Source organism: Quercus robur, chromosome 2, assembly GCF_932294415.1.
Source record: "Quercus robur chromosome 2, dhQueRobu3.1, whole genome shotgun sequence".
NCBI classification, from domain to species: domain Eukaryota; kingdom Viridiplantae; phylum Streptophyta; class Magnoliopsida; order Fagales; family Fagaceae; genus Quercus; species Quercus robur.
The window spans coordinates 66,126,209-66,191,283 of NC_065535.1; the positions used below are offsets into that span (position 1 = coordinate 66,126,209).

General features: G+C 35.6%; 4 protein-coding genes, 1 long non-coding RNA gene and 1 pseudogene across 5 annotated transcripts; 2 read left to right on the plus strand and 4 right to left on the minus strand.

Moving 5' to 3' along the window:
- Positions 1–5,543: 5,543 nt before the first annotated feature.
- Positions 5,544–6,788, minus strand: LOC126702088 (uncharacterized). Its single transcript, XM_050400708.1, has one exon. The coding sequence runs from the start codon at positions 6,786–6,788 to the stop codon at positions 5,544–5,546; it is 1,245 nt and encodes a 414-aa protein (XP_050256665.1).
- A 2,574-nt stretch (positions 6,789–9,362) lies between these two features.
- LOC126702095 (glutathione S-transferase T3-like) lies at positions 9,363–10,372 on the minus strand. Its single transcript, XM_050400721.1, has 2 exons — positions 9,947–10,372; positions 9,363–9,857 (listed from the first exon to the last, which is right to left on the minus strand). Exons 1-2 carry the CDS (start codon positions 10,370–10,372, stop codon positions 9,363–9,365), a joined length of 921 nt encoding a protein of 306 aa, XP_050256678.1.
- Positions 10,373–11,641: 1,269 nt separating this feature from the next.
- On the minus strand, positions 11,642–12,871 carry LOC126714560 (uncharacterized). Its single transcript, XR_007651627.1, has 3 exons — positions 12,723–12,871; positions 12,509–12,596; positions 11,642–11,705 (listed from the first exon to the last, which is right to left on the minus strand). It is a non-coding gene; the product is annotated as an uncharacterized LOC126714560 (long non-coding RNA).
- Positions 12,872–25,143: 12,272 nt separating this feature from the next.
- On the plus strand, positions 25,144–25,981 carry LOC126714561 (glutaredoxin-C1-like). Its single transcript, XM_050414757.1, has one exon. The coding sequence runs from the start codon at positions 25,287–25,289 to the stop codon at positions 25,659–25,661; it is 375 nt and encodes a 124-aa protein (XP_050270714.1). The 5' UTR covers positions 25,144–25,286; the 3' UTR covers positions 25,662–25,981.
- Positions 25,982–35,418: 9,437 nt separating this feature from the next.
- LOC126714562 (membrane-anchored ubiquitin-fold protein 4) lies at positions 35,419–43,393 on the plus strand. The gene is made up of 4 exons (XM_050414758.1): positions 35,419–35,690; positions 35,979–36,209; positions 41,576–41,746; positions 43,044–43,393. The coding sequence occupies exons 2-4, from the start codon at positions 36,080–36,082 to the stop codon at positions 43,097–43,099; spliced, it is 357 nt and encodes a 118-aa protein (XP_050270715.1). The 5' UTR covers positions 35,419–35,690; positions 35,979–36,079; the 3' UTR covers positions 43,100–43,393.
- A 1,040-nt stretch (positions 43,394–44,433) lies between these two features.
- LOC126702104 (GRAS family protein RAM1-like) lies at positions 44,434–50,459 on the minus strand (annotated as a pseudogene).
- Between the last annotated feature and the right edge of the window lie 14,616 nt (positions 50,460–65,075).

Sequence of the window (65,075 nt, forward strand, 5' to 3'; positions counted from 1 at the left end):
GTTCACCGCAGCTAAAGGGCTGTTTAAGAACCAAGTGGTGCACAGGGCATACTTCCTACAATACGCATAAACTAGCAAACAAGGATATTTGTATTGAGCAACAATCAAAACAGCAAAAGTAATGCAAAACAATCAGTAAATGTACAAAGTTATGGTTAGGGATCCTCAAATTAATAAGAAATACTTCATTAAATTTTTTTTATTATGATCACAGTGTGCTCACTAAGACGTGATACAAGGTTCAAGTAAGCTAAAAAATTATAGACTTAGATGGCTATTCAATCCTTTAAGACTTGCAAAGTTTGAATCTTTTTGAATCAGAGTATGTGCTATAGTGGCTGTTTCTGGGATACCAGGAGATGATTTATTAATTTCTCTGAGTTTTTCTCGACAGAGCTTTTCTCAATGATTCTCTTGTAATCTCTGTTGCCTTCTTCATGATCCTCCCCCCCCCCCCCCTTTTGTAGTGTTATTTTTAGGGTCCCGGGGAACTATTGATTCCCCTGTTTTGCCCCCAAGGTACCAGAGCCCGTTTTGTACTCATCGCCCAGAAGGTTGAGCTTTCCTTGTTTCTCATTTTTTTTCTTCCTTTTGGTGTTGTTTCCTCGAAAGCCCATGGCTGACTATCTATTTTGGAGTGCACTGGTTTCTGATGTCACGTTCCTCATGGTTCAACTTTTGGCCGTCCTTCCTCTTTATCTTTTTTCTCAAATAGGCGGAATCCCACTCTGTCGGTTCGAAAGTTCTTTGCTGCTACTCCCCTTTTTATAGCCCTTCATTCTAGTTCCCCGAGGTATCGTCCACTTGCGCTGTGAGAGGTCACTCTAGGCTTTCTTCTTTTTCTTGCTGGATCTCTGGTTCCTGAGAAGGTCGTATCTATCCTCTGTTTCTTGTGTTCTTTTGGCTTTTCCTTTGAACTGTCTTAATCCTCTCTTGGCTGTACTACACGTCTCGGGGATCCTGAGCCTTTGACAGCCTCTGGGGATCCCGACTTAGCTTTCTTTTTACGCTGGTTCTTCTCCAATCTTCTGATTTGGGCTTCTTTTCTTTTTCTTCCTTCTTTTCTCATAGGCTTTCAGGCTTGCCCCCCCTTTTTTATGGTTTTTTGGGCTTACCACCTCTTTTCATTTTCTATGGCCCCTTGTGTTTATTTCTTTGAACCTGGGTGCTGTGATTTTTGGACCTCAACATAAAGTAACTTTTGTTTTGTTTGGGTATTAAAAAGTGCATGATATTATTTTTTTTTAAGTACTTCATGTTTTCTAATCAAGCAAGCAATGTTTTTAATTTATCTCGGAATGCATATTCTACTAGCCATAAGGAGGTATGAATCTGTAACCTTTTTTAATCAAGCTTTCATGTTTTAAGTTTTTAGAGTTTTATTTTATTTTATTTTATTTTATATATTGTTACTTTCCAATACATAATCTACTAGCCATGTGAAGTTATGCATTTGGACTTGACAGGAAGAAATTGGAGTGTAGATAGGCACATATGCCAAATATATTGTTGAGATAAAAGAATCCATGTCCTTATCATATTGAAATTCTCTTGATTTAGTTGAGGAACTTAACTATTTTCATGCGTACTTGTACATTTAATAAAAAGGTTATGTTGTTTTCATTACATGTTGTCTTTAGATTTCTATTTAGTTCTCTAAAGAGAATTAAATACCAAGAACAGTGAATTATAGACCCTTTTTTTTTCTTCTAAACGTCCCAAATTCAACTTTAGTCTCCAAGTTCTTTTTAGCTTTAAAGCCCCCCTTAAAGCTCTTTAGCGAAATTGCCAAACTCTAGGCAATTTAAGCTAAAAGAGGTTATCCTCGATAAAGCGTTGTTCAACCCCCCTAAAGTAAAACCAGACACGCCCTTAGTCCCCACTTGGTTAAACACATAAAAACCTATAAATTGTGATAATTGTAAAAAATCTCTAATTCCTACTTTTGATAAAATATTGTCAAGTTTTGGCCTCAAATATCCATGTAAGATCCAAGACTGTACGTGTGTGATTCAATTTTTCTTACATGACAGGAAATTTTCACTGGAATGTTAAGGATGTTGCCGAATCAATTGTTTGCATGATGATGTCTAGTCCATTTCTCACTGGCTAATAGGTACACTTTATGGGAGATTTAAATAGGGCTCCACTTTGATTGAATAGGTGCTTCAAGCTCATCTAATGTAAACTTGTCTGCTTGTTACATTTTACAGACACTTAATGATTGGTATGACTGAGAAATTGATGCAATAAATGAACCTTATCGACCAATTCCTTTAGGGGCTATATCTGAGAATGAGGCATGTGATTCAACCTTTCTTTTTTTTAAAAGGATATAGGGACTTAACTGATTGTAATGTACATGTATAATTGCCACAAAGCTTATTTTCTTTTCTAGATGAGAACATTAACTAGTGCATTATCATATCTTGTCAATATTAGTGTGGATGATATTAGTATATATTGTTTGGTTAGTTTGAATGTATATAGCCACTTTCGTAATGTATAAACAGGTTGATTTACTCAGGAAAAAATTTGAAAAAAAAATAATAATAAAGCCTATAGCCGCGTTTATGAAATGCAGTTATAGCCAAACCAAAAAAAGAGAAGCAATCTTTAGTCACGTTTGTTAAGCGCAGCTAGAGCATGTCCTATAGCCATGTTTCTAAAAACGTGGCCATTGGTCTTTGCCTATAGTGGCATTTGTAAAACGCGGCTATAGACCCCTCAGCCTATAATTATGGGTTTTAGGCTACGGCTAAAAACGCGGCTAAAAAAAACATGGCTATGGGCCAAATTGTCCTATAACCATGTTTTTAGGAGCTATAGCTGCGTTTTAAAAACGCGGCTATAGGACTTTTTTTTGTAGTGAATGTACAAGGCAGTAGTTATTCTATCGCATTTGATTAAAATTTGGAATGGAACTAATAGGGGCTGGCCTGTCTTATTGGCCAATTTTAAGACTCATTGGGCTTGTTGGCAAGGGACAGCTTAGGACTCCAAAATGGGGCTCCAGTTTCTTCTTTTGGGTCAATATCCTTCATAGTTCTAATTTCTCAGGAAACAAAAAAAAGTATATAAAATCCTTCATACTAATGGGTAATGGCACATCAATTGTTGTTGAATAGGACAAGACCAGCATTTAGAATGAAGCATACATACTGGACTGAAAATCTTTGATGGGTGCTCAAATTTTGATTTTTTTGTTGTTGGGTTCTTTATTCAGGTAGATTTTGCACCCCAAATGAATGTGTTAGACATCCACAGATTCCATACAAACCAAGTTGCCAAGAAAATCAGTGAAGCTTCTTTGGTAATAGGTCATTATGAAATGGGTACTAGTACAAAGATATACAAAAGCTTTCATCTTAAAAAGCAACTTGTTGGGAATTATTCCTTTTTTGAATGGTGTTGAAGGGCATACACATTCCATTGCATGAAGATTGATCTTTCAGACAACCAAACTACATATTTAATCGTTTCACTTTATTCCAGCAAACTTTAAATGCAAAGCATATTGTTCATCAATCAACGTTTAGTACATCCTTCAGCATTTGCTGACAACAGAATGGCCAATTTAGAAAAGAAACTGGAAGCCATGTAACAACCCCTTATCTTCTTTTCCCCATCACAAGATAAAATAAAATCAATATATATATATAATTGACACTACTTCACAAATCACAATCATTTAGAACACTTTTATTTCTTCACTTGGTTATAGAAGAAGCACAACAACAAGAAGTAGAGAATATGAAAGTAACTCAACATTGTTCAGAGTATTGTAGCAGACAACAGTCTACATCCCACTATAGTTTTGAAAGAACGAAAATTAATTTCAAACTTCAAATGAGCACATAAATTTAATAAGCATGAACAAATTAGTCATCTTATAAGTTACAAGGATTTTTATTTTTATTTTTATTTTTTATTTTTTTATTTTACCCATGTTTAGCAAATTATAAGGGAAAAGGCTAACATACTGGTACAATCTCTAGAAGAAAAGTTGAACCTCAACACCATGCAACAAGATGATATTCAATGGTTTTGGGATTGCAACTAATTAGTCGTGGGATGGGTACTTTGAGACTAACCTAATTTTTGGAATGCAACCTAACCTTCTGAACAAAATTTAGGTTCTTAGAGCATCAGCATCAAAGAATGCTATGCTATCCTATTTTACCATCTCAAAAAGTTACTTTATCACTTATATCATACCATTTTACAATACACCCTACATCAAAAAACTCTATTATTTTACTTTTTCATTAAAATATTATTTTTTAATCTTTCTTTATTATTTCTTTCACATCATCACTTTTTTTTTAGCTAAGCATCTATTCCAACGGTAACATTTTCCTGGGCTTTCCAACTATAATTTTTTTTCCAGTTATGACTATTCCAACGGTAACATTAATATCTCAGCCACTAATTTCCTGCAAATACCACCATTCCATTTGACTAGAGAGTAGTGAGAGAAAAAGTGGCAATCAACTTTTAACGACTGAATTGTATCTACAAGCATCAAACCTACTTTTATCTTATATAATTATAACGTTAAACAATAACACTGCACCTAATCTTGCCTTTGATTTGCACTTTCAAGACTGAAATATATGTATCTAGTGACAAGGACCTCTGACTGGTAAAAATTCATTATTAGATAAAAGAATGAGAAGTGATCAATACAGGTTATAAAATATATCCTCAGTTCTTTCATCACCAATTCATACACAAAAACTCAGGAAATGCAGAGGCAATACAGGCGACAATACAACACCAAGATGCCATAGTTTATACAATACAATACAGCACCATAGTTTACCAAGATGCCAAATTTTATGACAGCCACAATCACTATACCAGAAAACAAGGAACAACCACCACTGTAACGTAACTTTATGACAGCCACAATCAAATGCATAAATTTGTTTTCGGTCCAAATTTATGACAACCACAATAAACTTTATGACAACCAAATTTTATGAGGACAGCCACAATCACTATACCAAGATGCCAAATTTGTTGTTGGTCCTTAATGGTAGGTGATACCAGAAAACAGGAACAACCACCACTGTAACTTTCAGGAGAGTATAATACACTTTGGAAAGATGGAAAATTACACTTCCATTAAACAATAAACTCTAATAAGATCTGGAAGCTGGCCAAGGGGCAAGACACAAAGAACCTGCCAAATATCAATGTATTCAACCTGTCAACTTTAATGATCCACACACACACACACACACACACACACATAGAACCTGCCACATTTTTTTTTTTTTTTGAGAGCAAACCTGCCAGATATCAACTTTAATGATCCACACATATATACGCAACTTGCCAAATATCAATGTACTCAACCTACGAACTTAAAAAATCCACATACATATATACATGCAACCTGCCAATTTTAAAAATCCACATACATATATATAAATGCAATCCACATACATAACTATATATTTTGTCTTTATAAGACTCGTATATATGTCAAATTACAATAAAACACCACAAGCATAACTCACACACTTACTAAGTTCCTACAACTCCCCTTGTAATTGCCATAAATGCTCAACGAGGTCTGTTTGAAGTTGAGAATGAATTTTACGGTCTCGAATACATTGATGGGTTTCAATGAACTCCGTAAATGTATTTGTGTTCTCCCGTGACATTTGTATGGTAGGATTGTCATCAATTTGCTCATAATCTAATTCCACCGCTTCGTTTACATCTCGCTCATCCTCAACGATCATGTTATGAAGAATTACACAAGCTTTCATGATGTCTTGGAGCGTTTCAGCATGGAAAAATCTTGCAGGTCCACGCACAATTGCGAATCTCGCTTGAAGAACTCCAAATGCACGCTCTACATCCTTCCTATTCGCCTCTTGGGCTTGTGCAAATAATTTTTTTTTTTGTTCTCGTGGATATGGAATTGTTTTAACAAATGTTGACCACTTCGGATAGATGCCATCGGCAAGATAGTATCCCATTTTATACTCATGACCATTTATTGAGTAATTAACCGCAGGAGCACGTCCTTGTTCGAGCTCAGAAAATATAGGAGACCGTTCTAATACATTAATGTCATTATTTGACCCAGGTAACCCAAAAAACGCATGCCATATCCAAAGATCATAAAATGCCACTGCTTCCAAAACAATGGTTGGCTCATGAATGTGACCAGAGTACTGACCTTTCCATGCAACTGGACAATTTTTCCATTTCCAATGCATGCAATCAATGCTCCCTAGCATCCCTGGAAATCCACGTTTTTCCCCATTGGCTAAAAGTCTAGCAATATCGTCGTTGTTTGGAGACCTCAAGTATTCCTTGGAGAAAATATCAACCACCGCTTTAACAAATTTTTTTAGACTTTTCATTGCAGTGGATTCTCCAATCCGCACATACTCATCCATAAAATCAGCTGTAACTCCATACGCAAGCATCCTAAGTGCAGCTGTTATCTTTTGAAGAGAAGATAAACCCCATTTTTGGGCACCATCTCTTTTTTGGATAAAATAAGATTCATAAGTTTCTACCCTAGATTGAATACGGAGAAAAAGGGATCGACTCATCCGAAATCTCCTCCTAAATAAATTAGGAGGATATACTGGTGTGTCAGCAAAGTAGTCGAGATAAAGTCTTTTATGGCCTGCCAAACGATCACGTTCGATATACCGACGACGTTTACGTTGTACTGTTGAACCTTTAAGAATTCGCCTCATTATTTCATCCTCGTCTGAGTCGTCAAAAAGCAACTTTTTAAAAAGAGAGCGACCCATAGAGACAACCTTGAAGACAACAGTGTTAGAGAACATAAAACTGAATGATATCTACTTTAGTCAGCCAAACAAAAAGAAAAAGAAAAAAAAAAAAAGATAAAACAGCCACATAAACAGCAGTAAACAGCTACCAAAAAAATTAAACACACTGAAATAGCTTAAAACAACATCAAAACAGCCCCATAACAAATTTTGACAAATTCTGCCACTGAAATAGACATAAAACAGCCACATAAACATCAATAAACAGCCACATAGACAGCTACCAAAAAAATTAAACACACTTGTTAAAGTGTATTATGTGACAACAACTAGGTGCAAGTTTATGCCTTCACACTTACTAACAGTGCAGTGAGGATATTATAAAAAGAGTGACTAATTTGTGGGAAAGTTGAATGTTTTGGAGGTGGAGAGGATATAATTGTTAGAAACTTAGATAATTAGCTAAGTTTTCTAACATACAAACATGAACATCAAAAAAAAGGAAACAGACTACATTACAGCTCCTACAGATTATGGTAATGCTGTTGTGGGGTTAGCCAATGGCATGCATTCTTGTGTAACTATAAATTGACAAGTTAGTGCATGTTGTAGTCAGTTTTGATTATCAAAAAGAAAGCATGAGAGGCATTTTCCAAGATTTTGTCTCTTGAAGAGTTGAAACACCCCTAGCTTACTCTAAGAAACTTAGCATTGCCCACCATTCCAAGTCTGAAACTCATTCTCTCTATTTGGTACTGCATGTTGGTGCTATCCTCTACTGAACATTATGGCTGAAGATTCTATGCACATGTGTTTTTATTAGTGATCTTTATAGTGAAGAAGTTAGAGCTTATGTCAAGGAGAAAAAAGAATGCTATTTCAGTGGTGAAAATTCAGAATCTGCAGCTGCAGGTACTTTTACACAACATAATTTTATATTTGTTATTTGGTCATTTGATCAAGGTTCTGCCTGGGCACAGGTATTATCCATTTTTAAAAAAATGGACGTGTCAAAAGTGGACACTCTCCAACAAACAAAAAGTACTTTAGAACTTTTAAATCAAATAGGAAAATGAATCTAAACATAAAATAAGACTCATGGGCCTTAACGAGGTGTGTGTGTTCAGAAAGACATAGGAATAAATAGTATATATTAGTAAAATATAAAGAGTATTATACAAATTTGGGCCAAATTCTCAATTTTTTTGGAAGTAATGTTTCATTCCGTGGCAGCCCATTATTTTCGGAGGAATCAAAGATTGAATTATTGATTCATTAAAAAAATAAATCATTTTAGAATTTTAATTTTACTGGAAAAAAGAAAAAGAGAGGATAATTTACAAAAATTTCCTTAGGTTTAGTGGAATGATATTGTATCCCAAAACTTAACAAAATAACACTCATCCGTTAACAGAACATTCCAAAATCTAAGAAAATTCTCTTCATCAAGTTCTAACCCATGGTTGAATGAATAATTTTTTTATTAATTAGTATTAAATATTACTATTCAACCAACTTAAACACCATAGGCACTTTCCAGCAACTTCTAGTTACTTGATTTCTTAACATTTTGAATGATCGAGTGGTTTCGTTTTGAGTTTATTTGCTCAATTTCTTTAAAGTTTTGAACAATAGATTTGGCTTCAAAGTTATTTTCGTTATTTGGGTTTAAACTTTAAATATTTGAACTTCTGATTTGAGTTTAAAAATTTGAACGTTTAAAGTTTAGGATTTGAACAATTTCTTTAAATTTCTTCTTTATTCTATTCTAATTTGGGTTTAAAGTTTAATTTCTTGGTTTGTGATGGTTGGTGTTTTCCAGTTATTCACAACGTCACATAATATATGGCGGTGACAACTCTATCTCCACAGAATTTACGCTTTTTCCATCCATGATTATCTTTTCTATGTGATATTCTAATTAACTAAAGGTTTCTCTTTGCCTTTTGCTTCACTTGGCTTTCCTACTTCAACTGTACAAATTCTTGAAAGTTTTCTCTCATTTCATTTTCATCACCTCCAAAAACAATTTTAGTAACTTCCATAATTTATTATCTCTCATTTCTTCCAAGCTTAAGTAAATCTTTCATTACCAAGGTTTGCACAGTTCCATCAAACATCTTAACTTTTACTGTACCTATTCTCAGAACCTTTATCTTTACTATTTGCTGCAGCAACTGCTGCATCCGCAGACTTTAACTTCTGACTACATGACTTTTCTTAGACTCCTCTAACTTTAGGGCAGCCCATTCCAGCAAGCAAATAACTATCAGAAAAAATTAAACAGAAGTATAAAACTGACAAAAAAAAAAAAAAAAAAAAACTGAAAGTTGGAACAACCAATTGGTAGAAGATATGATATCAAACATAGAAAATACATAAGTTTTTTATATACGCAAAAATGATGTGATTACATAAGTGGCACAACCTACTGCCAATTGATCAAGTTGGAACAATACATCATCTACATGTTCCAAACTTATGCTCAAAATAAGCCACTACCAAAATAAGCCACTACCAAAATGGCATCTACATATGCCAAACCCCAACCCTAAAATAATTTACTACCACAATAAGGTTACGACAAGACATCTACATGTTCCTTGGGTCAAACCCAACTTGTCTTGCAAGGATTTGATCCTTGAGATTTTCAAAATAAAGTTTTTCCTTGTCATTCATGCTACTTGTATCCATAGTCATTATTCTTCCCTCCTCCCTAATAGTTTCAAGACGAAGCCTTTCCGCTTTGATGCGAAGAGCCTCTTTGTCTTGTTCATGTGATGCTTCAATATAGCGCAATTTTTTTTCCAAATAATCATCAAAGCCCTTATCACCATCTATCCTCTTTCGCTTAGCCTTTTCGGCTTTTCGACCAATTGGTCTCTCTAGCACCACTGTATCATCATCATTGCTATCAACTTGATTGACTGAACTTTGAGTTTGAGGGAGCCCTTTTGATCTTTCCTTAAGCATACTCCACTTTGGTTGGTTCTTCAACACAACCCAACAATGTTCAAAAGCAAAAGCTACCTTTTTGCCGGTTTTTGAATTTGGTGTAGCTTGATATATATCCCTTGCTTCTTTCAACTAAATTTTTTAAAAATTAATAAAATAATTAGTGTCTTGAAACTATAAAGGAAATTAATATCTTGACACTATGGCAATATAATTGATACCTTGTCCTCATCAGTCGTACCGCTTCTATTTCGGGCTTCAACTTTCGCCATGAACCCAGCAAACCTACTTGTCTCCCTATTAATATTTCCCCATCGACTTGATAGGGAGGTACTAGTACGTGTGGTTCCATAAGTATTATTCTTGCAAAAAAACTCCCACACTTTCTCCCAAAATTTATCACCCTTTTGATCAGTACCATGCACAGCATCCATGCCAATGTTAAGCCATGCAGCGATGAGGAGGAGGTCCTCATCTACACTGAAGTTGCCACCACGTTTTGTTGGATTAGGGGTGACAATTTCAACTTCCGGTATAGGCTGGATGGGCATTGAAGGATTTTGAGACCCACTTAAAAATGGTTCCACAAAATCGGAATCCCCTTGTAAGTAATTACCATATTGTTCAATGTGTTCTTGTAAAACCATCCCTTTTAAACAGGGAACTTAAAACAGTTAGTATATGAAGTAAATTAGTGTATGAAGTCAATTCTTATTTGTATCTTTACAATCAATATAAGCTAATATTTACATATGTGAGCAGCAATGTGTAGTATTGTGAAAGTGAAAATAATGGACTAAATGCAAAATGGGGTTGTACTACTACTTATCCCGAAGGAGGAAAAAAAATAGATCCGTTTGCTTGTTTTTATTTTCGGGTAGCTGTGCATCTTAGAATCTACTTGTGTACTGTACTTCAGTTTTTTTTAAAAAAAAGCACTGTCAATCTGATTTCTAACAACACTGTCAATCTGAAGCTACCCATATATTGAAGCTACATTGTCAATCTAACGACACTGTCAATCTGATTACTCGTGCATACTGTACTTTAGTAGCTACCCATGTATTGAAGCTATATTTCTAACAACACTCTCAATCTGATTCTTCGTGCTAGTTCCCCCTCTCCAGTTCTTCTAACTCGACAATTATCTCAATAAACTACGGATACACAGCTCCTTATTCTTCTATGACCCAAAGGTGCAAAAAGTCTAAAAAAAAAAAAAAGATACAAGAATTGAACCTATGGCGTTTGTTTCATAATAATTGCTTTCTATCATTAGCCCAAGACAACAATGGATTCCTTTTTGGTTTAGGTGGGATTCAACCACAAGAGACTTTCCAAGGTAAGCTATTTCCAACCCACAATTGAAGTTAATACTCTACAAGGTGTACTCTATGGAGTAACCAATATCTGAAATTCTTGCACAATGCATCTATATTATAGCAAGATCATGCATCAATATTTTTATATTTAAAGCATCTTGTATACATCAAAAACCAATCCATGTCTTGGCACAATGGTAAAGAATATAGAGCAAACCCCATAAGTCCAAATCCTATCATACCAATCCAAAAAATAATAATCTCATTCTTTAAAAGTAAATTTTTTGAAATTGATTACTTGTTAAATGAGCAGTGAAGAAATCAATCCATGATCTCTTTATTAAAAAAAATTATTCTCAATCTGTTATTGAATATGAAACTATGTGTGATTGGGTATATGCCAATGTCTTTATAGAATAGTTATCCTTTATATTATACTCTCTCTATCTGTCTCACAGGTGCACCTAGTATCATCAACAATTAGAAACTACTCATATAATTAGTTGAACCTTGAAGAGAATGCTCAAGGCCTACCTCAGAAAGAAGCTAACTCATAGCATATAATCTATTAATGCTCTTTATACTGAATGAGCCTTATTATATCTCCTAAGTCCTGACCCTTTAGTCATTTTCTGCACAGCATACCATTCTACCATCCCTAGCAAATTCAGTTACTTTTATCAGAAAATTGTCAGAAATATTTTCATTTCGGAATCCAAATCTTAACAAAATCAGCCTAAACCATATCCAACCACTAATTTGCCACCCTTTCCCAATTCAACTACAAGCTTACTATATCCAAAATTCAGCTCAACAAAGAGCAAAGCTCTAAGCCTCCAACCCGTATTTCTGCTTATCAAAAAACTATAAATATAAAAATAAAAAGGCTCCAAAAGAAAGTGTGCCCTAACCCCTAAACAAGTTTAGTTACTTTTATCACAAAATTCCCGGAATTATTTCCATTTTAGCATCTAAAAATTTACAATGCTAGTCTGAACCATATCCAACCACTAATTTTTAATCCTTTCCCAATTCAATAGAAACTTACATATCCAAAATTAAGCTGAACACAGAGTTAAGCTCCAAAACAGAGCGTGCCCTAACATCTATTCAAAATTCAGTTACATCTTTTTTCTTCAGAATAAGTTACAAATATCAGTTATTTTTATCACAAACTTGTCAAAAAGTTCCCATTTTAGTATCTACAAATTAACAACAGTATCCTGAACCATACCCACGTACTAAATTTTCATTCTTTCCCAGTTAAACTAAAAACTTATATAAAAAATTCAGCTTAACGCATTGCTAAGATCCAATACAAAGCATGCCTTAACCTCTATACAAATTCAGTTACTTTAATCACAAAATTATCAGGAATATTCCCATTTCATCCATCCAAAGGGGAACAGAAACAAAGTGAAAAGAGAGAAGCGAGAGAAATAGATAGAGAGGGAAACTTACTGGTATGGAAGATGAACCTGAGCAAATTTTTTTATGATGCTAATCCCGTGCCAGAGAGCGAAAACCCGTCGTTGATGAAGTTGAATCTCTGCAAACATCAACAACAAATCTTTGATCAAAACCCAAACACAAACACAAGCTGAATCCCTCTTTTTCTTGCAGAGAGAGAAAAGAAATACAAACAAAAAAACTCTAATACATTATCAAAACCCACCTTACAGTTAGCACCAACACCGATGGAGCTGAATCCCCCACACCGACGGAGCTTAGTTGAACCTTGAGTGTCGGTTTGAAGAGAGAGTGATAGAGTGAAGAGTTAAATGGGTACTATCTAGAGTGTTGGGTTTATGAGATGAGTGAGGGTGAGGGTGAATCGGTAAAGGGATTTGGAGATGGGTCTGATTAAATCGGTTGAGGTTGAGGGTGAGGGTGAATCGGTAAAGGGATTCGGCTGAGGGTGAGGGTGAATCGGTAAAGGGATTTGGAGATGGGTCTGATTAAATCGGTTGAGGGTGAGGGTGAATCGGGATTTGGAGATGGGTCTGAGATGAGACGCCGTGTGAAGCGTCGGCAATGGAGATGGGTGAGGGTGAATTGGTTGAGCTTCAGCGAATCCACATGGTGTGTGATGTTGATGTTGATGTTGGGAGGAGTATGCTGTTTGGGTCTGAAGAGAGGAGAGAGCTGAAGAGAGGCGAGAGCAGATGGAGAAACAGAACAAAGAAGAGAGAGAAGAGCACTGAAGTACCGTGATAGTGGAGAGAGAAAGTTCAGCGGTTTGGATGGAATAAAATATATTTTTTTCTTTTACCATTGTGCTACAGTACAATTCTAAGTTTAGAATTGTACTGTAGCACTATTGCAAAAAATTTTGCAATAGTGTGGTTTAGCATTGTTTGATGCAAGTACTTTTATCCTCAAAAATGTTAAAAATGCCTTAAATATGACTTTAGCATTTTTCAATGCTAGTGCTCTTAAGTTGAGGGTGCAATTTACAAGTGGCTAGACGCAATGGTTAAGGCTAAACTTTTTATTACAATCAATCAACTTTTTGAATGCAATCAAATACATACATAGGTTGGTTAAAAAAGTATTTGTTTATGGGTTGTGTTACGGTGCGTTAACAACAATCTTTGACTTTTTTTTACTATTTTTTGTCTTTTTCTGCAGTTTTATGTCATTTTTTTCATTGTAGGGCCAACTTTGTATGGAGAAAAAAATATTAAAATAACCAAAAAGATTAGTTTTATGTCTTTTTATTTATTTATTAAATGGGGCCCACTTTAGTACATCCTTAACAAGCACCGCATTCCTTTGTTTATTTGATTTTGTTGCTTTCCAATGTAGTAACCCAATAAATTCCTCCTTAATAGAAGCATGATGACACCCATTAACATAAGCCTAAAATTAAATTTAAACAAAAGATAATCCTGATTAATGAATCTTATAAGTACTCTTTTATCTCACGTACTGTTCCAAGTACATACTCCTATTACTATATACCTAACAAGCAATTACTTGAAGAAAAATTGGGAAACAAGTAATGGTTAAAAAAAATTATTTATATTTTTGTTAGTATCAAATATATGCTTAATGAATATTTTTATCCAATATCTTTTGTTTCTAGGTCAAATTATTATTACCTCAAAACAAGGATAAGCAATTCTGGCATCCAAACAAGAAGAAGGAAAAAGCAGATAGACATTCTCTCTAATCTCTATACGACAGTATCAGAACACAATGTGAGACAAAAGCACCGTCAGATCCCAATACCGATACACAACCCACTATCAAACTTCCCAACTGCAAAAATTAAACTTCATAGTGTGTGTATATATATTTATATATATATATATATATATTTTTTTTTTTTTTTTTCTTTCACACACACACTCAGTTTCAAATTACAAAAAATAATTGGAACATTGGCCTAGGCATTGAAGCTCATGATAATCCAAACAAAGCTTATCACTCTAATGAAACCTTGCAAAATGAAAGCGACAAACACAGCCACAGAGGAGGCTTAGGTTAGAAATAAACAAAAGAAAGCAGAAAAAAGAAAAGCAGTCAACGTTAGGCTAACGTCAGCTAGGTTTAGCAAAGGCTGAGAAAAAGCCGTCTTGTTGTTTTACTACTTTAACGGTCCAACAAGGACGGATATATAAATAAGTGTATTGATGATGATAAAGGTGTATATTATATGGGTTTTGGTCTCACTTTCAAAAGTTGTGTTTGCGTCAGACTTTGTTGTAAAAATATCATCACCCATGAATGATCCATGAGAGAGAGAGAGAGAGAGAGAGAGAGAATGAAGCTTAAGTTAAGGGCATGCCCAACAGCAAAAAGGGTCAAAGTGGGAGACCAAAGGACAAACCCCACACCTACTCAGTACAGTTTGCTGACCTAATTTATATCAGAAAGTTTCGTAGGGCCCTTCGAAAGTTTTAGAAACCAAATCTATTAATGGTTTAATGCTGTCCTAATGCAGGCCTAGTAGGACTGTTGGAGTATTTAGGGGATAGTTTCATAGTTTATCTTCATTGGTCTATACAATTTTGAAATATTAAATAAACTGTACTCAAGTCAAGTCTTATAATATAATAATAGTAAAGAGAGTTTATATATAGTTTAAATTATACTTTTGATTCTTAAAATTTGAGATTGTATATATATAATATTGGTTCTTTTAAGTTTAAGATTTTTTTAGTCCATTAAGTTTGATTTCATTTCAAAGGGGGAAAATGAACTTTTGCTCTTATTTTTTTTAAAATCTAACACAATGTTCTTGTTTTGAAATTATTAAGCATCGTGTTCCTGTTTTTAAAACTCGATATCTTCAAAATCGAGTTCTGTATAAAACTCGATATTCTCAAAATCAAGTTATATGTAAATTTTTAATTGAAACTTGACTTTAGCAAAGTCGAGTCTTGCCTAAATTAAAAAAAAAAAAAAAAAGTCACAAAATATGTATAGAACTCGACATGTCGAGTTCCACTTGTAACTTTTTTTTTTTTTTTTTTTAAATCGATTTTCAAAACAGGAATACGGTACTTAATAGTTTCATGCAAAATGGAGACATTGTACTAGATTTTTTACAAAATAAGGGCAAAAAGCCATTTTCCCCCATTTCAAAGTGGTCCTTTCGTTTATGACTATAACAAATCTGGTCGTTACGAGGGAAAAATAAATAAATGAAATTGTTTTATTGGCACTTAACGGCTTGATCAAATGGGTTGGGACAAAAAAAAGAAAAGAAAAAAGCCTATATTATTTAGGCTCTCATCCTAGCACAATTTTAGGTTTTAATTCTCAAGTCTTCCTAGTGCAAGTAAAACCCTACAAATTGTAAAAGGAAAATTATAACTTTAGCATTTTTCCAATATTTTCATTCTAAAAATTATAGTTTGGCTTTTCTAAGTTTGAGCATGTTTTCATTTTAGACCCTATTTCTATTTTTGTTTCTTATGTTTGAGATCTTTTTTAAAATGGTTCCCCGTCCACCCCAATGAATGAATTGGCATTAAGTGCTAAATAAGAGTTGATCCATAGGTGTCTAAGATGAGAGCACGTGGCCCACTATGCCACGTGTTACATGCTGCCCCATCGATCGTGAAAAGTAAAGTAATTTTTTTTTTTTGTTATAAATTATTGTTTATGTATTTTCCTCTCCTTTTTCTCATCTTCTCTAATTGCATGGTGGTTCACTTCATCACCTCACATGTGCGTGTGGTTTCTTTGTTTGAGTTTGAGTTTGCAGGAAATTAGGGATTGAGGAACAAAGGGAGAAAAAAATAATAACAACAAGACCCTATTTTTTATGACATGGTAGCATCTCACTCATGAGCATCTTACAATATGTGTATCAGCTATTGATTTAGCATTTGATGGCTAGATTCTCGCAAAGACGAAAAATGGACGGAAGGAGTATTATTTTTAAAACACTCTCAATTTTTAAGATGAAAAATGACAATTTTCAAATAAAAGATACCAAAATAAAAATACTCTCTCAAACGTAAAAAGGTGCAAAAATGTATTTTGGGGTCTGTTTAGATACCGCTTATTTGCTGAAAATTGAAAACTTATTGCTGAAAATATTGTAATAAAATAATTTTTAAATGTATGAATAGTACTGTGAAACCCAAAAATACATGGGTATGCACATCTTGCTGAGTTTGGTGGTCCCACGAACAATGTTGTGGGACCCCAAAAAAATGCCAAACACAGCTGAAACGCTAGGCAAACACACACTTAGTGTAATTGAGTGTAAAAAATATTCAATTTATAGAAACAATGAGAGAGAGAGAGAGAGAGAGAGAGAGAGAGAGAGAGAGAGAGAGAGAGAGAGAGAGAGAGAGAGAGATTATGTGTGCCCTTGGATTCGATTTTTATTGAAAATTAATAAAAGTGCAATTGTAGCAAAAAAAAAATTATGAGGTTTTAAAGAGTTATAATTAACAAAATCAATTAAAAAGTTAAAAGAAAAAAATTAATCCAAAACAAATTATAGAAATATTGTATGAATATCGAGTCTAAAAAATGAGCAAAGTTTATAATGTACTTGAAAACAAAATTAATAATGAATAATGAAATTCTGTGTGATTTTCAACTTAATTATTGCTCCCTCCACCACTATACCTATGGCACCTATTCTTTTGTTTTGCAATATTGCATTCGTACTCTTCGCATGTTTGAGACTGGAATTTTTGTCTCTTTGAAATTACAAACTTTTAGAATGGCTCTTCATGGTTTACATGGGACAATGAGATTGGGGGATTCACGAGTACAATTTTAACATTGATAAGTGTGATTCTGATTTTGCTGCATTCACTAAATTTTGTGTCTAAGACAGTACGTACGACTCATGATTTTGCTTCTGTAGTACTGTAACTACATTTATCTTGAGATATTCATGAAAATTTTTCATTAATATTGAACACAAAAATTAATTATATTTCCTAGATGGTTTTAATAAGTCAGATTTGAGTTATTTTTTTTTTAATTTTTTTATTTTAAGTTGGCTCATTTCTCACCTCGTGGCTTCTTTCTTAATTTTCTGGTCTGTATTTTCCACTAATATCTTTTTTTGTTTTTTTATTTTTTATTTTTTTACACAAGATAAAAATCATACTTTAACTTAATTTAAATGTATCTAAATGTATGTGTGTGTAAAACTTTTTTGGAGACTTGAATCTAGACTTTTATTACCTTCTCACTATCATATTAAGAGTGTGCATGAATTTTTTTACTCATAGCTAAATCTTGATGTGTCGGATTCAAATTATATAAAAAATATATATACTAAATAACAAAAATGGAATTGGATATATACGGATTCAATTGCATTGATCCAATCCATTAATCCACACACATGAAAATGCAATTGACTATTTGAAACTCCTTCAATGACTTTATTGTAAATCATTAAAATGTTGGATGGGTTTATTTGTTATGTATGAGGGTACCACTTGCCAATTTATTTATTTTTTTAAAGAAAAATTATGATAACATTTCAAACTATATTTTGTTTCATTTATAATTTTTTATATATTAAATTAAGGTATCAATAATTTCTTATTTTCTTTTTAATAGGTGAGATTCGCTCACAAATTCTTTATTTGACAACCAAAAAACTTTATCAATTGAAATAATTGAAATGATCCACTGCTTTCCAAATTCAAACATGTAAATGACACTCATCCTCAAATCTTCATAGCAATTACTGACAAATTATAATGGTGGACATCCTTATAACAAACAATGAATATAATTAAGTATAACTTGGTCTCCAAAAGAAGCTATATATTGGTCTGTCTTTTTATGAACTATAGAATTAATGGCTGGTTGTAGTTTTTCTCTTAACATGTAAACTTTACATTAATCAAGTTAGAGAGCAAAAAAAAAGTAGTAAACAATAAATTCCCGACATGCAATGCATGGGCAAATCATTTTAATGGTTATCGTGAGCACACCCACTACAGTGTCACCGGCTTTTTGCTTCGACATGTTTTTATGTGCCTTTACCTTCCCCAACAGCATTATCACACTCTAAACACATCCTTATTTCTTAAACTTTTTACTTCACCTCTCAACTTAATACCTCACCACGTGCTTAAACTAGATGAGTTTTTCACTTTTTTGTTTAGCAACACTAATGTGAAAAGCTTTAAAATACTAAGAAAACATCTTTAGGGTTTGAAACCTGACTAGAGTCACATAGCTCGAGGTCTTGTTCTACCTAGATACATGAATAAAGCTTCGCTTACCATCATTTCAGGGCCAAGAAATCCAAGCCAATATGCCTTGATCCAATACTAAGAGTGATGATTCATGCTCATAATCTGTGATTATGTATGTATCAACAGGTGGATTGTATTAAGATCATTGCTTTGTGTTATTTAAGGGGACACACTCTGAAGTTTTTGAATCACAATATAAATTGTGTTCAAGAATTGGGTGACATTTGCCTAATTAAAGAACTGTCTTATTCTTTCTTTCAGCTTTGTTCTACTATTAATGGTGAAAGAATTTCAGAAAAACATAAAAGCTGAAGCCTTGATCACGTCATGAAAGCTAGGACCATATGCTGTTGATTGCCTCACTAAAAATACACAAGTGAAGAGGGTTTGAACTTTGAATATACTCTCTCTAGTCTCTAGTCTCTAGTCTCTAGTCTCTAGTCTCTAGTGAAAAGAATTAGATTCCCAATACTCAAGTCCACACCGTTGGATTACCTCAACATGTATATCTTCTTGCTTGAAAATTGAACACCATCCTTGGGAAGGCATAGGTCGTTTTCACCATTTGATTACTTTTGACCTCATGATCTGTGGAGTTCATTAAAGTGCCACAGCAACATTCCAATTTGGCAATTCAATCTTTTTAGGTTTTTTTGTCACAAAAATAGGGCTAGCTAGTAGCATAGTGTGGTAGTGTACCATTATCATAAGGGCATGTTTACAAGTTTGTGCAATAAAAATGAAAAATTACATAAAAGACCTAGAATTAAGATCATATATTTAGGTCCCAAAATTATAATTTTATCAATTAAAGTTTCATACTTATGAAACTGTTTCAATTTATGTTAATCTCTATTATTGTCAACTGTAACCGAATAAAGAAAAGTAACTAAATTATGCATGTCACGTATGGCTTATTTATAAATCAATTTAGTAGTCATTGAAGCTATTTATTTAGGTGAAACACAAGTTTTATCAACAGTTTACGTTCTCCATTTTCTCCTACTTCAAATGACCTAAAATAATGGAAATGAATGGCAAAAGTGGATAGAGGCTTAAATTTGAAAAGATTTCATAAGTATGAAAGTATTTTTACACAATTTAATTTTCAATAAAATAAAGAGACGGAAAATAAATTTATCCAAACATACACTAAATGCATATGTACAAAACTATAGAAGCACATAAGGGGGAAAACAATACATTGTTGGTCTATGAGCGATTTTGGTTTCTAAAGTTTGTAGTGATCACCTTTAGTCTATAGATGACATAACCAAACTAAACACTGACATACCATCACTTTGTTAAACATTAATAACTAAGATTGATCAATGTAATTAAGTTTATTGAGACTAAAAATAATTAATTTAAACTTCAAAAACTAAAATTGCTTATAAGCTAAAGATTACGATGTGGCCACATCATCCAATTAAGATTGTCCATACATCCCATCTTCCACAAAACGCCATCTTTATAAGTGATTACTTAAGCATAACGGTTGCTTTGATTAGCACCATACTGATATATATCAAATCCAAACTTTATAAGACTTCTTTTTGCAAGTCTTTTAGAACCCATACGAAGCATGTAACCACCGGCTTTTTTCTTCTTTTGTTTTGGTTTTTTTTTTTTTTTTAATTTTAATTTCTTTCTTTTATCTTCTTCTGATTATAAAAAATTTGGAACAAAAAATGCAATTAGTTTGCCAAGAACCAGGGACGGAACCACATTGAAACTTGGGACGCCATAGCACCCACAAACTTCTCAATTATTAGTTTTTTTTACCTCCAAATTCATTTAAAGTTTTCCAAAAAATGTATGATTGGCCCCTCAAACTTCCTAAATGGTAAATTTTTAACCCTAAATTTACTTTAAGTTTTCAAAAGATATAAAATTGCCCCCCTAAACTCTTCTTATTTCTTGTATAACACTTTTAAATTGATTAAATTCTTATATTCACTATTATTTTGGCCCCATTCTCAAAATTCTGGTTCCGTGATAATTCAGTACTGTATGTATATGTATAGTTATATACTTGTATACACTAGAGTGAAGAGGGTAAAAAAGAAACCCGACAAGCATAATCGAATAATATCCTTTTCTTTTTCTTTACCATCCATCTCTTCCAATATATAGCCTTGCTTATGTGTCTCCTTCTCTTTCATTTGCAAAAAGCTAGCAGGACCCCAAATACCAAAAGCAGCTCAACTTCTTTTTCTGCCTTAGGGGTTAGGGCACATCATGTACGGACCTTTCTTCATTTTTTTTAAGTTCCTATTTTTTCTGTCTCCCACTTTTTCTTTCTTTTTTACCACTATATTTAAATGGCTAAAAATCACATACTGTAAAATCTAAACTAATACAAAAAGTTCTCTGTTACACATTGGACATGCTGCATACATGTCTAAGACTACATGAGGCATGCGTACTGCATAAGGCCCAAGCATGCGCACCACTTAGTTGAAACACTTTCTCAGTGTCCAATTCAATCAACTAAAAACTATATATGCTTTTATATGAGATTTTATCTAACTTATCAATACCCAAGTTTTCTATTCGGAAATTCAAATTCGTGCCTAGCTTGATCTTATATAGACTCAAACTTTGCATTTTTACCTGCCATGAAATCCTAGATTCCTATCTGTTATATTCTCTCTTTCCTTTTAGCCAGAAATGATTCTGCACAATAACTTCACATCTTCAACCTCTCTCCCCCCATTTCTGATGTGATGGACTCAAATGAGTCAAATCTGCCACACACAAAAAGTGATGAATTTGTATGGATAAACATAAATTCTTCTAAATCAATTTCCTTGATGCTCCTTAAATAATATTATATATGAATTATCATGTATACCACATGTAATAATTATTTACATAAATATATTCTTTTTTATGCTTGGATAGATTTTTATCCTGTATAAAAGAAAATCAAACCGCCCAAACCCACAATATATGAGGCATCTATAATAAAATCAGGAACGTTCAGAATATTCATCAATCTTTTAATAATAGTTGCCCACATGCAAATTATAAGGCATGGAACCACTTCCTTAATTATTCGACTTAATCTTTCGCAGATTCCGCAAATTGAACATAGAAGTCAGACATTTAGTGCCCGTTTGGATTCAAAGTTTCTTGGCGTCTGCGTTTTTGTTCTGCGGTTTTCTCTTTTTTTTTTTTTTTTTTTTTTTTTGGTTCAGCCCGCATTTGTTGACTTTTGCACAGTGAACAGTGCATTCGTGCACTGTTTACGGACCCACAAATTCCACTTTTCAGCAACTTTTTCATTAAAAATGGGTCCCACAGCACTATTCACACATTTAAAAATTATTTTGCTACAGTGTTTTCAGTTTCAGCAAAAATAAGCTCAATCCAAACGGACCCTTAATTAATTAATTTTTTCTGGCAAGAGCTTTGTACCTTAATTGGCACATTCTCATTAAGTGCTTGGTGTCTAGAAGAGATCAAACTATGCAATTAGTTATCTAAAAAAAAAGAGTAAGACGTTTTTTAAAATAATAGACTTTTGTTTCTAATTTCATTATGGGTCCGGTTAATGTGTGACATTATGACATACATTAATAATTCATTTTATAAAACTTTTTATAAAAATTTGAAAAAACTGTCAAAAAAATTAGTCACTTTTTTCATTTTTCCATTAAACATTTTCTAAAATAGTTCACCAATGTATGCTCTAAGAGCATGTTGGGTTACCTGTGTGAGCGAAGTCTTACATTGAATAATAATAAGAAAAATGAATAGTTAATATAACATAAATGAGCACATACTCATTGAACTTAAGCTTTTTGAGTTAAAATATATATGAATTATTCAAAGAAGCTCTCAAAAGAGTTTATCTTCCTAACAGGTAGGGCTGTCCATCAACCCATCAGACACGACCCACCCGTTCGACCCGATTCAACCTGAAGGCCCACGGACGGATCTGAATGTCTATAAGGGTCAGGTACGGGTCAATTAAATTTAAAATTCGGTTTTCAGGTCGGTTTCGAGTCTCTAGATTTATAACCCATGTAAACCGACTCGTCCGACCTAGAATTTTTAAAAGAAAAACATGGGTGATGGGTCTATAATTAGGTTAACACCGACTTGTTCTACACTAACACTTGCGTTTTAGTTTCAGAAAAAAAATCTCTCACTCTCTCTAATCTCTACACTTTCTCTAATCTCTCACTCAAATCCCTAACCCTAGCGCCTAGCATCCTTGCTACTGCCATCCCCAAGTTGGGCCTTATCACCGCCCCTAAACCTAACCTCCTTGTCGTTGCCCAATCCCCCATCGCTGATTCAAACTCCACAAGCCTATTTCTGACGTTGCCCTGTTGTCGTTGCAGTCGTCATCCTTGGTTGAGTCTCAAACTCCACAAGCCTCCTCTAATCTACTTGAAATCTCATTCTGATACTTTAATCTGTGTTTGATGATGGGTTAGTAAAAAAAAATTTTGTTTTTAAAAAAAAATTGTACTGATTTTGTGATGGATGTGTTAGTGGTGGGGGAGGGAGTGGTGGTGGTGTTGCTGGTGGTTTAATCTTCTCTCTTTTTTTCGTTTGTCTCATAGATCTGGGGTTTTTGGTTTGGATTGTAATTTCTTTGTTCTGGGTTTTTTTTTTTTTTAAAGATTTTTATGGGATTTGATTTTGTTTTAGTCTCCTAGATCTAGGGTTTTTGGTTTGGATTTTGAGAAGATTGTTTTGGGATTTTTTTTTTTAAATTTTTGAGAAGATTGTTTTGGGTTTTAAAATGTTGTTGTGCTTGAGAGTTGAGACACAAAATCACCCAACGACTCCAACTTGCTTAATCGATGACCCGCTCTGTCGGGCTCGACTCGAACATTCAATCAGTTGCAGGTTCATTTTCCGTTCACCTGATTCAATCGAATCAATTGGGGGTCAAACCTAAACCTAATTTGACCTGACCCGTGAACAGCCCTACTAAAAGGACATACGTTAATAAAACCCTCTCATTTTTTATATTAGACAGAATTTGGTGGGTCTTATTATTTTTATATATATTTAGGTAATATATAGGAGAGGTAAAATAAAAGAAAGAAGGGTCCAAGGTGGGAACTGTGAGTAAAATAATAAAAAAATGCGCCTGAAGGTCACGTCAAAAAGAGGAACAAAGGTTGGTGATGGCCACGTTCAATATCCTTTTGTTTTGATCTAGTAGGGCCGACAACAAGGACGGAAGCAGCCGTCTATCTATTAACCAACAACTCCCTTCTGATAAAGCCTGTGCTTCCTGTCTCTCCCCCAAGCCCTTCTATTTTAGCTTTTTATTAATCTCTTAGTAATATTAGATGTATAAAAAATTTCACAATTTTTACCACAATTTGTTATATGGTGAATTATGAGTGGTTGAGGTGTAGACTTATCATTTGACCGCTACCCATCACAATTTGTCATGTAATAAATTATAATAATAGTTGTGAAATTTTTTATATTCCTAGCATTTTCCTTAATCTCTTCCCCTTAATTAATGATTGAAAAGCTAGGTACTGATCAACAGGAAACAAATTAATAACCATTTCATGCTTGTGTTGTTGTGTTGTCTATTACATTTTTCAACTTTAATCTCTGTTAAGAGGAAAACAAAAGGTTGTTGTTTTAATTGTTAAAATAATGGTTAAATCATCATTAAATTTATCTTCTTTTTTTATTTATTTACTCTTTTGGTGGAAGTGATAGTTTATAGTATTCATTAATCTTAAGTTTGAACTTGGTCTTGAAGATTTAATTATTTACATTTTTTTAGTAAATAATTAATCGTAATGGAGGACAAAATAAAGACTTATATAAGTTTTTTTTTTCTTTTTTGCTCCAAATCTATCTTAAATTTTAAGGGAGTTTCACGGTAGCACTTAAAAAATAAAAATAAAAAGTGAGAGAGGAACAAACTCATGATGAGAATATATTTGTTGCAGGTTTAATTTAACAATTGTTTTAGAGACGCATGCTTTGACACAATTTATACATATATTAACATGTGATTTGATTATATTACTTACATTGACTTACATACGAGAGTTCGAGATTGAGACAATACCACTGTAATCCAAAGAAGATTTGACACGTACAAATTATGACAAAATATATCCCTATACTTTAATTTCGTTAATTTAACAATTTTGATCTAAAATGCATATGTTCCCCCCATCTTTTATTGTTTCTTATTTCACTTCTTCTTGAGATTATAAAAGCAGTCTAAAGATCTCTCTGTCTCTGTCTCTGTCTCTGTCTCTCTCTTTCTTTTTTGCTTGCTTGCATGCGCTGACGACTGCAACAGACCAACTTTTTTTTTTATATTTACAAAACTAACCCCCAAGTTGGACTGTAATTCTTTCAAACTCACCTCTATAAATACCAACCCTTCCTTCCATCTAATTCCTCAGACCTCACTTACTCACTCATTCACTCACTCTCTTTTATCAAATTCTTAGCATTATTTCTTGTGATACTAATTCACCAAACCGTCTTATTAGTTTCTTTGATACAAACAAACAAACAAACAAAAAAAAAAAATGCATTACCAAACTGAGTCATGGGGTTCTTATATGCCAACAAGGAGTAGCGTTGGCGATCCACTAGAGCGCATAGAAAGGCTGGCCTCAGAGAACGCGGTGGTCATCTTCAGCATGAGCACATGTTGCATGTGTCATGCCATAAAGAGACTCTTTTGTGGCATGGGGGTGAACCCAACTGTGCACGAGTTGGATGAGGACCCTAGAGGCAAAGACATGGAAAAGGCTCTGATGAGGCTCTTAGGAAGCTCCACTGCTGTACCTGTTGTGTTCATTGGTGGCAAACTTGTTGGTGCAATGGACAGTGTCATGGCCTCTCACATCAATGGAACTTTGGTGCCTCTTCTCAAAGAAGCTGGGGCTCTCTGGCTCTGAATGTTCTTTTCAATATTTCAAAGAAAGAGAGAGAAAGAAAAATATCACTTTTGATTTACATAGCAATGAAGGCAGAGGAAGAGAAGTGGTGTTTGTCATATAAGTCTCCTTTATTTTGGACACTAAGTAATGACTAATGTGTTAGTTTCTGCTCCTGCTTTGTTTTGGTTTTTATTTTTATTTTTATAACTCTTTTTAAGAGTTTGGGTTTGTTGGTTTGCTTTGTGCTTTCACTAATCCGGGTCGCAGAGAGAAATGTAATTTTGCTTCCTCCTCTGTATAGATAAAGAAAAAGAAGAAAAAAAAATGGTTAACTTTTATTTGTTTCTTCTTTATTCTTAGCTAATCTTCTCTCTTGTGTATCCTCTCTTTCTTTGTACTTTGAGAGAGAGGTGGGATTTACTCCAAAATTGTACCTCTTAAATCAAAATCAAACACAATTCTACCTTTTTCTATAAATATGATTTTCTTCATACTTAAGAAATTGGGTTTCTTTTCTTGTTATTGGGTTCATTTAACTCGTCCATAGTTGATTAAAGAAAAGAAAGAACCAAGTTTTCCAAAGTACCATATAGTTAAACACTTTTAACGGAATATAACAGTTATTAAGGGGACCCCCGCAAGAACGGTGTCGTATTTTGAGTTTGGACCCAAACAGGGTGAGATTAATTATTTAAAATAAAAAAAACCCAAAAATAAAAATAAAAATAATACAGATTGGTGTGAAGTTTAATCACGCTTTTGCTTTAACCCATAAAAGCAATTTTTTTACAGCTTTTGCAATCACTTCTGGTTTTGCGCCTGAAAACTCGCCCATCTGAAAGCTTTGTAAAGCCCCCACCACTCTAAAATGAGTGACTCACTACTTATTAAAGTGGACGGTAGTGATGGTACTAGCTGATGGGCCCTACCCAATCAAAGAGGGCCCTACATTTTTGACGTGGGACACAGTTATCAGAGGACAGAACAGGACGGAGGATCCATGATTTGACTTTGACCATGGTGATGGGTGTGTTCTGATCTGATCTGTTCTGTTCTGTTCTGCATATACTTGTTGGTCTTTGAAAGTTTGAAGTTTGAAGTGTTGTTTGATATTGATGTCCGTACGTAAGGTCCCGCCATTAGATTACGTAGCTGGAGCCTCCATCATCATCCACGTCAGACAAAGAGATTTATAGAGAATCATACTACGGGTGGTGGTGTACACGAAATTCTTCATCTAGGAAAGTGCCAACTAGGAAGTACGGATACGGACACAAAAAATCATGTATGAATCGGGCATGTATGTTCTTTGTGAGACTGGCATGTACATATATAGGGCTCACATGATAGCTCACAAAGGGCATATGCTCCCGACTCACATATCAATCTCACAATGGGTGTATATGCCCAACTCACTAGTTACTTTCCTTACAATACTTATTCGTGTACGATATGATGATATGAATAATTTTTGAAAAACTATATTTATGTTAATCTCACAAATAATATATACGCTCAGTTTACTAGATACTTTTCCCATGATATGTACCCGTACAGTATGGTGATATGACCAATTTTTAAAAAACAATAATATGACATGGCTGTTACGACAAATAGGATACAATTGTACAACACGAGATTATTTTTCTATTAGCTAATTGTTATGACAGTCCAAAAGTTGGTGAGGTTCTACAAAAATCATAGTCTCATTAGTAGACTATTAATTATATGGTGTTTGATTGATAATTGCACTATAAGTTATAACACTATCACTCCAATTGTGTCAAAATATTTATGAGAAAAAAAAAGGATAATTTATAAATCATTTGAAATTAAGATTTAAATAGAATTCTCAATGATATGGAAGACTACCTCCACTTGGGTTGTATATTTCAAATATACCATCCTAGCATTCGCAATGGAAAATTGTATCTTATCCTATTTTATCATCTCAAAAAATTACTTTATGAATTATACCATACCATTTTACAACACATCCAACATCCCAATTTTTATTTTCCTATTCTACTCATTAAAATAATATATATTACCCACAAAAATAATATAAAATATTTCAATACAACTCTCCCTCTCTCTTCTCCCCCATATCTCTTCCACTTTATCAATTAAAATATATTATAATTTTTACAAGTCCCGTTGCCAACACCTTTTTGTGCCTTGATTGTACTTTTCCCCTACATTTTCCATTTGCAATTGCCAATGGGAATGCTCATAAATTGAGACATACTCGATGTTTAAGGCTTTGTTGTTTTGGTTAAGTTTATTGATTCTCCAATGCGAATCACTTTCTTAAAAAGAGGCTGAATAATTTAAATAATATATTCTTGTTGCTATCTTTTAATTTCCGACCTAGCTATAGCGTCATTGACATAATCTATAATTTCTGTACATTGTTCTCTTAATAAGATAAGAATCTAGCGAAGATGCAAAGGCAAATGAACTAGTAGATGAAGATTTGAGATCGTCGAATGTACGTGGAATATATGTGGAGTTGGTGACCAGCATTTTCATGCCACATGAAGCCGAGGTGATAAAGGATATGTCTTTCAGTAGCTTGCTGCTTGAATATCGTTTAATTTGGATGGGCAATGATGGTGCCAATTCTTGGTCAAAAGGCGATTATCATGTGGTGTTTTGAGGTGCAAAGAACATGGCTAATTGGCAATAGAGGAAAGAGTTCCTATGCATGAAAAAATCCACCAATTTTAATTTGAAAGAAGATCCAGAAAATGAAGGTGCCAATTTAAGCTTAATTATTCGGATGTTTGCTCGGAGATTGTGTCATAATATTTTTGCCAACCAAAACCAAACTATCACAGTGACAGAGTCAAATTTTAATCAATGGACATGATCAAAATAAAAGGTTGAAGAAAAAATTAGTTCTAAAACTATTAATTAATGTAAGTAAAAGGTACTTAAATAATTAAACAGAAAAATTGAAATATAATGTAATTATAAGATAATTTATTTCTCATGCCTTGTGTTACTTAAGTATAATCATTGTTGATCTAACGTAGCTATAAATATATATTTGAATTAAGTAAAATATAAATGAAAATTATTAATATATGATCATTAATAGATGAAGTTAAAGATTAACATAAATATAAGATATTCAAATCAGTCATTTGATTTTATTTGATTAGTTCAAAAAAGATTAAATGAATGATAACATACTAAAAATTATAAAATGTTCTATGTATAACTTGACATTATAAAGAGATATTTAACCTTATGCTTTATTTATTTATTTTATAAAGGCCCAATTTCACTCAGTATAAGTAGCACAATCAAATGGGCCACATGGCTGTTAGGCCTAAATTGTTGTGTGACTCAAATTTCAGCTCGTAGAATTGGATATATTTGGCTAAGCTTTGGGCTCGATTTGGGTATCGATTCACAGTTAGATAAAGGCCCAATTTACTCAATATTCTGGGTCAAACTATGGAACCTATAGTACATCTCTATATTCTTGTGGATCTTCATTTTATACATGATCCAAAGGATTTTTCCCATTTTATTGGACTGGCCACTGATGATTCACATTAGTATCTTTTTCTCTCAGTCATGGTAATTGAAGAAACTATTGCTAAGTATGTAACACATGAATTTTTTTTTTTTTTTTTTTTCCGGGTCCTGTCATTAGATTCCTTGACTTGGTGAGAAAGCCTTCTAACAATTTATTATTATCATTGTCTTGCACTCAAAACTACTTCAATTATACATTTGATGCCCATGTCTTCATCTTCATTCCTTTTATTTATTTATTTGGATAATAAATGGTGAGGAGGTGGGAATTAGACAATTAGCCAAGGCTTTCTGCCTAGGTGTAATCATAATAAATTTTTACTTGTTAAGGAACTAATATCTGAAACGCTTAGACTACGATATACCATAAACTTTCACTCAAGGACAATTTCATAAAGAGACCAAGGGAAAACATGGTCCCATCAGATTTTAGGTCAACATTCAATTTTGGAGGGGTCATATATATATATATATATATATAAGAGAGAGAGAGAGAGAGAGAGAGAGAGAGAGAGAGATTGATTGATTGAGATTGATTTCAAAGTTTGGGTGAAAATTGAATGTTGATCTAAAATCTAAAAAAACTAACATGGTCGGTTGACTAATTGGTGGCCTGCCCAAAAGAATACCTGCTTTTGCCTAACAAACTATTAAGTGTGATTGGCTTGAAAAATAGAAACAAATAATTTTTTCCTCTTCTTTTGCTTTACATTAAAATGACTGTATTTTTACACTGGTTGTTAATGGTCCTTTAGAAGCTAAAGCTAAAAGTTTGAAATTGTGGATTTTTTTTGGGTGCTGGCATCCTACTACTATTGGCATGGTTTTGAAAATTAGACCAGTTAAAAAATCAAAAAAGTGGCCGGTTCTCGATTTAACCTAGTTCTTGATCAGTTTTTTTTTTTTTTTCAATTTTGACTGGACTGGTCTAGGTCCGATTTTTGGTCAATTGGTTGAACTGATTGGTCTAATTTGGTTTTTAAAACAATGACTATTGGAATTGTTTTGGTTTTTTTATTTTTTATTTTTACTTGACAACACGTTAGAAGAATATTGAATATAGTATAGAACAATATACTAAGCAACTAAGGTCGAGTAGTTTCAAACTTTTGTTGTATATTTGGGTGAAAAAAACTTGGTGATACTAATTAGTTTTTTTCGTTAGAAAAATATTGGATATGTAGTGAGATAATAAATATAACATTTATTTGAATTGTAGAGTAGCCAATTATGATATTTGAATTTTTCAATCATGAATATTGTCAAAAGTAGGTTTCATAATAAAATAGAAAATTGACATTTCTAATGGACTCTTTAATTTTATGCATTCTAAGATAAATTTCTATAAAATTTAATGTTGGGTTCTTCAATAATGTTGGGTTGCATTCTAAGATAAATTTCTATAAAATTTAATGGACTCTTTAGTTTCGTGCACAAAATTGTAAATTTTAGTTAGTTTGTAAATTATGGCCTAGTATCACAATTAATGTTCTTCAATAATTTTAGAATAAGATTCTTTGTTAAATAAATTAGAGATTACACTATTTAAGTATACTAATATTTTTAAAATTTGTAAACGTGTAAATTTAATTAATTTTAAATAATAAATGTCACTGTACATTCCTAAACATTCACATAATAGTAATAACAAAAAAAAAAAAACTAAAGAAAAACCTTATTTTTCATAGATGACAAATGCAATAAAAATATATGACCCATAATAAAAAACTTCAATTGTCATTTCTTCTAAAAGTCTAAAATAAAAATGTGGTATCTTTATTGTTAGTTCTCCAAATGCATTTTTTTGAGTACTTTTGGAAAAGAAATATGATGTTACAGACATACAATGCTCTCTTCGATGGATAGAAACTAAATTGTTAGTTTTTGGGTAATAAACTTCGAATCCACAAGGTGATAAAACTGGAATCTACCAAAGAAGAAAATTGACAAAACGTTTGTGTTTATTGATAATAGCCTAAAAATTGAATTACCTTTGGAGACTACAATGTGTTTAAATAGTAAAAAGAAAACCTAGGGTGGCTTTGACTAAAAAAACATTAAAAACACCTAAAACAATGAAATAGATCACCTATTGTAATTAAATATTAAACTGTGTCCTACATCAGACCCCTCCACTTGAAACAAACTCGTCTTAGAGTTGATGGTCAAAATCTGAAATCTTCCACTCCAAATAAACAAATACTTTGAATGCTTTAATGACTTGATCTAGTTTTGAAACTTGAATTCTTCATAAAGTGTAGCATAAAATTTATTCTCATCTACCTTCAATTTATTTGCAACATCAATCAATAAAGGACTAATAATAAAATTAAAATTTTCTACTCCAATAAATCAACATATTGTGTAATCATCTTCAACAAATCAACCGAAACCTGAGGATTGTGGGTTGTGGATTTGTCCTCATATTTAACCTCAATTGGATCTTCTACAATGTTCTCAACAATTACTATCTCTTGGTTTCTATCATTATCCACAATCAGCTCAACTTTCTTTTCTTTGACCTCTTCATCAAGTTTTTGGCAAGTGGTATCTTCAATCTTCAATTCAATAACTTGTTGCAAGTCTTGATCTTTTTTAACCACTTCGAAATTTTCTTTAGAAATAGGCTGCTTCTTCTCAACCCTCAAACCCTTTCCTTTACTTGACACATGGACTTGACTATGATAATTTTGGTTTTGTGGTTGACCTTCCATGTTTTGAACATATTACTTTTCATATGAATATATAGATTTATAATCAACACTTGTATAATCTAGTATATCATAATAGTCATTAGGAAACCATAAATCAATTAATACCCTTTTCATTCTTTGCCGAGAGCAGATTGGATGTTTACCTCGTTGCTTTCTATCAATTTGAATATCTTCCCACCATTCCTCTACTTCATTGTCCAATTTATTAGATGCAAGCCACATTTTTTCTTCATCACAAATCTTCCGAAAATAAAATACTCTTCAAAATCAAGAAGCCAATCAATAAAATCCAACTTACACATATCTCTGTCAAAAAATGAAATTTTCTTGTTGTTAGGATTGCATCGTTGTATATATTGATCATTATTGTTGTGAGATGATTTCCTAGCAAGAAGAGTAGCAATCATTTGCTTGATTTTGCCTATAATTTGCTGACTCTTTTCACGAAATTGTTGATTCCCATCACGAGCCTCTTTACGAAACTCGAGGAACTCAACCCTAGTGAGGACTAGGTTGTTGATGTCGTCACCGTTGTCATTGTTGTGGCGGTCAAGACTCTAATACTAACTGATGTCGCGGAAGCCTGAAGAAAGCACGCACGATACTCTCTTTGATGAACAGAAACTAAACTGTTAGTTTCCGGAAAGTAAACCTCGAATCCACAAAGGGTTCCTTGAATCCACAAGATGATAAAACTAGAATCCACTAGAAAAGAAAATTGACAAAACGTCTATATTTATTGATAATAATCTGAAAACTAAATTGTCTTTGGAGGTTACAATGCGCTTAAATAGTAAAAAGAGAATTTAGGGTGGCTAAAAACCCTAAGGCGGCTACAAAAGCATATAAAACCCTAATTTGACTAAAAAACATTGAAATACCTAAAACAAGGAAATAAATCACCTAAACCCAAAATAACAAAAATTACATAAAAATACTAAAATTAAATAATTACAAAAATTAAATATTAAACCGTATCCTACATCAAAGCAGGAAAAGAAATCATTTACATACATACATATATATATATATATATATATATATATATATTTATATATAATGCTTTCTAAATCTATTGGTTGAATTCAATATATATAAATTTTTATTTTTATAAAAAATAAGCTTATATGAAAGACTTGGGATTATTTTTTGACAGAAAGGCGATAGGATTTGGGATTTTCAAAAGCTAGGGAAATGGCTTTCAACCCCTCCCTTTGCCCCTGATCACACCGTGATACCTACCAATTTGAACTCAAAACTTTTGGTTTTATTTTTTTTATTTATTTTTTAAAATTTTAAAATTTTAAATTTTAAATTATTTTTATTTTTATTTTTATTTTTTTTTATGGCTGAATGAAAAAGGGAGTCTTCAATGAGGGCTTATCGACCCTACACCACATGACGACAATAGGTAATACCACGTATACCACACGGGCCACGTGACTGTAATGAGTAATACCACATATATCACACGGGCATTGTTAGGGCTATCCTACGCTACATGATGACAATAGGTAATACCACGTATATCACACGGGCCACGTGACAGTAATGAGTAATATCACATATACCACACGGGCATTGTTAGGGCTATCACTTAAACCGCTCATATTTGGATGCTAAAACAAAGACTCTTATCATTAAGCCACATCCCGTGTGGTATTTGAACTCAAAACTTAACCCTATGCTTTTTTTTTTTTTTGACAATCAAACTTCACTCTGATCACAATTATTTGACAATCAATATATAGAATATGTCAATGGACTGAACTTTGCTAATTCTTTCACAAGAGTTCCGGTAATCCACCAACATTGATCAAATATGTTACTGGTTAGAAGATTTTTTTTTTTTTTTTTTTTGAATGTTTCATAGAGAAATGTCAAACCAAAGATCTCACATCACTAGACATAACAAATATGGCCTTCGTATATGAGAGTGACATTCCTGAATCTCATTGTGATGAAGATTTGGAATAAAGGTTAAATATAAATCTTCTTCCTTTAGTCAGTGTAAAAGTCTAAATTGATATCATCATACTTCATCATCTCTGATTTTTTGCATACCAATTACAAAATCGATCACGGGTGAATAATATTGAATAAAGTAAACAAAGTAGTCGTTTTCAATGATTTCAAACTTTTGATTTTCCAAAGGACTCTACAAAGAATCGAAGATACTAATCCATACCCCCAAACTCTGGTTCCCATCTTGCATGAATTTACTCCATTTTTTCAAGTTGATTCCTCTTTGTTTTTGTTTTCCTTTATTACTCAATCATCCATTTTCTTCATTGGTTGAGTTTGTTTCTTTTTATCTGGGCCACACTTCATTTTTAATTAGTATTATTAGATTCTATTTACTTTATCTTTTTGGACAAAGTCAACCGATAGATTTGAATGCTTCCATGAATTTACTTTCTTTGGTTTGCCCAGAGCAGAGAAAGGAAAATTTACCTAGGCTTCTAAATCAGGAGAGAAAGCGAAACATTTAAAATCATGCTAATCTACCTAAAATGACCTTCATTTTACATTATTTATTTAGAGGTGACATGATTTCTAATAATTTTTTTTTTTTTAAATGAGGATACATGCACGTAGTCTATATTTGCTAATACATTAAGGATTCATAGTCCTTCAAAATATTTTAGACTAAGGTTTTGTCGTTGTTTTTTATTTTTAGATAGAGATTGACACACTATATATATGTTTATTTGACATATTTAAATAAGAGCATTCACATCAGTCCATATAAAATAGAAGAAGGTGTAGAATTTACACAATTTTAACTAAAAATGACTCACATAAGTCTTTGTATAATTGTGTAAATTTACATGTTTACTACAATAATATGTAATTTTACACTGACACTATTTATTTTGCATTTACTTGTTTATTCTTTCTTTACGTATCTGGAGGATGAATAAAAACGGTGGATGGTGGCTGTTTTTTGTGAAAAAATAGAAACAACTAAAAATAAAAATTGATATTTTAATAAAATATAGTGTAAAATAAATAATCTGATATGACTCATATCAGTCCATATAAAATAGAAGAATGTGTAGAATTTACACAATTTTAACTAAAAATGACTCACATAAGTTTTTGTATAATTGTGTAAATTTACATGTTTACTATAATAATATGTAATTTTACACTGACACTAAATTTTTTTATTCTCTTTCTTAAAAACAATAAAGTGAAGTACAAAATAAACCCTTTTAATAGTAAGTGATAATGTTTCAAATACAATAACTTTCACAATCTCATTTGGATTCATTACCGACTTATTTTATTTTTAGTCATTAATAAAAATTTAGTGAAAAATAAAAAAAAGGAGATAATAATAATAATAATAATAATAATAATACACCACAGAGAGAGAAAGAAACAACATCTTCTTTATTGGAAAATTTGTTTACTGACAAGAACAAACACAGCAAAGTTGTTCTACTACTAGTATTTACTGACAAAAAGATTCGTAGTCGTAAAATCTCACTTTTCTTTTCCAGACAGACTCGGGCAAAAAAGAAAAAGGCCATAATACTAGACTAGAAGAATAAATATATAAAAGAAAATTTGGCCTAAATTTTCAAAACCCAAAAAGAAAGAAAGAAAGAAAAACCCAAACCCAAAAGCATCAATCAAGATCGGGTCTTCTCTTCTCTACTCTAGGGTTTCTCTCTCTTCTCTCTCTCTCTCTCTCTCTCTTAGGAATCTATCTGGTCTTTCATTCTCACAAACCCTAGAGAAAAGCAAAGCTCGCGATTCTTTTCTTTCATTCCAGGTACTTTTTTTTTTGTTTTTTGTTTTTTGTTTTTGTTTTACATTTCTGGATTATCCAATAATTGTTGGTTTGGTGATTGTATCGGTGTCACAATTATGCTTTTCCTTTCTTTCTTTCTTGTCGGTGACCTGTTCTGTTTGGTTGCCGAGAAAATTTGGACTGTTTCTTTTTTCTTTTTTTTTTGGAATAATTAAGTACAGAGCTGGACTCAGCTGAGCGAATGAGTCGTATTTTTATTTTTGTTGAATTAGCCAAACGAAAGAATTGACTTGTATGATTTGAGTGTAGGGGTTTTCAGGATTTCTCGTGGCGGATTGGGCCGCTGGTTTGTGTAGAAAGGGTGGTGGTACGGAAACGTTTTACGGGATTGAATTGGTGGAGGAGCTCAAATGCCGGAGGAGGAACTGGTTGAGCTCAAGTTCCGAATCTACGATGGGTCAGATATTGGTCCCTTCCGCTACTCGCCGGCCTCCACTGTAGCAATGGTCAAGGAGAGAATTGTGTCAGAGTGGCCAAAAGGTCAGCGAGTTCAATTATGCTAGTTGCTTTTCGATGTTTCTGTTTTTAATTGTAGTTGCTTTCTGTTTCTAATTAGCTGTCTGTGTTTAGTACATAATTTGGCTGATTGAAGTTTTGGGGAAATTGTTGAATGTTTTGACATTGGTGTACGGTGTTTATGTGTGCTTTAATTGAGTTTTCAGGAGGAAACCCTTATAGTTTCGGTGTCTAATTTTTGTTGCTGACAAGTTTCTTTAAGTGGTATTACTTAGAAGCACTTTGAGTTACACGTGTCTGGCGCCTTAGATTCTTATCGTGCTTTCCATCTAAAGATGGAGGCAGATTATAAAGAACATGTCATTTTGTATTGCTTTTCAATTGAGTCACACAAAAGCTTGTTTGTGGTTGATGGAAAGGCCTTCATTCAAGATGGGCATGTTTTCTCTAAAATCTAGATCTTTTTGAAATAAAAAAATGGATTCTTGTACATCGATCTTTATTATTATTTTTTATGCCTTTGATAGTCAAACAAATTTAGCTACGATGACCAGTATATTTGAATTTTATTTATTAATCATTTAGATTTGCATCAAGGATTAACCCATATCTCTTTGCACTAGTTATGGATGAACTACTAGACCAACTCAATATGAAGGACCTTGGTGTATCCATGTATGCCTTTTCTAAACGATACAGTTTTAGTGGATGAAAATAGGCGTGGAGTAAATGCCAAATTGGAAATCTAGAGAGAGGCTTTAGAATCTAGAAGATTTAGCTTAAAGTAGGTCTAAAAAAAAGCACATGAAGTGCAACTTCAGTAAAAGGAGGGGGTTTAGGTGATGGCCCAATGGTAATGGCATCCTTTGTGGTGTCCCATGTCTGTGGTTCAAACCCTGCCTCCCCCTCCCCAATTATCTACCTATCAAAAAAGTTTGGTAAAAGGAAAAATAAGGATGAAGGGATTGTAAACCTTGATGGACTAGAGATATCTAAGAGTGAGTGCTTTGTTATCTTGGATCAATAATTCATAAGCATGGACAGTTTGAAGGTGGTGTGAATTATAGGATAAAAGCAGGGTGGATGAAATGGAGAAGTGCATCGAGAGTTATGTTTGATCATAGAATACCTATTATGTTAAAGGGAAATTTTTACAAGACTGTTATAAGACCAGCTATGGTATATGTTATTGAATGTTGGTCTATGAAGAAACAATGTGTTCATAAAAGAATCCTAGTCGAAATGTGAATATTGAAACGAATAAGTGGAAATACAGGGAAATATAGGATATGAAATAAAGAAATTCGTTTAAAGATAGGCTTATAAATATTTTTTTTTCTTTCTCAGTTATAAACAAAAAATTGTTTAAAGATAGGGGTGACTCCTATTGAGGAAAATATGGAGAGTCGCTTGAGATGTTGTAGTTATGTGCAAAGGAGAGCGATTAATGCATTAGTGAGGAAGAGTGATTTGATTCAAGTCAACGTAACATAATGCTAGCAGAAGTAGTAAAAACTAAAATGTTAATTAAAAAGGTGATAGATTATGATTTTGGTTTGGATATAATGGTAGAGAAGAATACACGTGATTTACCTTTACTAGTATCTTGAGTATCCATAGTTGATCCCAAAAGTTTTTGGACTAAGGTTTTGTTGTTGTAATAATGAGGATAAACTACTCTTTTCAAAAAAAATAATGAGGATAAACTACTTAGCCCGTTAGGGGCCCCTGAATTACCTGGTAATTGGTTCTGGTGGGTGGGGTCAGTTGCCCGTAGGAGTTTGATTAACAGTGAGGATTGTTGTACAGTATGCTTTGTGACGTGCAACAAATCTGAGTGAAGTTCTCCTATGTCATAAAAAAAAAAAAAAAAAATTTAGGTTCCCTCTCCAAAACATTGTAGTTAATTCTATATCTGTATCTCTTGCATATCTAGTTGCTTTCATATCATCAAATTACATATCTTATGAAAAAAGTTTAAAAGCTTCTAAACTTTTTTGGGAATCAGTTTATTGCATGTACGTCTAATAGTGATCACAAATTCAAGGTTAATGATTTGCCTACAATTTAAGCTAGAAATGCTATTTCATTCATCATGGATCCCACATTTTGATTGATGTGGCTGCAACAACTCTTGAATAAACTCCTTAATGATTTCCATTTTAGTTTAAATATGATTTTGCAAAAATAGAGTGGATGCTGTCCTGTTTTGATCCTGTTGTCATTAATGTAGTGTGGTGCATGTTGCTTTATTGGGTGGTTCATATATATGAACCGAAAGTTATGAAAATTAGGTGTTTTAAGTCTTAGCATTTTGAATTAGCTTACTAAAAGAAAAGAATTAGTTACCCTATCTTATTCCTTTTTGTGATGGCAAAGTGGCTGGCAAAAATTTTGGTTCCTTTGCAAGTTGAGCTTATCTTTTTTGGGTTTACCTAATAGTTCTACTAAAGCTAAATTTTGATTGGACCCACCTCCATCACGCCCAATCCCCTTTTCTTCTGTCCTTCATTTGCCCTCAAGTACGTTGTAATTCATCATTAACAATGTAGTGAGTATGTGATTGATAGAAGTTTGAAAATTTTTGTACAACCTTGATTGATATATATGAGGAGCACTTTGATAGTAGGGCTAAATAGTTTCATTTCATTACAAACAAAGTTTTGGAAATAAGAGAGATTTTTTTTTTTTTTAATAACTGTTAGAGTGAAATGTAGCGTAGTGAATTCTGTTCATCTAATTGGTGAGTTAGTTGATCTACATGGCACATGAACCATGTTTAGGATTTGATGACACTGCTAGTTTCAGGATAGTCATCTATGTGGTTGTTAGGTAGGTAATTGAAGCCAGGTTATGTTTTCGTATGACCTTGGGGAAGCCTAGGTGTAGAGTACTAGGTGCCTAAGCTCACCTAGGTTTGACAACTTTGATTTCTAGCTTTGTAAGATTTTAGTTGGAAATGCAGCATATTTGGGTGGTATAAACCCGCTACTGGATGGTATATTTCTATATATTTGTGTTTGCTCAAAATCAAGTACATGATCTTAGATTTCTGATTTGTATTAGTTGCCCACATGAAATTTACACGAATTGAATATTTTAGCTTAATAGATAGTGTTGCATATGTTTGGTCATCCTGCTTTTTGCCTTGTAAAATTCATTAGTTGGACTCATTAACTAATAACTATGCAATGTTGGTCCTCTGTTTCTGCCAATTACCATGTATAGTATATGGCTGCAGAGACCTCACCTGATATGACATTAGTCTTGCTATCCTTAAACATTAATGAGTATGACCTTACTCTCCTAGTTGGTTTAAGCACCAGATGTAGGCCTCCAATCACGTGTGTTTATGGACATCAATGCAAGAAGACAGCCCATTTAGTGATTCTGTGGATGGACAATGGAGGCCCGCTGCCAGTTGGGTCCAGTTGACCTAATAGAAATTATTTAATTTTCTTTATTTAATGTAATTGGTTATTCCTACTTGGTTTCGGACTTCATTTTCTTTCCTTGATGGTTAAAAGGTTAGCTTGGGAATCCTATATAAAGGCCCCAAGGTTCACTGGTTCAGTATTGCTATACCTGGTTTTGATTAAATCAAACTTCTGTTGGAGTTCTTCTAGTAGCTTGGTGTTGGTTCCAGGCGGTTGTTTCTAGGTTTTTCTGCTTGGTGCTGATTCTTAGGTTCATCTCTCTTTTTTGGTTCTTTTTGTGTATCAAGTTTTTCTTTGAATTTTGTGCTGCATCACAATGGTAATGTGTGATTTTGCTCTTTTTATTGTCTTGTAATTTGGGATTCTTGCAAAACAAAATATGAGGCAAAATGCTGCAGAACCTTTTGACTTGATTAGGTCAAGGCCTCACACATCATCTTCATGGAAAAAATTGACTCTGGGGAGTATGTGGTAGCTTTAAAAGACTATTGCATTGGTGAAACCTGTTATAGATTTTCTTATGAAGAATCCCTTTCCTCTAGCATTCATGTAGGCTATATTTGAGAATGTTGTAGTGGCTTGAAGTGGAGGACTTTGCTTGTTTTATACTCACTTTTATCTCTGTTGAGAATCTCTCTCTCTAATAGGTTAAGTTACACAGGCAACTCACCCTCTATCCCATTGGTTTTTGAACCAGAGTTCATTGGCATCTCCGAAGAATTTTATCCTAGCTGTCCCCAAATAGTTTGGGATCAAGGCACTCTTTAATTTTATACCCTTGCCTCCTGTGTTTGCTCCTCCCGGTTTTTATTTCCTTCCATCCAGTTAGCTGCCAAGGTTATATTGCAAATTATAATTGTAATTAGAATCAACATGTAGTATTATACATTATAAAATTAAAATATAAATATGTTAAAAGAACCTAGAGAATCAGTGTGAGATTTTCTATCAAAATGATTTTTCCAAGGGTTCCAGCATTGCAAAATCAAGTTCTATAGTGAAAATTTTAAGGTTTAAGCACCGGATGTGCCGTGTATTGTCAAGGAAAGCTGATCAGCAAGGTAGGCATTGACATGTCACTACACTGTTGAAAACCTGTGTACCTAGACATTGGACACTTGTGTCATGTGTCTGTCTGGCTTGCTTGGATGTGAATGTGATTCTAGCCAGATATTTTTTGGGTGATTGAAAATATTGTATTGTGAGGATCATTCTTGTTTCATCTTTCAACTGTGTGATTTTTAACAAACAATGATTAGTATAGACTATTGAATAGTAAATGGGCAAAACTTTTTTGATTGGTAAACAGAAAATTTTATTCAATGAAAAATAAATACAGCACAACCACAGTACATGGGCACCGTACAAGGGTTGTTAAAAACCAAATGAAAGTACATAAATCCAAAAATTCTAGCAAATCAAAGAAAGAATGACGACTTAATACTGCCATCCAATCACACAGAGTGCGAAATGAGAACATCTTCATATCCAAGGGTGAGACATCTATCCCATTAAACATGCGATTATTATGCTCCTTCCAAGTAATCCACATAAGCATAATGGAATAGCAACCCAAAACATCAGCCATACAATGTCGACCAAATATCCCTTTCCAACACCCTAAAAAAGCCAAAACACTCTGAGGCATAACCCAAACTACTCCAAACAGACCAAACACCAGAGACCACAAATCATAAGTAATGGGGCAATGTAGTAACAATTGGTTTTGGTCTTCAGTTAGTTAGGACATGAATCATGACGTGGTTCCCGTCTGTGGACTAGTTCTGATTTTACTTGGTATTATCATATTATCAAACAAGAGAGTTATACATGATAGTTTGAGTACCAAATTGTTCTCATCTTGTTTTCTCCCCTTCTAATTTTTTGTTTATTGTTTTGGCGTTCTGTTTTCACTCTTTTAACACTGGACCTATGCCTTCTGGTATGTCTCAGATAAGAAAATCATACCCAAGGGAGCAAATGACATAAAGCTGATAAATGCTGGGAAAGTATTGGAAAACAACAAGACTGTCGGCCAGTGTAGAGTACCTTTTGGTGAGCTTCCAAGAGGAGTTATCACCATGCATGCTGTTGTGCAGCCATCTTTAGCAAAAGCAAAAACAGGTAGTTTTCTGGATATATGCATGTTCTATAAGTTCCAGATTATGTGATTTACGCTGTTTCTACTGAGAGTTTGGCTGCATATGATATTTTTTACCTATCAAACAATGGTTTTTTTTTTTAATAACTTTGAGCATTAAATATGTAATGCATTCTTCTAAGTTCATCCCTACTCTTGGGTTGGTCTAGTAGTTCCTAGGTGTCATGTGATCTGTGAGGTTCTAAGTTCAAATCTCCTAGTCAGAAGACTCAAAACCTTGGCCCTTGGGGATTCTTTCTTATAATTACCTAGTGTGTGGGACGGGAGACTACACACTTCAGGGAATAGTTTGGTGCTAGAAGAGACTTGGACACCCACTTTAGCCACACAAAAAAAGGTTCATCCTGACTTTGTTTTGTTGCAGTATAAATGGATTTTCTTGTCCTTAATACTTCTTATTTAGTTATTGAAAAGTTACATATGCATCCAATAGATCTTGAACCCTTGTCCACGTCATCCACCTAAAACTTACAAGGGAAGGAGGTGCCAGTTGAGCTGGAGCTCATTGGCTGTTGTCCTTCCTTGTTACTTTTAGATGAGAGTTGGCATCATGAATGTTTTTTCGAATAGTTAAAATGGGTGATCTGGCTGTACCCTTGCTATAGGGCATCATTGTACCAAGGCACTTTCAGACTAGTATGTTGGTGATACACATTGGGTAAAAATCTTGAACCCTTGTCCATGTCATCCACCTAAAACTTACAAGGGAAGGAGGTGCCAGTTGAGCTGGAGCTCATTGGCTCTTGTCCTTCCTTGTTACTTTTAGATGAGAGTTGGCATCATGAATGTTTTTTCGAATAGTTAAAATGGGTGATCTGGCTGTACCCTTGCTATAGGGCATCATTGTACCAAGGCAATTTCAGACTAGTATGTTGGTGATACACACTGGGTAAAATCTTTGAAGATCACATGTAAGGGTCACACGTCGGTTTGGGCCTGGTTTCATATTTACCCATCACCTGAACGGATCATGTTGGTGAAGGGGTCTTGGACCCTGAGAGTCATAAATTTTGTCTTCATTGCCAGCCTTGAAAATGGTTAATATGCATTGTAGTTGACTAATTAAAGTGATGAATACAATTGTACTTTCTGTGATTTATGTGGTGACTTTATATCTACCAACATCAAGTCAGATATTAAAATCCTAATCCTCATATTGTTAGCATTGATGCAAGTGAGAACTTATAAGACATCAAAGTACTGATTGTCTTTTCTGTGTATCTGCTGAAAGTGATTTGTGTTATTTGTTTGTCTGAACAGAAAAGAAGGTTGATGATGTCCCAAGAAAAAGTTTTTGTTCATGTTCCATATTGTAACTCGTAAGTGAGTCCGTCTTGATTCAGCACTAAGTTTGTGAGGCTGCCTCGGGTTTCTTCTTGGGACCTCCTAAGCCACAGAGATGAGTAGCTGCAGGAAAGACAAAATAATTTGTGAAAGTCCCCATCCCTCATTGTTACATGTTTGTTGGAGGGCATTCCTGTGTAACAGTGCATGTCGGTGATGATGATGTATTAGCATTTTATAAAATGCGTGTTTGATGTATTTTGGTAGCTGCAGTCCTACATATTCGATTAACATATATAAAAGCCTTAATGTGTTTCACAATTTAATATGTTGCTGAAGATGGCCCTGGTGTTTTGACAATTTACATGCATGCTCAGGCTAACAAATCTGAAATCTATAATCAATAATCGTAACAATTGGTTAAAAAAATGGGAAAGCTGGAAGCAGCCTAAGCTGTTTTAGAGTCTTTAGTACTATTGAAAAACAATAAACAAGCATTTGCAAAAGAGGAAATGCCCAGAAAGTCTGGCTTGAAGAAGGACATGAATCATGGTCAACAAAAGGGAAGAAGAGAAAAAACTGGTATGACTTATGAAGTAAGAAGAAGATGCTTGGGTACTTGATCTATTCACACAAAGAAGCTTATTTATAATTCTTTATATATTTTTGGGTTCAACCGGTGTCAAACATCTCCCTGCTTTTAGTACTCGTATTCTTGATTTGAGATTCTATCCCAGCTCCTTGGTACTACGGAAATGAGAGACTAGTTGGTACTTGGCACCCAAGTCTTCTTCCTTGATTTTGGTATTTGGATACGTATTTCCTCTTCAAATTTTGATGCCTGAAAACTGGGTATTGTTTGGGACTCATCAATTTCACTTTTAAGTGAAGTTAGATCCCAAAGTAGAAAACGAGATGAACATTGATTTATACGAAAGAAGAAAGATACTTTTAAGAAATAATAAAAGAGAAATTCCCTTCAGTGTCTCACCGCCGATCGATAAGCCTATAGTCCAATAGTAATGACTCCATCTGGTACGGGGAACCACGTATCTGGAGGTGGCCTCTTCTGTGCAATAAAACAATTATTTTTTACACACCAATATTCAACGGTAATATTATATAAAAATAAATAAAATTAATATTGACCTAATAATCCCTAAGGTCATTTTCCACATACCTTTTCTTTTCTCCTTCCTCTTTTCCCTTCCTTTGGCATTTTTCTTGTATTTTTATGCATTGTTTTATATGGACAAATTAATAATATTTAAAAAAAAAAAAAAAAAAAAAACCCTTAACAACAAACAAAAGGAAAAGCCCCATGACAAATACACATACGTAAAAAAAAAGCAAAAGTTGATCTCGATCAACATCGCCATGCAGAAGCTGCAATAAGTGACCTATCTTGCCAACCCAAGAGCAAACAACCCTTGTCCTCTGTCAACCTATACCCATCACACGAATACAAACTCAACAATATCTTCGACTGTGTCACTGCGTTTGCACTCATCAATGGCACCCCTGTGAACCCTTTCCCTTCCATTATCTTCCTCCATTTCTCCCACCTTTCATGCCTCTCCGTCCTCTTGGGACCCTCACACGCCACTATATTACGAATCTCAGGTGCAAATATGCATTGCTCCACCTTGGCTTTCTGTGCTGATTCTGGTGGGAACGTCGCATCCAATGAGTCAAAAATTGCTGAATAATAGTGTAATGCCTCAAGAAACCTGCCCAAAAAGTATGGTCAATTATGGCTTGCTTCTTGTTCCACTAGTGTTACAATGTTCGGAGCTTGGTCTCGGATCATTGCTAGTAAATTCCCAAGAGAATTACTAGGCAAACGATGGAGACGATTCACTGAATTCACCGCTAGTGCCTCACCAACCCTTCGGTTAAACATGTGGGGTTTAAGGTCTTTGAGTCGCTCACCCACCGGGTGGAATTCAAATGGGATGTGAAGAGAGTGAGCTAACTCGGCTAAACACCTACCGGTCTCTCTTACCGACTCTATGGAGGATCCAACGCCGGTTATTCGAAGAAATGGAGCTCCACCAGGTCGTGCTGCTAAGGCTTGCATGAAAGCTGGCCAGTGATAGCCTTGAAGAATATCTAAATCTATAACATGCACACGTTCTTCGGCTTCAAAGGCCTCAAATATAGCTTGGTTTGCGGTGAAGTGAGCGAATTTGATTTAAGGACAAGCTTGGTAGACGATTTGGTAAATCTTGAGGACTTCTAGTGTGTTTGTTGAGAAAGGAGAGAAGGGTGTTGGAGGAGTAGTAGTAGAACTGGAGGTACTGGGTTTGGTGGTAAGTGTGGTAGCTAGTCTTGCACTTAGGGCTTCAGTGAAGCAGGCCGCTACACGCTGCATTGAGTCGCCGAGAGCTGAGACAACCCGATTGAGATGGAGGATATATCTTCTTGCCAGCATGTAGTCTTCTTTGGCAACTGCTTCAGCACAAGCTAGAAGAAGGTGCACTAGTTGAAGCCCACTATCTTGTTCCTGCGGAACAAATAGACAAGTCATTAGAATAATAGTTAAATAATTAAATTTATAAAATTTAATTTTTATATATATAAATAAATAAATAAATAAAAGCAGATATTTCATGTCAGAAAGTATGAGATTCTGCAAAGTGATACATTCTATGTAAAGAAAATTGAAATATTCTCAAGTGCCGTATCAGAGATAAGAAGAAATTAAATAATAATTTTTTGTTTAATTTGATTCAATGTTTCAAAACTTTTCTAATAAAAAAATAAATATTATTTGTATTATTTGATTCAATATTTCAAGACCTTTTATCCTTGACACATACACACAAAATTCTTTGCATTTTAATTCACAATTTTCACCTCTTACACTTCTACCCCTTTATATGTACCTACTTATAGCCCTTCATGCCATCTTATGTTGAATACACAAAAGACCAAAAACGATATCATTTACCTTTAATTTTTTGAACACATTTATCTAGCTATAATATTGTTGTTTTATTTAATCCTAACTAGTATGAGTTGGCTACAACCAAGGAAGAGGGGCTTGCATTTTATACTAAGTGACAATAGCAATTACGATTTTGATGTTAAGGTTGAACGTTGTGAATTTGTGGGTTTTATAAATGATGTGATTGACTGTGGGTGTTTGGGAAGTATATTTTGTTTTAGAATTAAAGAGAAATAGAAAGACACATTCTATATCAACTTTTATTTTATAATATTCCTCCAAAGTTGTGTTTTTTTTTTTTTTTTTTTTTTTTTTTTTTTTTTTTTCTGCATTACTTCCATTGAATAATTATAATGGATATTTGTGTGCAATTTATAATTGTTACTTTTTTAATTATGATAAACCCATTACTAATAAAGTTCTATAACAATTATGCTATAAAACATATACAACATTCTCCAAAACCTTTTTACATAAAACATTACAATATTATTCGTACATCGCACGGATAACTTACTAGTTTATTTTAAATTTTGGGACAAAAGATAATTTAGTATATTATCAGAAGAACCTATGATCTTGATTTCGAATCTATGATGCTCAAATTAAAAAAGTATGAAAAATGATTTAATATTTTGTTTGTTTTGAGATAAAATATTTGTCTCATTTTCAAGTGTTTGTTTGCATATAAAATGTGGTCAAATTTATAAAATATTTTTCTGTTGGCCGAAAAAAACCTTTATAAAAAGTTGTAAAATGTTTTACCTTTGGAAATTTGGTAAAATATTTAAAAAATAAAAATAAAAAATACACAATGGCTCCCCTTCCCTTATATAGTGGCTAGGTTGTTAGGCCGGTGGCCAAAGCCTTCCTGCAGGCAATCGATGTTGGTGGTCTGGTGGCCAGAGATGCCGTTTTAGCGATTGATCTTAGCTTTCTGATCACCAGAGAGGCTGAAATGGTCGTTTTGGTGACTGATGCCAGCAGTTCAATGACTGGAGATATCGTTTTGGGAATTGTTGTTGGTGATCTGGTCGTTAGAGACGCTGTCTTGGCTACTGGTTCCAACATTCTAATCACCGAACCTTCGGCACTAGTATCTTTGGTGGTTGAGTTGCTAGTTTTAGTCATTTACTTGAAAAATTATATGTCATACTAAACCTCTAAAAATATTTAACTTTAAAACAAACGAAACCTAACCTAAAACATCTCCGTTGGAAAAGGTCTTTGACACAGTCGCTTGTGGTATCTTTATTGCTCTTTCCAAAGGTTAAAAATGTTAACATGCTACAGTATTTGAAGGAAACAGAAATTGCACTTTAATGAGAGAGATTATTCACCTGCTCAGAGCCAAGAGGTTGAGGTGCCATCAAGCTATGGTTAAGGTTGTGGTGATATTGTTCTTGCTGTTGTGTCTGCTTCTGCTGTAGTTGATTGTCTTGGTGGCGATCTTGTTGCAACAGTTCTGATAATGGTCCACTTGCAATAGAGCCGGACATTTGGTAAATATCACTCTCTTGGGTCAGTTGAGAACTTCCTAGACTTGATGTTTCGCTCACCGAACCACAAAACCTTGAGAAATTATTGGAGATTGTCAAGCCGTCCACTGCTGGAACTATGTTTGGGATATCGAATGTGATGAGCTTCCAATATAATCATCTAAAAATTCCTCAATTGCTGGCATTGAAAGGCCCTCAGCTGGCTGCATATACTGATTTTTTGGTAAGTTACCCTATGAAGTGGGCTTAGTCCCTTCCCTTTGTTGGTGCTACTAAAAGGACCAATCTGAGACAATAAGCGAGGAGGAGAGAACCCGGAGAGACTCTGACCTTGCACTGCCTGAGCATAGTTGTAATTATGATTGTAAGTTGAAGTTTGTGGAGATGGCAAATTCCTCACTGGTGATGAGATCATAAAATCACCATCCAATTGATCAGAGAAAAAAGACTCCCATAGAGAATTGTCAGGTGATTGCACTTCAATATCTCCATCCAACTCAGACTTGAGGGTTGGAAAGTCGAGGCTTGTTGGGTTTAGACTTAGACTATTCAGTTCCAACTCATTGCATAGAGTTGTAGTAAATGTTTTTTTAGATTCTGAAACTGACTCAATTGATGAAGTTGGTGGGCCATTTTTCGTCCCAATACTTGATCCCCTCGCGGCCTATTTCTTATTGATAACATAATTAGATAATGTTAACATCCCTGATATCATCGTACATGCATGATATATTCTCAAATCTTATACATATGCCAATTATGCAAAACATAGAACAAGTGATGAGTTCCAATTAGTTTAACTAGTAAGTCTCTTATCATCGAATAAGAGATATGAGATTCAATTTCTACTTACACAAAAAAATCAATTAATGTGTTCGTCTGATGATAAAGAGTAATCATCAAGAACAGACACCATAAATTGAAAATATTTCTTAAAAAATAAATAAATAAGTGAGTCCATTTGTTCATATAATGCATTGTTATCTTAGATAATTGCAACTAATGAAACAACTTTAAATTTTTTACAATAATTATCTCCCTTTGTGTAGAGACACGGTTAACAAACATTTAAATGGAATGCTAAGCAATAGATTTATTGAATCTTTAATATCTTTATATATATAGGACAAAACTTAGGTACAGTACCTTAGGTTCGCTACTTAAAATTTTGACATCTATCCCATTTAACAACCCAAACAAACGATGTTAAAACTAAATTTTTTTTTCCTTCTTCCTTCTTTTTCCGGTACTGCAACTGCAAGAGAACCACGGCTTCAAATCTCCAGTCGCCTCTGATTGATGAAGCTAAAATGAAGATAATAAAGGGAATTTCGAATTCCAATCCAAAACTCAAAAGCTAAAATGCAGAACCAAACAGGAAAGATAAAAAAATCAAAAACTAAAAGCCAGATCTACTGTGTTTCAAACCAAAAAAGGGACCCTTCTCCCTCATTTTCTCAGTAACCAAACAGGAAAGATAAAAAAATAAAAGCCAGATCTACTGGGTTTCAAGCCAAAAAACATACCCTTTTCAGCTATACCCGAAACTTCCAACTCTTAACATCAACAAAGCCATTGTCACAGCCTGTTTCCTTCTTTTGTCCAGAGAGAGAGAGAGAGAGAGAAAGAAAGAATCATAGATCGGAAAAGAAGAAAGGAAACAGGTACACACACTGCGAGAGAAAGAAAGAATCATAGATCAGAAAAGAAGAAAGGAAACGGATACACTCACACCGAGAGAGAGAAAGAATCATACATCAGAAAAGAAGAAAGGAAACAGATACACCCACATCGAGAGGGAGAAAGAATCATAGATCAGAAAAGAAGAAAGTAAACATACACACACCGAGAGTGGAAGAAAGGGAGATATGAGATTTTTTTTTTCTTCTTATTTTTCATTTTTTGGGTTCTGGGTTTCGAAGAGAAGGGTCATGGGTCATGGGTGGTTTGGAAGAGAAAGGTTTTGGGTTTGGAAGAGAAGCTGTTCAGTACAGGAAAAAGAAGGAAGAAGGAAAAAAAAAAAGTTTTAATGCTGTTTGCTTGAAAGGTTAAATCAGACAGATGTCAAAATTTTAAATAGGCAACCTAAGGTACTGTACCTAAGTTTTGCCCATATATATATATATATATAATCTTTATTATTTCTTCATTAATTATGTCATTGCACTTTACTCTTATTTAATTTATTTATGCTTATGATGTAAATAGCAAAACACATTAAAATTAACATCAAAATCGTAATAGTTAACATTTGTTTAAATGTTAATGACATAGTATCATCCAATTAATTCTTTTAAAAACATATTGATAAGATCCTATAAACTCTATAATAAAGTTACCATGAGGACTATGAAGGATACTAGAGAAACTTCTTATGTACTTTCAGAGTATGGAGAAATAGAGTTCTCTCTTCTCACATTCATGGCAGACCCCACCATGAATTTAATAAATGAGACCTCACTATGAATGAGAGAGAAGGAAGCATCATTCTTCGTTTTTTGGAAATACCTTAGAATTATTCAATCTTTAGTCCTTGTGTCTCCCTTTTTGCTTTTTAAGTTTTATTATTATCAAGATTACAAAGAAAATTCTACAAAAACAAATTAATCAACCCACAGGCTAATTTGTTACATGAACTAATTGAAGTCCCACCACCATTATACAACATTCAATTTTACTAGGAACACTTCTCTAGGATTTAACTAGAGAAATAAGTAGTGGGTACAAAGTTAAACAGAAGATTAAAGGGTGAGAAAGAGGTAAAAGATAGCTAGCTAGGGTGGAAGGAGGGAGAGAAGTTGAACAAGAAAAGGGAAGACAAAAAGGACAAAAGAGGAGACATAGGCAAAGTCGTCCATTGTGGCGTCGGTGGCGCCGACTAGGCCTTGGATTTGCCAAAGGAATGAAGTGCTTGTCCCCAACCCTTCCCTCCTTAGTCGGCATTTCTTTGCAAAATACACATCAACTTTCTTTTTCTCTCATTTTCTTATTACCAACAAAACCTTTCTTAAGACAAAATTAAAATAAAAAAAGAACACTCTGAATGACGACCCCGGTTTTGCCTCACAACGCCGATGACCCTGAGAGCACTTTCCTGAAAGATAACTCAAGAAAGAAAATGTATGCAGAGGTAACTCAAGACATATGCATGCCGGACCTAAGCTGCAACATAGGTGACGAGGAAGACACTGGCCAACCCAGCCATGACAGTACTACCATGGAACCCCCATGCAACGATGACGTACACCACAGTGATCTCGATGGCTTGGACGACAAAGCTTGGGCGATTTGAGTTCCAACAGAGTTGAAGCGTAAGCTTGCTCGCCCTTGGTAGACAAGCATCATCCTCAAAATTATGGGACGTCCACTTGGGTACTGGGCACTCCAAACCAGGTTAGCGGGTATTTGGCGACCCACAGGTACAATGCATTTAATTGATATTAGGTATGGTTATTTTATAACGCGGTTTGACCTTGTTAAAGACTACCAGCATGCCCTCATGGATGGGCCATGGTTTGTAGGGGACCAATACTTACATGTGCAAGCCTGGGAGGTGGATTTTCATCCGCATATTGCAAAAATTTCAACCACAGCGGTTTGGACCCGCTTGGAAAACTTACCCATAGAATATTATCATCTAGACTTTCTAAAACACATGGGGTACAAACTAGGAAAACTTTTAAAGGTGATGCCATTACTAGTGCGGCCATTCGAGGGTGATATGCTCGACTCTGTGTCCAAATAAACACTGCCAACCCACTACCGAAACATGTTAAAATTGGCGCATTTTGGCAGGATATTGTTTATGAAAATCTTCCTCAATTGTGTTACCGGTGTGGGCGGCTTGGACATCGTGAACTTCAATGTTTAGAGGCACCCACTGACCCCTACACTGAGCCACCTCAAGGCACTGTTACACGTGGTGACCAAGGAGCGCAAGCTCATGACCAGGAGCACACTCCCTGGAAAACTGTGCAAACTCGGCGAGCCCGGGTACGTGGGCCTCACATCGAGTCATCACGACCTGGCAAGTTGCCCCAGCGTGACACCTCATATTCATCCACTCCACGTGTCCCTCCCATTTCTCTTCATACTCACGTGCCGCGCACTCATCAAACTCACTCGGTGATAGAACAGGGGTCATTTGGGTTAAGGCAGCTAGCTGGGTTTCACCGTGAGGAGGTGGCACCTCATGGAGAAAAACTATATTCACCCCAGCCACATGAATTGACCACAGAACGCATGCAAGGAAATTGCATGGCCACCTGTCTGAGTGTAAGCCAACTCAACCGCGCGACTCAACACATGCAAACCGTGGAGCTTAAAAACGACGTACCTCCTCTTGCACCAGCAACAAATGATACCAGTTTTCACCATGACTCCCTCATCCGACCAGAGCTCATCAACGCCCACTCCGATCAATCCCGACCTTTGGCATACACCCTCTCCCTAAAGCAACTCGACCTTCCCTGCCACTCCCTCTGTGAACTCCCATTCATCAACCCCCCAAACCCAAGCTCAGGAAATGGCCAACCTCGAGCAGATATGGAGTGGCCTCTCCTTAGAACGATCCGAGAACGAAACGGTGACTTATGTCTGGATATCGGTTCACCCCCGGACAGCATTGGCATTGAATCAAGTGACCCAAACTCTGAGCTTGCCAATGCGACTCGAACCACCACCCCAGCCCACTCCTTATCAGCTGCCATGGACTCATGTCCGAGTGCGCCGCCCGGTGCACCCTTATCAAGCACCAACGGGGCATCCAAAAGCCCCACCATTCCGGCAGAAGAGAACACCGGCGAGCTCCTCCAGCGTAAACTCCACGGACCCACTGCCCGTAGCCATTTTCCGCTTCTTGGATCTCGGCAAAATATACATAGCACTGCGGGAAGAAGAGTACAATTTATACATAATAATATTCTCAAACCAAAGCTTGCCATTTGTCGTGTCAAGCACGTACTGGGCCAGGCTCGGAGAAGTGGCCCCAATGTATCGTATCAAGACCACAACAGCGAGGCATTAGTGTCTCCCTCTATCTGCAGTAAGGGTCCTGATGACAGGGGGGCTCCGAATGATTATCTAAACCCCCATACCTCATCAATAAAGATGATTTTTTGGAACTGCCAGGGTGCAGGTAGCGTGACTTTTCGTAATCATGCCTATGAACTCCATCGTAGGCATCGGCCAAACATTCTGATCATTATTAAGCCCCGCATTGCAGAAGCAAGGGCTCAAGCGGTTATTAACACTCTTCCTTATGATCACTCTCGACGAGTGGACCCCACTGGTTTCTCCGGAGGTATTTGGCTGCTATGGAATGAAAGCCCCTCCTTCAAAGTGGAAATCCTCACTCACAGTGAATATAGTATCCATGCTCTAGTTAAGGTACCATCTACCTCTCTTTCTTTTTTACTTATTTCCATTTATGCCTTGCCAAATTTTAATAAGCGTAAAATTTTTTGGGATTATTTACAAAATCTTGCTACTGCTATCTCTTTACCTTGGGTTCTTTTGGGGGACTTTAATGATATGCTTTCGGATGACAAAAAATTAGGAGGTTTACCTTTAAATAGAACTTGTATATCTACGTTTTGAGCTTGCATGGATAATTGTGGTCTGATGGACCTTGGTTTTTAGGGTCCTCGATTTACGTGGACAAATAAAAGCCCGATTTGGTAACACTATATTAAAGAACGGTTAGATAGAGGCCTAGGAAACGCCGAATGGAAACTTCTTTTTCCTGTTGCTGAAATCTCTCATCTCCCTCGAGTTAAATCTGACCACTGCCCCATTTTGCTTAACATTAACCCCTTAGAGCAGAAAACTCCCAAGCCGTTTTGGTTTGAGCAAATGTGGCTTACTAATTCTACCTTCCCTACTTTGGTAAGCGATAGTTGGAAATCATCTAAACTGATTCCATCCGCATCCTCCTCCTTGTCTCATTTCCCACGGCGCCTAGAATTTTTAAGGGAAAATATTCGTGCCTAGAACAAACATCATTTCAGGAATTTATTCCAGCGTAAAAATCGTATTTTAGCTCGTATTCGAGGACTCCAAGTGGCATTAGCTAGGAAACCATCGGCCTTTTTATACTCGCTTGAACAGCAGCTTGCACAAGAATATAATACGGTTCTCCACCAAGAATATTTATATTGGCAACTTAAATCTAGAATCATGTGGTTAAATTATGGGGACGCTAACACTCAGTATTTTCACCTTAAAACCATTCAACGACGAAGCCAATCGCGGGTTGTCACGTTAAAAGATGACACGGGCTTATGGCTCACTGGAGAGCCTTTAATCCAGCATATCAATTAGGCTTTTAGTAGGTTGTTTCAGGCTATGTCACCTCATCTGCGTCCTTATCTCGAACTATGGCGCAGTGTTGTCCAAATAGTCCTTTCTTTGAAAATGCCCAGTCTCTAACCAGTATCCCCCAACTTGATGAAATTTATAGGACCCTTAGGGCTCTCCCTCCTTTGAAGGCACCAGGGCCGGATGGCTATCACGCTCTTTTCTTCCAATCAAATTGGCCCAGTTAGGGCCTGAGTATAATTTAGGTCATTCAGGAAGTTTTTGAGCAGCTTACTATCCCGCCACCCTGGGGTATCACAAATTTAGTTCTTATCCCCAAGGTAGCACATCCAGAAGCACGCAGTTCCGCCCAATTAGTCTTTGTAATACCCTTTATAAGTTGCTATCTTGACTGATTGTGCAACGGCTGAAACCTTATGTTGCTGAGGTTAACAATCCTTGCCAAGCTGGGTTTGTGCCAGGGCGTCAAACGAGTGACAATATTATCATTGTTCAGGAAGTCATTCTAACATTAAAATCTCGACGGGGTCGCGATGGATACGTGGCCCTAAAGTTGGACCTTGAAAAAGCTTATAATCAGCTAGATTGGGTTTTTCTTAAAGAAACACTAGAATTTTTTCAAATGCCACCAAGCCTCATTACTCTTATTCTAAATATGCTCTCATCCACTAGGTTTCATATTTTATGGAATGGGACTCTCTCCCAGAGGTTGTGCCCAGTCGGGGGCTTAGACAAGGCGATCCTCTATCGCTGTATCTATTTATTCTTTGTTTGCAGGGGTTGTCGATCCAATTGGAAGAGGCTGTGCGAGATAAACTTATCCACCCTATCAAGTTTAGGGAGAGGGTCCACCTTTCACACCTCTTTTTCACTAATGATATTTTTCTTTTCACTAAAGCCAAGCCTAGGGATTGTCCGAATTTACGCAACATTCTACAGACATTTTGCGACTCTTCGGGCCAGCTTATAAGTGTCCCCAAATCGAAATTATGGTTTTCTCCTAGTATTCCTCGGCGTGTGAAAGAACAAGTGGTTGGAATCTTTGGTATTCCCACCACGGACCGCATTGGTACTTATCTTGGGACGCCCATCTTCACCACCCGCCGTACCGCTCATTCTTATCAATATTTAGTGGACAAAATATACCTGCGTATCGAAGGATGGCAAACCAAATACTTATCTATGGCTGGTCGGGCCACCCTCATTAAAGCATCTGTGGCCTCCATTCCCCTCTACGCCATGCAAACCACACTCCTCCCGCAAAAGATTAGTCAACAAATTGACAAAATGAGCTGTCATTTCCTTTGGGGAGATACTAAACATCATCGCGGTTGTCACACGGGTAGCTAGGACACTATCACTTTACCCAAAAAGGCAGGAGGACTGGGGATCCCCTCCACCTGTCATAGAAACCATGCAATTCTCATGAACCAGGCTTGGCGCCTTTACACCAATCCTAACACGCTTTGGGCGCAGTTGCTAAAAGCTAAATACTTTCCACAAGCAACCGTGTTCACTAGTCCGTGCAGTTCAAGAGGGTTCTACGTTTGGCGTGCTTTCCTGCTAGGAGCCAATTTGTTACTCCAGGGCATGCGCTGGATAATCGAAGATGGGCAAACTATTCGAATTTGGAAGGACCCTTGGCTTCCACAAGGCTCCCTTTGCAATTATATCGAGGGACCCCTCCTTCCCCATGACGAAGACTGTAGGGTTAGTTTGCTATGTCCTACTCACTTGTGGTCATTCGACTCTCTCAATTTACCTATTCCCTACCACCTTCAAAGTCTTATTCGAGGTATTCCTGTTGCGTGTTTTACTAGACTGGATGACGCTTACCTGTGGCCCCATAACAAGGGTACTTGCTTCGTTAAATCCGCCTCTAAGTTTCTTTGCCGACAACAACATGTTCCCTGGGACAAATCACTTTGGAATTGGATTTGGTCATTGCCATGCCCCAAAAAAATTCAAATCTTCTTCTGGAAAGCTATGCGCAACCGGTTACCCACCAAGCAATTCCTAACTTTTGGGCGTAACCATTGGGATGCTCACTATCCTCGTTGTCATAACCTAGAAACAACCATCTAAATTCTTTGGGATTGCCCCTGGGCAAAAGAGGTATAGAGTCAATCTCCGGGTATTTTGCCCTTATCCTTTTTTCACATGCCGTTGCAGGATTGGCTAAGGTGTAATGCAACAACCGACATGGATATCCTACCACATCACCTCCCTTGGAGTGTTTATTTTCCTTTTATGTGTTGGAAACTATGGTTAGCTCGAAATGAAAGGATTTTTAAGAATGAGTCTCGCTCCCAACATAGTCTCATCTATGCTACTGTGCAAGCTACTACAGAATTTTATTTCCTAGCTGGCACTGTTAGACGGACCCAAGTTAGATTCCCGCAATTTATCCGATGGCACGCTTCCCCAACTCCTTACATTACATTAAACACTGACAGCAGTGCGCTAAGTAATCTAGGGGTCTCAGGAGCAAGGGGGATATTGAGAGATCATTTAGGATGCTGGATAGCTGGTTTCTCTCTTCATTTGGGTATTGCAACAAATAATATGGCTGAATTGGCCGCTATCCGACAGGGATTGGAGATGGCATGGCTGCTAGAATTTAAGTTTATCCGGCTTGAAATTGACTCTAAAGTGGTCCTAACTTGGCTTGGCTGACAAATACAACTGTGAGCTACCCTACTAATATGATGCCTTTAATTTGTGATTGCAGGAGCCTTATGGACCGGGACTGGGTGGTGCAGGTGCATCACATTTACCGTGAAGCAAATGCCTGTGCGGATGCTCTGGCGAAGCGGGGAACTCACCAACAGAACCTTTTGTCTATGTATAATGGCTGTCCTAGTTTTGTTTATATGTACTATGTAAAGGATTTGGCTGGCCTTGGGAGTACTTGACTATGTGCCCAAGGACCTGCTTTTGGTGCTGTATAAACTCTTTTATTAGCTAAATAAAACCCCGTTTCCACCAAAAACAAAAAAAAACAAAACAAAACCTTTCTTGTCCTTGTCACAAAGTCACAAAGCCACACTTTCGTGCCACCTCATTGCCCCAAGTATCAATAAATCTTGCTTCATAATGTGGAAACATTTCTATTTGTGAAAGAGTCCAATATATATATGATTGTTCTCAACTTTCTTTTTCTTTTCATGTATTTGTCAGCACCTGAACAATCTTGCATGATTTATCCATTTTCTAGCTTATAAAAAAAAAAAAAAAAAAAACAAAAATTAGTCATTTTGTGAGATTCAATCTTAGAAGAATTTTGCCCTCCCCTCCCCCCCTAACTCGAAACTCTAGCTCCGTCCTTGCTTCTGGCAAAGGAAAAAAAAAAAAAAAAATTAACAATTTGGAAAGATGGCAGTTGGAAGTTTAGGATACAAAAGATGTCAATAAATGGCAGTCATTTTTGGGTAATTTGTTGGGCTATAGGTTTATTGTGGTAAGAAGTGTATTAGTAATAAGAGTGTTGACCGAAAGGCATAATTGTGTATTATCAAAACAACTTGTAATTTTGCTTTAAACCAAATCTCTATTGCAACTACTAAATTCTAACAAAAAATGTAAATTTTGAAAAATTTACTGGTAGCAGTCTCTGATCTCTCTTCCAACGTCTTATGAGATCTCTAACAGTTTCAGTCGTTTGACGATGGCAACAGTCTTGTGGTATTTCTCTATGTGTCTTACTGACTGAACATGGAACCTCTGTTCTCTCCCTATGTGTTTTGTTTATTCATATTGTTTAGTTTGTGTTTTATTAATATTGAAAAGGTTTAAAACCAAACAGTAGTCCCTCTTCTTCAAATGGTATTTTAACCATGTGTTTAATTGGTTTCTGGTATACGTGTCTTATTAGGAGAAACTATTAAAACGGTGTTTTAATGTTGTCAAAATAGTATATCCTTTCGCTTTTTAACTTAAATGTGGTAAAATTTTAGATGAACTTTTTTCCTATGTGGCAGCATAGCCTTTATTATAGGGCAAAGCTTCTGCTTTTATATAGTATTAAATTGAAGAGAAATGCTATATCCACAACATTTTCACAATAAATTATAAATGGTGGGTTGTTATTGGTTGTTATGAGTGGGCAAAAAAGTAATTTAAGTTGTACATTCAAATTAGAATCAATAACAACTTACCACCTATGATTTATTGTGAAAATATTGTAGATGTAGTACTCTAAATTAAATTAGATTAGATATTGATTAATTGTGAGTTTAATCTTCCTTTTTTTCTTTTTTTCTTTTTACTTCCACAATATACATTAGTAAAATAGCAAAGTTGCATATACAGTCTTTTTAATGATAATTTATTGTTTATATCAATCTTATAAATAAAATAATAGTTTCATTACTAATAGTTTGTTTAGTTATGTAGATACTGGTGGTATATATAGATATAAAATATGATTATTGATTTCAAGCCTATAGCAACATGTTCAAGCAAAGGTGCAAACCAGTCACAAATTGCATGAAGAATACTTTCAGGCCCAATAGGGCAAATGGGAACAATGTTTGAATGGGCAATGAGCTCATGGGTAGGGATGCTATTCTGAAGAAAAGGCCACAAAAAAGTGCTTGTTTATCGAATTGATAATGATTTTTCCATGAGGAAATTTTTCTTGAAGAGTTAATGCCTAGTGCAATTTTGTGGGCTGATTTGAGACCACCCCAAAAAAAAAAAAAAAAAAAAAAACACTTCTAAGGCTCTGTTTGAGATCTGCTTATTTTACTAAAACTGAAAACTTTTTACTAAAAGTATTGTAGATAAAGGTAAAAGTTAGCTGAAATAGTACAGTGAGGCCTATAAATAGTACTAAAAAATACAGTGAAACCCATAAATAGTAGCAAAAGTAAGTTGAATAGTAAAATAAGTTGGTTTTTTAATTTGGAGGGAAACGCACCTAAATCAGGAAAATCACCTCCACTGAAAAACCTTGGGATTGGAATAGCAAATAAAGGAAGCAGACTTGATACTACTAGTAAATAAATAATGCACATGCAAGATGTGGTCGGGTTAAACTGGGATATGGTAGAGGCTTCAGTTTTGTCCAAGTCTACAGCTACAAGCCTACTAGCCCAGATTCTTCCCTCTTTGACGTTGAGATTGATATATTCACTTGCTCTATTGACTATTGTTGTCAGAAGTATATGGTTCTATAAGAGCATTCATATCAAAGTTTTTTAAAATTTTAGCATTTAACATCTCAAAAACCTATTTTATGGATTTTAACACTTCATTTTACAAAACACCATACATCAAAAGTTCTATTTTTTTACCACTTCACTTAAAATAATATATACAATACTATAAACTAATATAAAAACAATCTCCACAAAATCCAATAACAACGGTCACAGCCACCTTCGCCATAGCACTACCAGCATCAACCTCCACTGTGGCAACCAAAATCCACCACACGGAAGCAAAAAAAAAAGAAAAAAAAGAAAAAAAAAAAAGGCGGCCCAACCACTACCTTCCTCTTCCAAATCACAAAACAACAAAACCTAGATCGGTGAGAAGAAAGAAGACAATCACAAAACCTAGATCGGTGAGATGAAAGAAGACAATCACAAAACCCAGATTGGTAAGAAGAAAGACAAAGAGGAAAAAACCCACATCCCAATCCACCATTGCCAATCAAACCACCAAGCAAAAAACACATACACACACATACACAAACCCACCACAGCAAACCTCCACAAAAGCAAACCCATCACGCCGATCCACTGCACCATGACCCATTACGACCTAAACCCACAACCCACCATCCCGCTGCCACTAGATATCGGTGACCCACGACCATCGGATCCATTACCCATGCCCATCGGACCACGATCGCTGACCATCAAACCATTGCTGCCACCACCCACGACCATCAAATCACAACCCACGACCGTCAGACCACGACCCATAACCCAAAATCAAAACCCACAGTCATCGGACCCACGACCCTGACCATCGGACCACAACCCACGACGGCCTACAATTACCGAACCACAACCATCGGTGGCCCACAATCGCAGAACCACTTGAGAGAGAGAAGAGAGATGAGAGATGAAAGAAGTGAGACAGGAAAGAGAATGAGAAATGGGAAAGAGCCGTTGGGTGAATAAAAAACAATTTTTTTTTTTTTTGTTTTTTACAATCTAGCTACAGTGAGATTGTATTGATATAAGCTCACTGTAGCTTGGTACTAAATATTTTACGAATTAGAATGTTTGATGGAAGTGTGTTTTTATCATTTGAGGTACTAAAAAATGCTAAAAGAGCTAAAAATAGCATTTAGCATTTAGCATTTTTCGCACCTCTAATGAGAATGCTCTAATGTCCCTTTAACAAGCCTTTTTTTTTTTTTGGTACATTATTGTCTTGCATGTACTAATCAATTTACAAGTTTTAATATCTTATCAATAATAGATGTGGCTATTAGAATATAGTAGGATATTTTATATTGGGATATTCTCATAAGCGAAAACACCATGCTTTTGTAGAATACCACAAACTATTGATTTTGTAACATCATGAACTATTGTGATTTTAGAGTTATCTTAATAAGTCTCATGTATTCTTTTATATATATTGTAAGGGCACAGTTTGGTTCCTAAGCCCAAAAGGTAATAGGATCTAGGCCCCAAGAGCCCAATACAATGAATTTGTAGAGAGTGGGTCAGAAAACTAGGCTCTAATGAGTTGGATAACAATTATTGTGGATCCAGATGACAAGAAAACAAAGATAAACTGGTTTTATCTAAAGAAAATCATCCTCGGCTCAATCTGAGGAGGTTAGCTCTTATGTATGATTCTTTTGAATCCGATTACAAGTCCAGTTCTTGTTGCTACAGTGTTTTTCTCTTAATCTTTCAATCCCCATTCTTAGTGTATTCTTTCTCTTTTATACTATCTTCCTTCTTTCATCTCCACCCTCCACGTGTAGACCAGGTTTCTGGCGTTGATCCTTTTCCCATCAGCACCTTCCTGAAATCTTTGGGAGTAGCTGTAAGGCTGAAAATTACTATTTAGGTATCACTTCCACATTAATGCGGCCAGAGAGTTAGCTACAGAGCATTTAATGCGGTGGTAGCAGCTTTCTCTTAGATATTTCACAGTTCCCCTTTGTCTTGTGCTTCCATGATGTGTATCCTTATCAATGGAACCTCCCGGAACGTTGCACTGGATGGCAGACCACACCTTCTGACCTCTGCTTTGCTTAGCCGAGGAGACATTCTTCCTCGGACCACCTTCCTAGGCCCTCATGACCAGACCCCATGTCTTCATTCACTAATGCAGATTTCCATGACAGCGTTTACCTATCTTTGGACTACTAGATGTCCTCAAATTGGGCCATCGGCCTAGCATAGATATAGATATATATTACTAAGCCTATCATACCTATAATAGCCCCTTGAAATTCTCCTCTCTTACTCCTCAGGAAGAAAAGAGGATTTCGATATCACTATAATCACCCTGCTTTTATCGTACATCATCTCTGTCTGCACAGACACCTTTTTAACTGCCCAACACACGCTCCTAATGCTTCGGCATTTGAGACGCGCCTTCATTAAATTTCTGCAGGTCCATGTCCTCCACGTTCTACAGTGCGATACGAATCCAATAGCTGGGGATTTTATTGGAACTCAGGCGGGAATTTTCCCGCTCATCTCTTTCTCTGATACAAATATCGCTTGAACACTTCATTCACTTCACTTTTGCACTCATAAATATCAAGAGTTAGTCCGAGGAGAGTTTCTTTCTTTGCGTAAGTCCTTTTAAAAAATTTCATTTGCTTTCTTTCTACTTTTCTTTTCACAGAGCCCTTTTCTCCTCGACCTTCTTAATTTCCCTCTACCATCTTAGTACCTTCAACCCTCCTTCATATATGGGTAGATTTGCTTACTTGGTAGACTCCGCGGGGAGTATAGAGAGCTTTAGAGCTCAATATAGAATGCTGTCAGGAGTCTCCATTAGATACTGTAAGGAAGGGGACTGGCACACTCAGAGGTAGGAGGGAGAAGTGGTAATCCCAATGATTGCATTTATAGAGGGAGGGATACGAATCCCTATGGGCACAGTCATTAGGAATTACCTAAGGGTCCATAGGTTAGTTCCCACCCAGTGTGTCCCAAACATGTTTAGGATTTTAAGTAGCGTAAAAGCCCTTAATGAGAAAATGGGCTTAAATCTTACCCACAACGATGTCAACTAGGTCTATAACCTTCATCACTTAAAAAGGCAAGGATATTACCTAAAAACTAGGTACCCCAAGGTTAGGCCTATCTCATGCCTCCCTGAATCTAACAAAGGCATGAACAAAGACTTCCTAATCGTTTCAGGGGAGTGGCACCATGGCCTCCCCTGCCCGACAAGAGAGGGGACACTAGGTGGGGTTTTTAGGTCTAGGTTTATTACTTCAAAGTCACCATTTTTTCCCTTTGACATATTATGTACCCATTTTTCTCCATTTGTGTTGGTAATTGAACTTTCCTTTGATTTGTGCCATACCCTTTTTTTTTCCCTAATGGTTTTGCAGATAAGCACGCCGCCATTCCAAACTTCAATCTTGTCAACCAGCCGAGCCTAGACAAGATACTTAAAGCCGAGGTGTTTGTTCATAGTGACAGTCAGTTACGAGCAGCCCATCTAATCCTCAGCTACAACCCTCTTTCATCAAGTTTCTAGGCACCGAAGTGCGTGATAAAAGCAAAGGATCCGCATTTGCACTTGATCAACGTTGTTGTGCCTGGCTTCCTCAACCCAGGTCTGGGACCACAAGGTGTACTAAAGTTAGAGCCACTCCTTTAGTACAAGGCCGAGGACTAAGCGACCCCTTCACAGCTAGCTGCTAAAGAGGAAGAAGAAGAAAAAGAAGAAGAAGAAAAGTAAGAAGGAGTTGAAGTGCTTGATTCCCAGGACGATTTCGAATTCTTCAACCGACCTCCATCTCTATAGGCTCCTATCAATGACTTTAGTCATCTACTTTCGGCACAAGTAAGCTAGATACAAGGAGATCCCTCCATTCTAGAAGCTATGGGGATACAACGCAAGCCCAGGGCTAGTATTCTAGAGATCATGGAGTCTCAAGCTGGGGGCAAGGCACCCGAGGTTGTCGGTCAAGGTAAACACCCCTCTCTCCCCATTCCTCATGACCCTCAGCCTGAGCCTGCAGGCAAAAAGAGGAAACAGGAGCAAAAGGGGAAGGATATGATGGAAGAGGGCCGAGGTGTCCCTCCCAAAGAGAATGAGCCTCAAAGAGGGGTCAAGGTAGCCAAGACTACCCAGACGAGGTCCTCGAGGGATGGGGTACCTGGAGACAGAAGACATGATCTTCACACCAGGGTTCCAAACTAGAATCTCCCCTGGTTTTAGATGGATCCCCTCTCTCTGCGAACTCCTCAATAAAGGACTTTTAGCAGGGAAGGCCGGGTACGTAGTAGACACTGTAGAGCAGGTCTTGCTACTACCCGACAACATGGCCGATCTAAGGACCATGAAGAAATATGAGGTTTTTCTAGGTCTAAAGAGAGATCTTGCCATGGTAAGTCTTTCAAGCTAAGTCTATTATTTATTTATTATCCTTTTCTTTTCTTTTCCTTTTTTTTTTTATATTTTTTTTAAACTTTTTCCTTTGCTCACTGCTATGTTTCCTTTGCAGTTTGTTCAAGCCACTTTCAAAGCCGAGGAGTTGGTGAATATCTCTCACTGGAAAATGAAGGATGAGGAGGGCAGGTGGATTGTTACTGTTAAGGCCTTTAATATGGCTAAGAAGAGGGTAAAGGAATTGAACGCCAAGCTCACCGAGGCCGAGAGGGAGAAGAAAAGCGTTGAGGCAGCCTTGGAAGGGGTTGAGGGGCAGGCCGAGACTCAGCGCAAGCAACTCCACCAGGCTGAGAATGAGCTTGCTACTGCCAGGGAGCAAATCAAAGTGCTAAAGAAGAAACTAGAGGATGCTGAAAAGGCTAAGGACTAGGCTGAACAAGATGGCCATGATATGGGGGTAGCTGAGACCGAGAAGGCTCTCAGGGCTAAGGTCTTGGGGGTATGTAGAGCATATTGCCTCCAGGTGTGGAATGAGGCCCTTAACCTGGCCAGGGTTGAGGCCTCCTCGGCACTTAGGAGAGCAGAGAATGTTTACTACCCCCTTACAATCCGGGCACCAGGCTCTTCAGCCTCCCAGGATGGTGTAGCCCTCAAAGGTACGAGCCCTATTGAAGAGGTTCCGACCAAGGACCTTCCTCCTCCTAGCAGTCCTCCAAAAGGGGCAGAGCAAACCAACACACCTTAGAAGGAGAAAAAAGTCCCCAAGGAGGTCGCCCTTAAGATGATAAAGTCCTCGAATGCACCCAAGGATTCTTCTAAGGGAGGGGTGGTTTCCCAAAGCCACAAGTTGGTTTTGGCAACCCTCCCCATTCCTACCAAGGAAGAACCCAAGGGTAAGGGTCTAGCATCCTTAGCAACAGTAACTGCCCAGCCTGCCAAGACTCCAAAAGATAAGCTTGTAATAAAGATGAAGCCATGAGTTGTCCCCCCCCCCCCCCTTTTTTTTGAACTGTTGTTTTTGTTTCCAAGGTTTGTAATCAATTTACCCTTTTGTAACCCATTCGCCTTTTTCTGAGGCTCAGCTTAATGATAATTATAAGTTTTTCCTTTATACTTATGGTAGTTACATGAATCCTAACATAGTCTCCATTTCACTTAATACTTAACCAATGTGACAATTAGATATAACTCCATTTAGTTATCTGTATAAGTGGTAGCATAGTTACCACATCCCACATGATCTGCAACTGGACAAGCTAAACCTACTAAGTCTACAATCTTAACAAAGTATACCCTTAACTTCAAAAATATACACAATGGTGGTGCATCCATCCATGTGAGGCTCTATTTAACCCCCCACTTATCAGTAAGTCTAAGGAACTGGAAGGTTAATCAGTGCTCAAATAGATCATAGATATACTTGATATACTTGCAAATGCTTTAAGTGATGTTCATGAATGTCCATTTGATCAAGTCACTACAAGGAAGGTCTCTGCCATTCAGCATGGCTGGTTCTACTTGATACTTAAATAAATAATAAAAAGTATGAATTTACCGAAAGCAAGTAGTCCGAGGAACCAGATATGATTAAGGTTATGTTTAACACTTAAGAAAAATGATTGAAAATATCAATTTACCCAAGGTATGTGGTCCAAGGAGCCAGACATGACCAATGTTCTGTTTGAT

What these genes read in the sequence shown, in the direction of transcription:
- LOC126702088 (XM_050400708.1), bottom strand. Translation starts at nt 6,788, where the DNA reads ATGGGTCGCTCTCTTTTTAAAAAGTTGCTTTTTGACGACTCAGACGAG.
- LOC126702095 (XM_050400721.1), bottom strand. Translation starts at nt 10,372, where the DNA reads ATGGTTTTACAAGAACACATTGAACAATATGGTAATTACTTACAAGGG. An exon ending in GTACGACTGATGAGGACAAG is followed by an intron (nt 9,858 to 9,946) that starts GTATCAATTATA and finishes TAAAAAATTTAG; the next exon opens with TTGAAAGAAGCAAGGGATAT.
- LOC126714561 (XM_050414757.1), top strand. Translation starts at nt 25,287, where the DNA reads ATGCATTACCAAACTGAGTCATGGGGTTCTTATATGCCAACAAGGAGT.
- LOC126714562 (XM_050414758.1), top strand. Translation starts at nt 36,080, where the DNA reads ATGCCGGAGGAGGAACTGGTTGAGCTCAAGTTCCGAATCTACGATGGG. An exon ending in TGTGTCAGAGTGGCCAAAAG is followed by an intron (nt 36,210 to 41,575) that starts GTCAGCGAGTTC and finishes GGTATGTCTCAG; the next exon opens with ATAAGAAAATCATACCCAAG. An exon ending in TTTAGCAAAAGCAAAAACAG is followed by an intron (nt 41,747 to 43,043) that starts GTAGTTTTCTGG and finishes TTGTCTGAACAG; the next exon opens with AAAAGAAGGTTGATGATGTC.